The following is a 72,089-nucleotide window of genomic DNA, read 5'->3' on the forward strand; positions in this document are numbered from 1 at the left end:
AAACACACAGAGGATGTGAACATTTTATGATGTCCTGGTTCAAACATGTTATTGAAGAAAAAGGAAGACCTTGGGCAGTTTTAAAGACAAGAAAAGCACAGAGTTATACAACATATTATAATTCAGAGAGAATATTATACTTTGGAATTTTTTTCTACATTAAATTCTTCAGATGAATTTTTCACCTGTGAAATTTTTTTTTAAGCAACTGAAACTGGGACAAACCTCTCCTGTTTACTCTTAGATAGTGCTTTCAATTGTGTACCATTACCATGGGCAAATAGCATAGTGCATTTGGCTTGCTAAACACTTTTTAGAAGGGGAATATATACAATGATTGGCAACAGAACATAAAAATCATCAGATCATCTATATTCCATCATAAAAGAACTTCCATTCACTAATTAGATCTATGAAATTAATTTAGAAGAGGATCAGCCTAAGGAGATAACTGACTTATAGATTACAAAATAATATTTTAAATGACACATCAGAAAATGCAGTTGCTTTGGGCATCAACTGAAATATTACCAATTATCATAATTAAGTACAATTTCAAATATAAGTATAATGCAAATCTGACATCAGTTGCCATTTATTTGGATTATAATGGGGAACACTTTTAATAACACATTAGAAAAATCATTAAATGGAGATCCATTTACTAAGTGACAATAATAAAAATTGATGCATGAACGTGAGCAGATTTATATTTGTAACCTCAAAGCTTTCTGCAATTTCTCATAAGTAATCTCAGGATTTCCAGTGTTTCTCAATGTGGCCTAAATGGTATTTTTGGGAGAATAAGTCTTCCCTGTTTGGGACAGGCTATGTTTTGCAAGGCTTTTGACATTTTTCCTTCCAAAACCTTGAACTCTTCCCGCTAATTAAAACAACAAAAATCTCTCTTGCATACACATGCATGTACACACACATTTTCAAAGGCCCCTGGGGGTTACTGATAACTATGCTCACTTCCTTCAGAACTGTTGCTAAAATCAAAAGATAGAGGAATGAATCTTCAAATAAATGGCCCACAGTTGTCTCCAAATTACTAATTTATTATTTAAAATTACACCAAAAAGATGCTGTGTATGAAACCTCACACTTCCAACAATAATTTTAGAAGGAAAATAAGGCATTCACTAGTAGTATATTTTAAAAGAAAAAAATAATATGTTTGGAGGAAGTTGGACTCTACAATGAATTTTTGAGAAAGCCAAAAATATATATTTGCAATGTAGTCATTATTTTATATTTGTATTTTTCTTCAATGGCAGTATATCTTTACTGTATTAAAATATCAAAGTGGTACTTTCTGATCAGTACTTCTAATGACAGAATAAGCACCACTTCAATTACAGATGTTGATTTATCTACTTAATATTTTGTTAGCCTGAAAACAGATCATTGCAAAATTACATACCTATATATTACATACTCTGCTATAAATTGGCATATTAAAATATCCAAATACTTAATATTTCATTTTAAATTTGATATTTAGTAATGTAAACAATATACACTTATCATTTGTTCTCTTGGATGTTTAAATTAAGCATCAGCAAACCTTTTTCTAAAGAAACTATTAGTACATTCTAGGTTTCTAAGGTTATATGGTCTCTGCCGCCACTACTCAACTCTGCCATGGTTGTGTAAAAGGGGTCATAGAAAACACATAAACAAGTGAGCATGGCTGTGTCTCAATAAAATTTTATTTATAACAGGTAACTTTGCTACATAGATGTATTCTGCCAAATCCTGATGTAAATAATGAAACAACAAGAATGTCATTAATAATATAGATAAGCTATGTGAAAAATGCATATTTCTATTCCCAATTTTTGAATGAAATTGTGTAAAATTTCTATAGTCTTAAATGTGCTTTAAAGGTAAATAACCTAAGTCATATTAACAACAGAGAATACCATAGAAATGCTGAGGTTTATGTCATTATGACATTTCAAAATCAATTAATAAGAAAAAACAGGTTTGTTCTGGGAAATGATGGTAATGCATTCTTTATTTAATGGTATTATACCATAGTCAATGAAGGGGGTACATTTTAAAAATCTATTTTATTGTTGCTCTATTATCGTTGTCCCAATTTTCTCCTGTTACTCTCTCCTGCCCCACCCACCCCCTGCTCCCACAGTCAATCCCCATCTTGGTGTATTTTAATTAACTATTTAAATACATAGTAATAATATCTGAATATAATAATATTATTGAAATATGAATAAAAGCTGGACTCAAACTTCCCCAGTCTGAAAAAAATATTTTTCAGACACTTAAGATTTTGTAGTTTTTTTACTTTATAGGAAAAGACTCCACACCAGGGGCTACTTCGAATGAATCTCTACATGATCCTCCAGATTTGAGTCCATTTCAATTTTAGGAATTCCTAGATCTTAGAGAATGGAAATCACATCTGGGTTCCTGTGTATGGTCATGATACTGAAGTTTGGTAGTTTCACAGTGTCATATATTCTCTACATAAACTGCAGAAATGGACTGAGATATTTGGCATAGATATATTTAAATCTAAATTCTTAAACCTAGCTTAGGAAACCATGTACTGTAATGTATTTCACTGACCTGTTTTCTCAAAATGTGGTCCTGTGATTTTTATAAAAATTGTTTTGCAGGCTTTTTAAAGAGACATAGCATATGTAATATATATGCTATATATTATATGCTATATGTGTTATATGTAATATATCATATATCATCATATATCATATGCTTTATGTTATTACAATATGCATATTTATTTAGGATTTTCTGACATAGTAATGCCAACCACATTTTTCTGACCAGCCTTCGGAGGTCACTGATTTAGGGAAACTTATAATATTCTTTTTTATTTTTATTTTTACTTATCAAGAACATGATTATTGATTTTAGAGAGATGGGAAGGGAGCAGAGAGAGAGGGAAAGAAAGATCAACCAATTACCTCTCATGTGCACCCCAACCAGAGACCAAAGCACTACCCAGGCATATGCCCTGACAGGGAATCAAATACTGACCTTTCAGTTTATGTGACAATGCTCTAACCAGCTGAGCCACACTGGACTGGGTACTTATGATATTCTTGAAGTGTGAATAAACCATTATTATAAAACAGCTTTTAGCACCCTTCATTAGAGTTTTCGGTAAAGCTATTGGAATTTAAATTTCAACCTCATGGAGTAGCTTAGAGTCTAATTCACAAAAAATTATTATAGTTATGAATGATGGCAAATCTTAAGGAAAAATGTATTGCAAAATAATATTCCCATTTGAGTTTTATAAAAGAGATGATGCAGCCCTGGCTGGTGTAGCTCAGTGGATTGAGCACAAGCCTGTGAATCAAAGGGTCGCAGTTCTATTCCCAGTCAGAACACATGCCTGGGTTGCAGGCCAGTTCCCATTAGGGGACACATGAGAGGCAACCACACATTGATATTTCTCTCCCTCTCTTCTTCCCTTCCCCTCTAAAGATAAATAAATAAAAAAAATTAAAAATTAAACAAAAGAGATGATGCTACATTGAGTAGCATAAGGACTTATCATAAATGAAATAGGTTACATAATTAAGAATTAACTGTTATGGGGTTTTTGGTATTGATAACCACAGGTTAAATGCTTCACACACACCTCAAATGAAGAAATAAGAATTCAAAAAAGTGAAGAGAGGCTTAGCAACCTCTGGGACAACTTTAAACATTCTAACATCTGAATCACAGGGGTGCCAGGAGGAAAAGAGGAAGAGCAAGAAATTGAATTTATTTGAAAAAATAATGAAGAAGAACTTTCCCAACTTGGCAAAGGAAATAGACTTTCAGGAAGTCCAGGAAGCTCAGAGAGTCCCAAAGAAGTTGGAGCCAAGGAAGCACACACCAAGGCACATCATAATTATATTACACAACATGAAAGATAAGGAGAGAATCTTAAAGGCAGCAAGAGGAAAGGAGACAGTTACCTACAAAAGAGTTCCCATTAGACTATCTGATTTCTCAATAGAAACCTTTCAGGCAAGAAAGGGCTAGAAAGAAGTATTCAAAGTCATGAAAAGGAAGGAGCTGCATCCAAGATTGCTCTATCCAGCAAAGCTATCGTTTAGAATGGAAGAGCAGATAAAATGCTTCTTGGTTAAGGTCAAGTTAAAGGAGTGCATCATCACTAAGCCCCTATTATATGAAATGTTAAAGGGACTTATCTAAGAAAAAGAAGAAGATCAGAAATACAAACAGTGAAGTGACAACAAACTAAAAACTATCAACAACCAAATCTAAAAAAAAACCTGAAACAAAAACTAAATAAGCAAACAACTAGAACAGGAACAGAATCACAGAAATACAGATCCCAGTTGAGGGTTACCAGCAGGGAAGGGTGGGGGAGAATAGGGAAAAAGTACAGGGAATAAGAAGCATAAATGGTGGGTATAAAATAAACAGGGGGAGGTTAAAAATAGCAGGGGAAGTAGAGAAGCTAAATAACTTATACGTATGGCCCATAGACATGAACTAAGGGGGGGGGGATGATGGTGGATGGGGTAGTAGGTGGAGGGGAATAAAGGGGAGGAAAAATGGGACAATTGTAATAGCATAATCAATAAAATATCTCAAAAAAAGAAGAGGGATCTGATTTCCTTTTTTTCCCTCAAAAACTCTGGTGGTGGGTTCACAGAGAATTTTCATGTGGAATGCTATAAATTTTTCAAGCCAGCTACTGTCTTAATCAGATTTAGACTCACTGAGCCTAGGATATTTTCCTGCATGTAGTTAAGGAACTGAAGATGGCTGAACTGAAAATAGAACATGAGAACTCATTTTAATGTTACAATGATTTAATGTGAAAGGACACTAATTGGTTTTAATAACCATAATATTTTTACTAGTTTAAGACATTATTCAATGTTGTCTGGCTCTACACCAACTGGGGACAATTTAGAGCTCAGCTATATAGCCCTAACGGCATCTACTGAACAAATAAAACAGCAATTTTTGTCAGAGTAGTTATGTCTTACCATGGCAAATATAGTAAGAACTTAAATAACAGTCAAGTGTATCTGTACATAAAGTATAAGAAAATAAAAACTTTTAAATAGGAAAAACTGTAAGAAAGGCATACAGAATCAAATTGCAAGGGAGCACAAACCGAATCATGTGCATTCATTCATATGCATGCAATTTGTGTGCTATGGAAAATATGTAATCATTGGAAGAAAATGATTTGATTGAACCAATTAGTTTCCTCTTCCTCATTTGAAGTCTTATTTTATGTCAAAAAAGGTTAAAGAAGTATATACATCTTTAGCTCAAATACATATGTACATATGCAAAAACCTTAAATTTTTCTGAAAACTTATATGCTCTTCACTCAGGCAGAACTCCCTTAAACTATAAGGTTTATGTGGTAAGTTAAGATCATGATAAGTGTTTCTGAAGAAAGAAAACCAGACTTAAACTGTCCTACTTCTAGAAGGAAGGAAGGAAGGAAGGAAGGAAGGAAGGAAGGAAGGAAGGAAGGGAGGGAGGAAGGGAGGGAGGGAGGGAGGGAGGGAGGGAGGGAGGGAGGGAGGGAGGGAGGAAAAGGCATGATGACAGAATTAGAATGAGCTATGTTTCACAGGAAGCCAAAGTCACAGTTTGGATTTCTACATGTGATAAAAGATTTAGAAAACACTGCCTTTTGTATTAAGAAATCCCTATCACCTAAAGTTTTCAAATGTATTTTAAACTCATTACAACATGCTTGGAAAGAAGTTTGTGAAAGAACATGGCACAGATTCAGCTTTATATTTTCAAGTATACCTGAGTTCTCATCTACCTGTCTTCTTACTTACCTCCTTGTCTATATCTGAAATCATAAAGTGACCTCACTATTTTGAATATATTATCAAAAATAACTTTACAAGTTATCAGGCAAAGAAGCAGCGAGGTGATATAATTAGATGACCAAAGTTGATCAGTATCTTTCCAAATATTTTATTTTTCTTTTATTTGAATGTAAAATTAATTACTTAAATACTGTGTGTTTTTTAAGGTCAAATTTCTACATTATGTTGTCTAAGAAACATAACTTTGTTTTCATGACTGGGATTTTGGTAAATGTTTGATCTATGAATATTGAGTCAAAACTAAAGCACTGAGAAAAAAGTAGGAAATGAAAACAGTTCCATTTATTGCACAGAACTCTAAAATTTTTCATTTTCTTTTTTCATATCCTAGCTCGTTTTTCTTAAAAAAAGATTTAAGAAACTTAGAAAGATACATAAAAATATAAGAATAAATTTAAAGTAGGTGATAAAGATAGGGTTAGTATAGACACACACATGATGAATACGTACGAGCTTAGGGCTATGAAATGGAACCAAAAATGAGGCTGATGAAAAATACATATGCAGACTAATGGGGAACCTCAAAAGAAAAAAAACTCATTAGTAATAGTAGAATAAGGGAGCCAATAGATGTTCCCAGACTCATATGCTAAATTTTAGGAAAGCCTACTTCAAAGAATAGGCATTCATTCATATGATATAACCTGGAGAATAGAGAATTTTTTATGACCATTGTTGACAACACAATCCTAATGGCCACATTTAAGTAAAAATAGGAAGGAGCACATTAATAAGAAAATGAGGAAAATGGATCGGAGGGCATACCCCAACCTGGAGTTTGTCTGGCTTCATCAAATCTAACAAAATTGGAATCACTGGATCAAAAGGCAGTTCCTTTTTTAATTTTTGGAGGAAACTTCACACTGTTTTCCACAGTGGCTGCATCAGTCTGCATTCCCACCAACAGTGCATGAAGCTTCCCTTTTCTCCACACTCTTACCAGCACCTATTGTTTGTTGATTTATTAACAATGACTCTTGCGGTCAGTGTGAGGTGATATCTCATTGTGGTTTTAATTTGCATCTTTCTGATGGCTAATGATGTTGAATATGTTTTCATGTGTCTGTTGGCCATCTGGATGTCCTTGGAGAAGTGTCTATCCAGGTCCTTTACCCATTTTTAAATTGTATTGTTTGTTTTCCTGGTGTTGAGTCATATAAATTCTTTATATATTTTGGAGATTAAATCCTTGTCTGATGTATCACTGGTGAATATGTTCTCCCATACAGTGACTTTCCTTTTCATTTTGCTGATGGTTCTTTTAGCTATGCAGAGGCTTTTTAATTTGATGTAACCCATTTGTTTATTTTTTCCTTTGTTTTCCTTGCTGTAGGAGATAGAGCAGCAAAAATATTTCTACATAACATATCTGAAATTTTACTGCCCATGTTTTCACTTCTGGTAATCATATATCCAAATAATCCTGAAACATCAATTTAAAATAACATAAGCACTCCTATGTTCACAGCCTCATTATTTACAACAGCCAAGATTTGGAAACAGCCTAAGTGTCTATCAGTAGATGAGTGGATAAAAAAGTTGTGGTATATTTACACAATGCAATATTATGCAACAGTAAAATAGAAAGAATTTTACTTTTTGTGACAGCATGGATGGAACTGGAGACTATTATGCTAAGTGAAATAAGCCAGTCAATGAATGACAAATACCATGCAATCTCCCTTATTATTGGAATCCTATGAACAAAATAAATGAGCAAAATAGAATGAGAAGCACAGAAACATAAAACAGACTGACAGCCATAGATGGAGATGGGGACTAGTTGAAAGAAGGTGGGGGAATTAGACAAAGAACATACATGCAAGACACATGGACACGGACAACAATGTACAGACTGACTGTGGGAGTGGGGTATGGGCTGGGTGGAGGGGGCAAAGGGGAAAATGGGACAACTGCTATAGCATAAACAATAAAGTGTTTAAGTTTCTTAAAAATTTAAAAAGTAACACATTTTTTAATCTAATGCAATAAATATAATAACCAGTATTTACTGAAGATCTACTTAGTCTGTACCAACAACACTGTCCATATCATCCTTTATCATTCCTCACAACAACACTTGAAGATATATGCTATACATTCATGACTAACACAAGAAAACTGAATTGGACAGTTTTTGAACTTATTCATGTTATAGTCTATCCAGAAATAGAATCAAGACACTCTGACTCCAAAAGTCTTTCATGTACCTCTGCCAGTTAGTAGCTTCAGAAGCAAAAGTCCTCAATCCAATACCTTAATTTGCTATTTTAATTGAGTGTTTATTGTTATGTTGCTGTTATTTATTTAATACCTATAATGTGCCAGACAGTTTCCTAAGTTCTTAGAACCATGAACACATTTAACTAACTTCTGGAACTAAATCCCAAATCAGATCTCTGTGTCTCTCTGCCACATCAGTAAGTTGAAACAGTCACAAAGGCAGTTGCCGGAGATTATGAGAAAATATTGCAAAGGGACACAGAACTAAACTGGCCCTAGATCAGGCTCCAATAAATAACATGTATAGTTCATCTCATTGACTTTATTTATCCAGAACAAAAGGAAAAAAAGAGAAAACAGTGCAAGAGACAGAAAAGAAGCTAAAAATATTACCAAAAAATTAAAATTTAATACAATTAAAAGTAAGGTATAATTAAACAAACCAACATGTTTGATCTCTTTGGAAGTCCAGATTTATAGAACATTCTTTCCTCCTCCTTCTCATCTGGCCCGAAGTTCAGGGATGACAGGAAATTCTCAAGAATGTGAAGCTTTTCCAGGGACCTTGCCACCTCTCTCACCTTTTCTATCTAATTACCACACAGCAGCACCATCATCACGACGCATCTCATTAAATGTGTCAGAAAGATTTTCTTCTAAGTTTTATTTTATCATGACAATAAACTCAGTTTTCAAAATTTGTTAACCAACTAATGAGGTCATTGACTCGCAACCTACACACAGTAGAGGGAACATAAGCCTTTGTGGGCAGTCAGAGCCCCTGCTTTCAATTTGGGGATCATCTGTAAACCACAATGTTGTTCCTGGCAAAGCTCTGTCCTCCAGGTGACATTCTTCTGAAGTGCATTCTTTTCTTTTTGTATCATCACACTCCCTTTTCTCAGATCACTAAGAACTGCTCTGTGTCAGACGAAGATGGGTGAGACAGTGTGTCTGTGTCTATACTTTCATATTTGTGTCTATACTATGTCAAGAGTTAGAAGAGCAATGCTCTGAGAAAAGGCAAACCACTAGACAAACACAAGACAGAAAAAAGCCCAACTTTTCTTTGAGAAAATTTAATGATACATCCAAATTTATTTGAAAAGATAGGTGCAAAAGAGGTTTACTAGAGTTTTGTCCAGCCAAGATCAAGATCAGGGGACTCGTAGGTGGGAAAAGATATACTTTGGCAAAATAGCAAAGTGGGTTTTAAATTCTCATGCTGAAAGTACCTTTAATCTGTCACATATTTTTATGCAGTTCATTAAAGAACAACATGCATAAACATGGATTTTTAGTGTGCTTAATCACCTTCCTAAAGATTCGCATCAGGGAGGCATACATTATCAATGCTGTCTTTAATATTCATTGTGATCTACTCAGTGGTTTTTCTCCCTAATGAGAGCATCTCATCTGAATAACTCACCTTCTTACGCCTGAGCTTAGCAAATCTATACTTAAATAGCTCATTTAAAAAGAAAAAAATAACTTTTGCTTGTGTGTATTTATAGTCATATATCTTCAGTATCTTCTCCTCTACTTTGGACACAGCTAGTCACCCTAAATGCAGTTTATTTGATTATTAAAAGTCATATCTATTTGCTTTCTTAACTAGAATTCTATTGAAAGTGAGGTTTTAAATAATCAGCTCAATTATAATTAATGACTAGCATACAAACACTGTGTCAAGACTATATTGTAAATCTAAGTCTTCAAGTAACTACATTCTCATATACACCATTATTATCTGCAAAGCATATAGTAACAGGTAAAAATGTGGTACCATTTATTCATATGTATGCTAGTTATAACCAAATCAGCCAGATATTTATAGAAAAAAATTTAATAAGATGAAAGATGACACAACAATATAGATGAGTGTGTGTGTTTAGATCGATAGATATAGTCCCTCCTCTCAGAGATCTCATAAATGACATACCATAATAATGGAAACAACACATATGGTAAAATTAAACTTTCAACTCCATAATTTTTAGTATGTATGCAAAAGGAGGTCAATAGAGACCAGAAGAATTCAAGATGTTAAGCAATAGAAGTGACCCAAAATTAGAAGAATGATGAAGAAGCAGATGAAAGAGCAGCATGGATGCTATTTGAGTCAAGGAAAAGGACGTGAACAAGGACAAGTGTGAAAACTAGAGCACATCAGTGGAGGATACTAGTGCAAACTCATGAGAAACCTGCCCTGGAGAAGAAAGTGAGTTGGAAATTAAGGGAACATAAAAATAAAATAAAACCAGACTAGGAAAGGTTTGACTGTCAGAGAGAGTATTTTACACCAGATGCTGCAGGCCATAGAGATCTTCCTAACTTTAAGTACAGGTGAGAAACCTGAGTAAAGATTCAGGACAACACAGACTAGGAAAAGGAAGGATAGGTGTGAGGTGAGCACCTGGAGTTTAATAGAGACAAAGAACTTACTCAAGTAATCCATAAGGAGGAGGACAGTGTTGGAATCAAGTATGAAGGTAAAAGAAAAGATAAATATGGGAATCTTTTCAAAGTACAACCATTTTTTGACAGATGTGAAGGTAGAAGAAGAAAAAAGTATTCATTCGAGGTTTCTGACCATGGGCATGATGAGAAGGGTGCTTATAGTGTACATGCTCTTGACATACAGCTTCAGGTTCTTCCAAAAATTCTAATGTCACCCTACACTCACTTGTAATTTTCATTGTTTATATAGATTAAGCCACTCAAATAATCAATATTTATGGCTAATCTTTCAGAGATGAACCTGAATTTGTTGCCTGTGTAATCAGCTTACTAATGGTTGAAGCTTTTTTATTTCTCTCTTTCTGTTATATAATATGTCAGTTGCATTGTTCATGTTAAATAAAAGCTTAATAAAGGAATTAAGTCACAGATGGGCATCTCTGTGACATATCTGGGTTAAATCTTATATTAAACCATTTCCACTAGGAATTGCTTTATGATGTTTCAACTCACATATTATATACACAGCACTTCTCAAGGTCCAGGATGTATCCATCTAGACAATTAGTAGGCAGGGAAGAAACAGTATTTATTATTAAACTGGAACCCATTTTTCAAAAGATTGTGTGGATGAATTTTCTTTGTTACAAAACATTACCAGCTTTTGGTTCAACACAAGAGATTCATCAGAATTTTTTTTCTTTCAAGTATGTAGATGGAAGTATTGTATTTTATAAGAGGAATTCTTTCTGGATAGAACATTTGCTTGACATATTAATGTGAGATGAGACTTATGGAATGTGTTCTGAACTCCTTGCATTTGCAGACTTCCAAGATTTTAGCCACTCTGTCTGCCTCAAGTGAAAAAGCACCAATGTCAGAAGAAGAACATAGAAGACACCTAAGTTAAAATTTAAATTCAGTGTGATGAATTTTCAAGCAACAATTTATATTTTCTTATTTTTAAACCTCCCATCCATTCCCTATCTGCTCACCCCCCCACACACACACACGCCACCTCCCCAGTTCTTATATAGTCAGTTGGTAAGTAAGAGCAAAGTTCAGCAAACACTTGCCAAACAAGAGTTCCACCTTGACTGCCCCCAACTCCAAGCTTTGGGATTGTCTTTTTTTAGTGGCGAATGCAGTTTAATTAGGTCATGTGCAATCATTTCATAGATGATGATTACCAGGAGGTTTTAAAGCCTGATCTTTTTATTAGTTCTCATACAATCATCACTGCAGAAACATCCTATAGTGATTATATTGTCTTCTAAGACTGTTATAACAGAAGACCACAGACTGGGTGCCTCAAAAACCAGAAATCTATTTTCTCACAGTTCTGGATATTGTTGTCTCTTCCTCTTCTAATAAGAACACCAATTATATTGGATGACAGACCCACCTTTATGACCACATATAAACTTAATTATCCCCTTAAAGGCCTTGTTTCCAAATATATTCACATTGCATGCTAGGGCTCAAAATATAAATTTTAGAGGGACACATTCAGTCCATAACTACGGTAATTTACCAGTTTCAGAAAATGATGTGATAATGGCTAATGCATCTCCCACTTCTACAAATAACCATGAAATCCTGCTAATCATAGCGCTTTTTGTAAACCCTCTGACTTTATAATGAAAACCAAAAACCACTTAATCAATAGTTAGCACATATTTTCTTCACTCATACCAGTAACATATAACATGTTTCACAGAATCATAAATTGTTACTATAAAGTTTAATGGGCAATACTCATAATAATAATAATACTTGCAACGTTTCCATTTGTAATTATTATAGTTTAACTAATTAATGTATCTCATATATGACCTATTGCATCTTACACTTTTTCGAAGATCATAGGCTCTATAATAAGATATGACATAAGAATATATTGATAGAGGTTATGGTAAAAGGAACATGGGGAGAGAGAATCCCGGAGAACAGACAACGTAGAACTGAGGGTACAACAGGACATGAGAAGTCAGCAGTGTCCAGTAGAACAAAGGAAAAGTCAATGAAGGGTGAGAGAAACAAGATGGGTGCTTCAGGGAAGAAACTGAGTTCAACACCTTTCTGGCATTTAGCACATAGAGCTTTTCTGTTGAGGCGGGACAGGAAGACGTTAGGGAAACTCCAACAAGTGGAGCGAGGAAGCAGGAATGAACCTCAGAGTCCCCTGAGACTCACAGCCAGGGGAGTAGTGGGCAGTGGCAGGGGGGCCCCAGGCTTACACGCCCATCCTGTCTCCAGGAACCCATACTCTTCCTCTCAACCTAAATAAAACTTGCTTTGCTTTCACTGGCACTATTCTTGAATTCTTTCCTATGCTAGGTCAACAAGAATCTGCAGGCCACAGAATGCCTCTGGTGACACTGTGGTATGTTTTATAGCTTCAAAGCAAGCCAGCCTGTCAGTGGTTATCACATTACTTGAAAAATTTTTAACTGAAGGTAACATATCAATAATTGATATAAAAAGGTGAGGAAATAAAGGCTATTTCAACTAATAAAGGGAGAGAAGAGTATTGCTGGGTCTGTGTGAAGACTAACTAGTCCTGGGAAAGTAGTGAGCCCACACCTTGTTGATTTGCATTGTGAGCCTGGAAAGGAATAAAATCATAGGTGTAGTAAATCCTTTGTCCTGGGAGTCTGTGCTGCCCACGGCCATGTTGGTCTGTATTGTTTCTCTGATGGCAGCCCAGGAAGGAAATGAAGTGTGTGGGTAAGGGAAATGGGTTTTAAAGGTTTAGTTGCCTGGATAGGTTCTAAAATGATATGCTTTGCATTGATTTGCTATTTAATATGTTTTCTGTTAGTTATACTGCCTATAGCTCTCTGTTGACTGATAAATCCAGTTTATCTAGGAGAGATGGACAGAAAACACACTAACTCATATTAATAGATGAATTAATGTAAATTGTATTAACCTATGCCAATTTACATTGATCCATAGATTAATCTATGGGTTAATCTATGGATCAATGTAAGCTATATTAATGTAATATAATGTATTAATCTTATCTTTGGAGAATTTATGTAAATGTTTATTGATATAAATGCTAGGTGTAAGAGAGTAAAGCTGTCTTGATATAGTAATCACTGGTGTCAAGGTAGAAAATATGGCTTTGGAGTTTTATAGTCAGTTAAATAACATTATCGTATAGAAACAAGATACAAGAGGAACTCCTCCATTTAAGTAAACTTGTATAACAAGCTGATTCCAACATGGCATGACCACATCTTAACATTACATTCTATCAATATTAGTCAGGTAAACATTTTTTGTACATTATTTCCTACTAATTAAAGGCAAATCCAAACTATCAAGTTCAAGTTTCCCTTTGTATTCTGGAGCAGTGGGTGGGTACATTAATTGATTGAATGCTGATACATATATTTTGTTCATCAAAAAATAAATGAGGCAGCACATTTCTACCCCAAAAGGCATATTTGTCAATTGTGTGCTTAGTGTGTATTTTTTCCCATTTCATATGATGTTGCTATGGATGAATAACATGCTGATGAATGGTATTCTAGGTTGAGTTTTAATTTGAAAGATTTTTAATACTTTTCTCACTAACTACCAAAAGTGCTGAGAGCTGCAAAATGAGATTGAAAGGGTTTCTTTAAATGCTTCTATAGCTGTATGAATGCTGGTTTATTTATTTAAAATGACAACTGAAAAACCAATGTAGTATTTTGTTCAATATAGGCCATTACCTCTCCACTCCAAATGCATTACTATTTAATATATTCCACATACGGATTGAACATTAGGCACTACCTTAGACACCATTGTAAATGTGGTATAAAATACAAAGCAGTTTAGTGGTACAAACATGTCCAAATGTAAAATTACTTTTATAATTTCTAAATTTGATATTGTCAGCCTTCCTTGTCTTTATAGTCGATTTATACTTTAATGAACTAATTAAGAAATTTACTAAATTGACTTGAACACACAATAATGGAAACCTCCGGGACATTATTATTTGCTAGTTCTAAGCTGTTTGTCCAAGGCGTTCCCTATTCACTAGACCTGACTCAACATCTGTCTTTCCCCGTAAGTGCAATTGTTTGTTCTTATAACATGTGGTTAGCTCCATAATGTTTTGCTTAATAGAAAAGTAATGCACACATATAATACATTTTGAGAATACAGAAAATATGTATTGAAGGGACTGAAATCCTGTCACCTGGAAGCCACTTTTGGGGATATTGATTTTAAGCTGTTTATTAAGAAACAAAGGCTCGGAAAGAACTTTTGACTCCCCCCCCCCCCCAACTCCACCTTTGCCTTTTCCTGACCAAGGAATTCAGACAGAGAAACCTGCTTCAGAAAGAAAGCTTAGGTGTCCCCTTAGCCTAATTTGAATTAAGTTTGGTAAACAAGAGAGCTGCAGGAAGGTACCCTTTAGCTTGATACCCGCTGTGTCCCATTGTGTCTGGGTCACCCAGGAAGAATTATCCTGCCTGCTCTTCCTCAATTACCTGTAACTTGCCCCTTCTGTCCAGTTTCAAATCCTGACTCTGTGGCTTACTCTTTTCTGAACATCTTGGCAAGTGACATAGTGAGTTTTCACCTCAGCTTCCAAATCTTTAAGTGCAAATAATGAGAGTATCTTTTTTAGAGGGTTGACTAAATGAGTTATCAGGTGAAAAGTACTTAGAAGAGTTCCTTATACAGAATAAGTATAATGCCCATGAAAGTAGACGAGGTCTGTCCAGAAAGTATCCAGCCATGTACTATGAAAAAGAGAGAGATTTATTGAAGAAGATACAAGACACGAGAAACATTGTACATAGGACTAAGGACAAGAAACAACGACGCCTCAGTCCCTTCAAAGTAGGCCCCTTGGGACCTCACACAGTTCTCCCAGTCGCCATCAGCTGCCCTGTCGTATGTTCTTGAATCTAATCAACTGTCTGAATGACTGATTTCAAAGATGATTTTAGTTTTGGGAAAAGCCAGAAGTCACAGGGCGCCAAATCTGGGCTGTAGGGGGGCTGAGTCACCTGGGTGACTTGATGTTTGGACCCAAAACTCTGTATGAAACACAATGTATGAGCAGGTGTGTTACTGTGATGAGGCCGTCAACCACCAATTGCCCAGAGCTGCAGTCTTCTGAATCGTCGAATAGTTTCCATGAAGGACTGTTCAAGCTTAATGCAAAATTTAATGCATATTTGTTGCCCTATTCAGATATTTTAAATGTGACATTTACACAGTTTGCCTGCTCACTCAATGGCGTCTACCACCGCCACTGACTAGAACAGTGAAGCTGTCATTGTTCACACAGGCACCTTCTAGTCCACTCTCCTTGGCTGCAGGGTTACATCAATATTGTACAAACCATTCTCATTATATCAAAAATGGTTGGGATTATCCCAGAAAGACATTAGTATTATTTTATACTTTTCTGTGAACACACACATTTTTACAAAAATCGACAGCATATATGAACTTTTCCCCACTTTATGTTAGCACTTTTAATGTTTCATCTTTTTCATCATATAGATGTATATTTATATATGTGCGATCTTTAAAAAAATCTGCACAGCAGTTTGCAATGAACATCTGTACACATGTATGTTTATACATCTGTTCATTTTTTTTAGAATTTCTGAAAGTAAATATACTAAGTTGAAAGATAAGTGCTTTTGAAAAACTGTTTTAAAACGTATGTCACCATCTTAACAGTACAGGTATCTGACCATTTTCCTTAACTTTTACCAGCACAAAATACTGCCATTTAACTCATTTCTCTTTCTATTTTAAAATATTTTAAATATGTTTATTGCTTCAGCTTTTACATTTGATTTCCTGTGCAATTAGGCATTGTTATATATGTTTATTTAATTTCTGTCTGTCTTAATTATTTTTGTCTTCTTCCTACTAATTTGGATAATATATATTTTTTAAGATTTTATTTATCTTTAGAGGGGAAGGGAAGGAGAGAGGGAGAGAAGCATCAATGTACAGTTGCCTCTTATGTGTCCCCCACTGGGAACTGGCCTGCAATCTAGGGATGTGCCCTGACTGGGAATCGAACTGCAATCCTTTGGTTCACAGGCCAGCACTCAATCCACTGAGCTACACCAGCCAGGGCTGGATAATATTGTTTTATATGAAACATTATTTCCTTAAAAAAACTGGTTGAAACAATCAAATGGATAATAATTTTCAAAGTGCTGATGTACAACCAGACTTTAACTTTTTTTAAAGATTGTATTTAGTTATTTTTAGAGAGATGAAGGGAAGGAGAAAAAGGGAGGCATCTATGTGTGAGAGAAACATTAACTGGTTGTCACCAACTGGGAACCGGGGCCACAACCCAGGCATGTGCCTTGGCTGGGAATTGAACCAGAGACCTTTCAGTTTGCAGGATGACGCCTGACCCACTGAGCTATACAAATCAGGGTTTTCATGTTCTAACTAAAACTTGGAAAGCTAAAAATGCCTAATAAGTTTAATGACCCCAGTACTGATTTTAATGCATTTTAAACAACAAAAACTACACAGTAGGTTTAAGTTGAGTAGTTCTTATTCCCATGGGAATCATTTCCTTTGGTTTCATACCTAGAGTTGCCTGTTGGCTAACTCCTTTCTGCTGATATTATATTATTTCACTTTCTGTCTGACTCATAATCCTGTTTTTGCTTCTGACTATTCATTGCTCCATTGTGTGAATCACAGAGATCAGTCCTATCTCTTTTCTAACTGGGCTCTACGTTCCTGGCCTAGTTTTAGCAGGGGTGGTTAATTAGTGGTTGTTATTCTGGTCAGTAAAATAACTTCGAGGCTGGGTAAACCAATGGTCTGATGCAGCAATTTTCAACTTTTTTCATCTCATGGCACACAAAAACTACTAAAATTCTGTGGCAAACCAAAAAATATACTATGTTTTTGCCAATCTGACCAAAACAGGTGTAGTTTTGGTCCGTTCACACTGGATAGCTATTGTTGTGCCGCCTATTGTCAGTTTTTTTAATGTGACAATGACAATCTAAGGGAAAAGAGGTCAGTGCCCCTAACTAAAGAGTCAGGTGTTACACATTTAAAAATTCTTGTACCAGTTGAAAATTGTTGGTTTGATGGACTCCTGCGTTGAGATATTTCTATAGTTGAATGCTAAAATCTCTCACTCACTGAAACATAGCGTCTCCTGGAGAGCAGGACTGCACCATGCTTAGGACACACACAGCAGAACAATTAGGCGTGTGGGTGATGCAACCCCTCGAGCCTCCTGCTTGCACAGTCCAGTGTGGTAAAGGACATGCACTTCAATGAAGGGCAACACCACCCTCTTGGAGCAGGGGCAGTAGAATGATATAAACAGCATGTGCCTATGAAAGCTGATGTAAACAACACATGAAATTATGCGCATGAGAGACTGTTCAAAAATGACATAACTTAGCACCTGAAAGGAACATTCAGATGGACAGCTAAGACAGCCAAACGGGACAGAGGGACACCATGCTGCCCTGCTCATCTCGGCTCGAGCTGATTCCAAAGCACTGCAGACTCTGCCTTTCCAGAGGCTGATGGCTGGCTGACTTCCAGACCTGGGCTCTGATCTGGTCTCTTGGGATTTGACTTGGTTATCCCCAATTCTCTTCCGCGGCATTATTGCTGATTGTTTCTGAGTGATTATTACTTTCACTGGGTTATTAGAGATTTGGACTGAACCTTCATGAATAAAAGCTGAGTGAATAGCCACCTGTGTTGATTCATTGTTTTTCCTTGGTGCTGGTGTTGCCTGTAGGGCTGATGGCCATTTAAGTGGCCCAGAGCTTTTGGTTCTTGAGGCCTGGGTCTGATGACCTAAGGGATGTTGGGGGCAGCTTATTAGGAAAGACTACATTGCAAAACATTTGCTCATGACACCTCTATTTGATTCTACCTACCTAAAAAGAGCTTGATTGGAAGCAAATATATATGAAAACGAACATTACTGACACTGTAAAAAAAACACTTGGAGCACACACAATCCTTAAGTCAGAGTTGACTCCCACACCACGACAAACCCCAGGCATATTACTATACAAGTAGTCACGATGCTAAAATAAAACACAGTGTAAAATTTTATGGCAAGTGTCATGAAGTTAACACTCCGGGGGGGGAGGTAAATTCATTTTGTTTTTATAATAATTTATATTTCATGAACAGATTTCAAGAAATATTGCTTTAACTTTCCCATTTATAAACTTTTATACTATTCAAAATGCCAAGTAACTGGGTTAAAGAACAGTAGAATATAAGTAACAAAAATGATTGAAATGTCTATAAAAGAGTAGAAAAATATTTCTACTTTTAAATAAAATTTCTAGAATAATAAATAAGATGATAATGTTAATAAATTAATTCATTGTTGAAATTTTCTATGGCAGTATTGTTTAATAAAAGCACTTTTAGATTGTTAAATCTTCAAAAATTACTAAGTCATTTCACTTGACAAAAAATATTTCTTTTTGTCAGTTTTATAATGATCTTAATGCCCTTCTATGAATTTAAGTTCAGGCAATAAGAAAAATAAGAAAAAGCAATAGCAAAAATAATGGTAATAATCTATGGCCTTGTTGATACATCTATAATATATTTCATAGGTTGGGGAAAGAAAACTAAAAGAAAATCATCACCCTCAAATTCAATAAATTTCAAGAGTATTACAGATGTACGTTCAAGCATAAATGAAAGCTGATGAATCCAAATACTATTTTTATTTATGTCTTTAAAGATTTTACTTATTTAGAGAGGGGATGGGAGGGAGAGAAACATCAATGTGCAGTTGCCTCTCAGATGCCCCCCTTTGAGGGACCTGGCCTACAACCCAGACATGTGCCCTGACTGGGAGTTGAACCACTGACCCTTTGCTTTGCAGTCAGGTGCTCAGTCTACTGAGCCACATCAGTCAGGGCTAAATAATGTTTTTATATTTTCGTTTAAACTTGAGCAGGCCAGCACCTCTGGAAAATCTGCCACTTAAATTTAAAAAAAAAGCACATGTGGTTTTTCACCAAATTAAAATATGCAAATTAGTGTTCAAGTAAGACATTTGTCTAAAACTGAGAGAGTCAACTCATTTATTATGAGGAAAAGGTCTCCCTTGTCAAACATCAGCTTTGATTATGCTGTAAATTTTACTGTTTTGTTGGGGTTATGATGGATTTTAGTGCTTTATCACATAAAATAATGTGCTTCTTGTCATATGAACTTAAGATTGAGATCGCAATAACACTTGTCAACAGCAACATACTTTCTTTTATCAGTGTGTAGAAATAGACACGCTTACTTTTAGGAAAATTTTCTTTTAGAAATAAAAAAATATTTTCATTTTGTAAACTTATGTGATTCAATGACCCTGAAAATATGCAGGAACTTTTAATCTTGCTAATATTCTAACTTCCTCAAGGCAGAGAGTATAAAAGTAAGGTTCAACCAATACACTTCACAATTTCTTAAATATTGACACTCTTTTCATCTTTCTTTTTTCTTTCATTCCTTCTTTTATAAATGTAAATCAAGATAAACACACTGGATAATATTTAAGCTTGCTGTGAAAATTATTAAAGATATGAAATTATAAGTACCTGCCAATCACCTCTTCTTGCAAGATCACACAAATATGTGTAACTAATTACAAATTTTCTGAACCATCAAAACTAGAGGGGACAGTACAGCTACAGAAGAAAATTAACTACAGGCTAAGTTCTGATTGATACACAAACTCGATATTTTCTACAAAACAAGTTTTACATATGTAGTGCTTGTTAATGTGGTTAGCTTAGAGCAAAAATGATCATGAGTTTTCTTGAATTAAAGGATCTCCCACAAAGAGTCTGTAGTCAAGTGATAAATCTTATTCAGCATTGTATATCCCAAAGTAAAAGAACACCGATAAATAAATGTTACATGTATCACAAGGGGGGAAATGTACCCTCAGGTCAATGAGATTGGACAATAGTAGGTTACCCAATGTCAGCAGGTAGGTTACCCTGGACCTTCTCAGAGTCTTTACCAAGCTAACATGCACTGTGAGTCTCTAAAAGCAGTAGAAGGTACTCAGAAAATTCTCCAAATCAAGTTATCGATTCTTTAGACATTTTACCACAGAATACGTATTAGTATTTATTAATACGAATACCTATTCCCCAGAGCTTGTGTGTCATGACACAGATTTTGAGAGACATCATTCCATTTTTTTCTTTTATACAATAAGTTATTTTCAAAATATGAGGTTTAAATGTCAACACTAGAATATCTCATTTACCTTATTTTATCTAGACTCCCATGCATTGAAGGACAAGTCAAATAGGAAAAGCAGCAACTCTGTCCCTAAATTCAGGACCTAATTTCAAATATTGTTTACCTTGTTTACTGCATATTCTCTAACTCTAATGTCATCCTCCCTGTGGGTTGAGAGCAGGTACATTTGTCTGCCTTAACATTCCTGTATCAATGTGAGCTGAGCACCTAGGACATGCTAGTGTTACTAGGTACAGTGGAACAGTGACTTAGTATCCATCCTGGATCCTTCTTAAACTCTGGTCTCACTATGAACTTTGGAAATATCACCTATAAAAATAGGGATAACACTACATACCCCAGAGCATTTCTATAAAGATTAAGAGATCAGATATGTGAACATGTCTAGAATACAGCTTGAAATTAAATAAGGTTGTGTTTTTCTGTCTCTCATAAAATTCTTAAAATATGGCCATGCCTTGGACCTCATTGCTAAGATGTTCTCAGATGTTGACTCTCTCAAACTCTCCTTTGTAAAGCCTTATTCACCCTGCTGCCTTTCTCACGTCTGCGAATTCTCACATTCAATGTCAAAGCAACCTGTCCGTGGTCTAGCCCCCTCTGGTTTCAATGATTTCTCAGCCCAGTCTGAACTCCACCATCCAGTCCTGTCTAAGATGCCCTCCCTAGTATCCTGGATTCCCTCACCCCTTTCTTTTGCTGTCTATCTTGCTTTCAGACATCCCCAAACTTGAATAGATTGCTCTTTGATCTTTGGTGAGTTCTCCTGTTTATAAGCTACAGACAGTGTCTAGATATAACTACGCACTGGGTAAGTTGTAGATGTTTCCATTACTTTTATTTCACTCTCAAAAGTGTGCTACATATTTCACAGAAATTAGAAATTAAACTAAATATGTTATTATTGTTTATGCTTCCAAGGAACTGGCAATTTAACACACTAACACACAACCTGGCTTTTTAAAATCTGACTCTTGTCCTGCATTGTGCTTGTGAGAATAGCTTCCATTTTAAGAAAACTATCCAGAGCAACTTCTCTGAAACTGGGATTCAGATAGATCAAGTTCATCATTAGTTCTCAATTGGAATGTTAGGAAACTCTGTCATTAATAATATACACTTCCACTGCCCAACCTATTCCGTCACCGTGCCATTTCCTATCACTTTGTACATTTGGTTTGGAAATCACTTCATTTTACAAAAACCAGTATTTGTGGAGGCTCTATTACTGAAATTCCAATATATGCCACGAGATGGCGCCACGGGACTGGCTACTTAGGTCAAAAGGTTAGAATTCCTCTGCTGTGGCTCTGGAAAAGAAACAGATAAACTTACTTTGTGTTCTTCCTCTACAAATTGTCATTTTAACACAGCATAGATAGATTTTTTCCTAGTCCCTATTTCCAACATATGTGAATACTAAAACTAGTTTATTTTAAAAGTTTAAAAAAAAAATAATGAGTAGGATATTATAGAATGTATCTTAGACAATTTTGAGAGGGAGAGAATATAAAGATGAATATTCAATTTTTCCCTACTTTGACAATTTATAATCACTGGCTAACCTTAATCTTCTATGTTCTGCAGTATTTTTCTTTCCTGTATTGACCCTCTATTTTTAAAACTGGGAGCTCGCTGCTGCCTTCCCCTCCCTCTATGGCTGCCCATTCCACAAAAGCCATTCAGCATTAAAAACAGTGTAATTAGCTTTCTCTGGATCCTAATGAACTCTCCAGTCCTTTTTATATCTTGCCACTCCATATTTACTACCTCCAGTGAGGGGGCTGTTCTCTCTCCTGTCACTGTCTGGGCTTCCTGCTGTCCAGTCTATATCACTTCTAATGTTAAGATCAAAAAAAGAGGGGAAAACAAAAGGAAGAGAAGAGAGAGAAAAAAGAAAAAAAAAAGGTAAAGCTTTCAGGGAAGCTCACCATCCCCAGAAACATCTCCTACCGGGGTTCCCGCTGGGAGGTGCATTCACATCAGAGAAAACCTAGCAACTGTCTCAGAAACTCTTATTGTAACGCAGAAACAGAATTATGGAAATGCAAAAATTTCAATGTTTGAGTAAAACATGAGTAGAAAGACTAAAACAATACAAGGGTTTCAAGATAAAATATATTACAGTATGGGTGGAAAACTTTTTTTCTAGTCTTTTTAATTTTGGATTTTTTTTATGACTACACACTGAGTTTATTTTAAACATGTTCTAAAAAGAAAAAAAACAATGAGTAGGATATTATAGAATGTATCTTTGAAAATATGTAACAAAATGACGTTATTCTTGAAAATGTCCTTGCAAGTTCCTTCAGTTTACAGAGCTCAGCTCGCTTGTCCCTAGAAATGTGCTCAGCTTTCAGGCCCGACAGCCACACCTTGCTGGTCGGGGGGGGCCCTCTGCCTGTGTTGCTTCATGTTCTCTCCCTGTCAACCGCTCCGGGGCCTTTGCTTTCTATTGCACAGAGGACTTCCTGGAAGGCAAGACAACCTGAAAGATTGTTTCCCTCTGAAGCTGGTGTGGCATGAAGGACATACTGTGAGACAGGAATTCAGAGCAAAGACTGGATTTTTGGAGAAATGTTGGAACAGCAGCTGTGCATCTATGGTGAGTTGATAATGGGAAGGTGGATACAACAGCTGAGTGAGAGGACAGAACAAAAACCTGAAGATGGAGGAGGAGGTTCAGTGAGGAAGACGAAGAAGGGGAGGTTAAAAGGAAGAAGGAAAACCACTTACAAAAGCAGGGCCTGGTCAGTGTTCAGCTTTTGAAGAGGAAACAAAATATGTGTGTGTGTGTGTGTGTGTGTGTGTGTACGCACCAGTAGGTTATACTGTGAAAGTGTTAGCCCCGCTTACTTCTAGAAAATGGTCCATGGAATCAGTGGTTCCCTATGCTGTTCTCAGACACTACCCAGAGAGCTTGCTAACTATATAATATACTCTACTTATCTGTAGTTTGGGGACTCTGCACTAAAAAGTATACTGACTGTATTCCTCAAAATTCCTAAATAATGTACTAGGAATTCCATCTGGGAGGTACAGTTACAGTATTATAGGATTATCTCCCTAAATGCCGTGCACTCTTAAACTTCAAGCCTATGAGGGAATCAGGTTAGCTAACAAATCATGGACTGAGGTTTAAATGAAGGGTCATTTTTTAATGGTCATACTCTCTGCTGGGCGTTGTGCTTGATGCTTCCCATGTGTTTCATTTATCCGTCCCTACAGATGAGGAATGTGAGGTCAAAAAAGGTTAAGTGACTAAGGACATTCAGAACAGTGACGGAATCACCCTAAACACTCTTATCAGACTAGTAAATTGTATTTTCCACTAGACGACACAGCTTTTGTTGTCTAGCATAGAAGCCGGTCTCGGATAATTTCCCTGCCCCAGCTCTCACTCTATTTTCAAGTTTCAGCAGCTACGGAGGCACTGGGTTGCACTGCTCTGTGTCACGTTACAGAGGTTAGTAGAGGCACCTCTTTACCTCCACTGAGGCCCCTTCCCAAGGCGGGGTCAGGGGAGCTCCAGGAGAAGCAAGGGAAGGGTGGGAGTCATACCCATCACCGTGGAGGGGTTTAGTACTGATGCTTTTCGCTCCACCACCCTGTCAGATCCGTCCTGGAACAAATATTTAATATGCGTGTCGAATATAGTATATTATCCGCGCACTAATAGCAACTTTAATTCTATTGCCCACTTTGCTGTGTCATTTGTCACTTTCCCCATCCCTACACATTCCAATGGAACTATGGCACGTGGAGGTTTCAGGTGAAGTGTTGGCCCTCGCGAGCGCCACCTCTGGAAATAAGATCGGAACTTCTCCCCTGACCGGGTCTTCCCAGACTCTGGGCACGAGAATCCCCTGTTCTCTTCATTTGAAGTGTGAGTCTTCCTTTCTAATTTTAAATAACACCACGTTTTCCTCTGCTTCCAAGCCCACCTCCCTTTTGGGGACTGCATATATGCCTCGAACTGCAAAGTGAATTTTGCATTTGCTGTAGCTTTTTAATTCCCATGCCATCTAACTAAATGGTTACGGCTGTTGAATTACTGTCTAAATTGATATTCTCATCTTCCTTTCCTTTCTTTCTAGCTAGAAAACCACTTAAAGTCATAAAAATGTTAATTCCATATGGTCAACATGCAAATAAGACAATTATTTTATTCGTAAAGCTACTCACATCCCACCAATTCTACATGGGACTTGAGGCTGTCTGGAAAGACACATGAGTAAGGAGAAAAAATTAGCAAACCAATACACAAAAAGAATAGAAAAGATACAATTTGAGGTTTGTACATTCCAGTCGTATCGAAAGGTCCTGGATGCTTCCCCCAACTTTTGTCACATTTGGTTTGGGGCATTCCTGATAGCCTCCTCCAAGACAGAAACATCAATTATGTGATACAGGATGTTCATCACATAAAAGCATCTGTTTCTCACAGAAAACACAGTGCCCTCTGGCACTGAGCATTGAGCGAGATTAATCCCACGGGCCTTCACAGAGAGTACACCTCGTGTTGCATGGAAAATACGCAAATTCATTTTTATAGTAAACTGTGGTAAGGACTTCCATAGCTTAGCTCACTATAATGTGGAATGTCTGAGCAGGCTTCATTTCCTATAAAATATAGAGCATCTAAGTGCATTGATTGGACAATTTCTTGCAGCATTTCTTCACTCGTATTTTCCTTCACAAGTGAACCTTTGAGAAGGACCTGGGAAGGTTTTCCATTACTGTGCGTTTCTGGGAGAGCCTGCTTCTCGGCTCATGTTGCTGTCAGTCTATAGTCTGTACGTCTCTCTGCCTGAAAGGAAATGCACTTAAAGGCAACTGTGAGCTATGCATGACCAGCATATCAATAATCTAGTCCACGTAATAAAATCAACACCTGACTAATGTTTTAGATGGAAGGGAATGAACGACAGCAATAATGGCTGGCAGCAACGTTATGACTGCCAGGAGTGTGCAAACATGAGAAGCAACTCGTTTTTCATTCCCTGTCTTGGAAATACATGTTCACTGGCAGCCAAGGTTGATCCAGTAGTGTGTGATTCAGTAATCCTAACCAGTTCATTAATCCTCTTCTTTGCTCCCACTCTTCTGCAGATTCAGAATATTACTGAAACAATTCAATTCATTTTAGAATTTAAGCTACCTCAAATGTTTCAAACATTCCCTTCTATGTTCTGGCATTGAAAAGACATAAGTGAAAATTAAAAGAAAAAAATCCTATGAAATGATAAACCATAAGCAATAATGTCCGTTAATTGAATTGGTCAATCTAAGTTTGTTAACCTTAAATGAAGAGATTAGACATTTATTTAATAAGCTAAAGAGGGAGGCAGTGTTGTTAGTGTGAGCGGCTTACTGGTGGAAATGACAATGATTTATTCTGAAGTGCTTGGATTTATTGCAGCGCTGGTGAAAAATCACTGTAACATACGGCGAGTCCCAGTGTGAAATGGTATTTCCTAGAATTCTTTATTCAGCTTCTACAATTCCTTTAAAAGGTCTTGAAATTTTGGAGTAAAGACAATTTATTTTTTTATTTAAAAAATTAGAACACTATATAATTGGTGAAGATTTAACAGAAACCTACGCGCAGCGTTGGCAGACACTGGGACAGGGACTTTCAGGGGCAGCACAAACCAGCACGGCTGCATGGAGGGCGATGTGACAGGCAGGACCGCGAGGCCCGATCCTGTTCACCACATGGCACACACAATCTGATTACTCACTTTTTTCAGCACAACAAAAAATGTATGTTTTTGCCTATTGGACAAAAATATAAGTATGATTTTGATTCATTCACACTAGATGGCTCTATTGTTGTGTTGGCTGATGGCATTTTTTTTTCTGTGACAACTGAAGGGAAAAGAGGTCTGTGCCCCTGGCCAAATAAATAGTCCAGTATTGCACGTTTTAAAAATTCTTGGGGCACTGGTGTGCCATGGCACACTGCTTGAAAATTTCTGGGGTGAGAGATACATAGACTTCAATTTAGCAATTCCATTTCCACTGTTTAGAATTCATCCTGAGTAAATAAGGGGACAGGTTAGCCAAGGTGTTTACAAATGTCTCTATTAGAATATTGCTTCTAATAAAGAAAAATTAGAAACTACCAAAATACTTGATAATAGGGACTAGTTAAAAATATTTCAGTGAATTCATGCAGTGTTTTTTTTATAAAGCCACTAAGAACATTACATTTGTATACACCACAGTATACATATAAATATGGTCACATCTACCGTTATTGAAAAGGGCAGTTTACAAAGCAGTATGGAAGCCTGTGCTGTGTTAGATCATGGGTTTCGGGCAGCCTGGAGGGTACCTCTCGGCTCTGCCACCCAGGCCCGCCACATGACCTTGAACAAGCTATTCAGCCTTTCTTTTTTTTTTAAACAATTTTCAGGGTTTTATTTTATTTTTTTAAAAATATTTTATTATTTATTTATCTTTAGAGGGGAAGTGGGGGAAGGAGAGAGGGAGAGAAACATCAATGTATGGTTGCCTTTTGTGCGTCCCCTGCTGGGAACTGGCCTGCAGGGAACCGGCCTGCAACCCAGGCATGTGCCCTGACTGGGAATCGAACCGCGATCGTGTGGTTCGCAGGCCCGCGCTCAATCCACTGTATTCAGCCTTTCTAAGTCTGATTTCATCTGTAAAATGCGGGGGATTACACAATTAATTGAAATAGTGCTTAGCAGACTCTCCACAAACATTAAAAAATGCTAGTAATGACAATGATGATACACATATATATACATTTGCATATTTACACATATATAGAAAACACCCTAATGCAAAGTATCAATATTATTCATAGTTATCAAAGTACTTATAAGGCAATTTTGTATTTATTATTATTTATTTGTATTTTTATTTTTTCCAAAATGGTATGCATACATTTTTTAAAAGAGTTAATAAAAGTAGGTAATAAAACGTGCATCCTTCTAAAATATATTTTGAAATAATTCCAGTAAGTTTGATTTAAAGTACCCATTTTAAGTTAAAATACACTATGGTGAGTTGCATGGAACAGACTCTGCAGGAGGCAAAGAGACCTGTGCAGCTTGGACGCTTCCCCAGGAAATTTCCATACAGCTCGGTGCTCATTTCCCCCCTGCCCCCGTCCATCATAAGCCCCAAGTTCACCATCTTCCTAAATTATAAAATCAATTAAAAGTGATACCCAAAAATGCACAAACTTCTCCCTACTTCTGAGTTTTAAGATATCATATAAATAAGGTATCGTAAAGACACTAGCTTTCTGAACAAAGGTACATTTTCAGGTACCTATTTGTCGAGGGGAACTGCTTTCCCTTATGTATTTAACTATGCTACTGAAAAGGCAATGTTTTATATTTGAGAAAATCTTTCATAGCTTCTTACTTATATTTTTTTCTTTTGGTATATAGTTGTGATATGTAACACAATAGTTTGTATAAGTGAATATTGCATCTGCAGATGACTTTGACCACAATTTAATTTGAAACTTCCTGTCATTAAAGCTAACCTAATGTAAGTGCCCTACTCTCAAAGTTTTATGCTGCTTTTTTAAAATGTCATTTCCTACCCCTTCCTTCATTCTCACCTCCCCCTGTTTCTTTCCTCTCAGCAAAATGTCTTCCTCCTTTCTGGGGCTAACTCCTCTACATACACCTCCCATTCATTTCCCTCCCATTTCTTCTAGGTACTTAGGTAACAGTTGTTTTCTCCTGCCTCTCTTTCTCTTTCTTAACTTGAAAATGTTGGTGATGCAAAAATACCTGGAGAGATGACCCTCTGCTTCAGCGTTATATTCCCAATTTTTATTGCACAGATAGATGGGCTATTATAAAATTAAAGTGGAAATATTTGGAAGACAATAGCATCATTTTAAATCATAGAAAATACACTTTATTTCCAAAAATAAATTTATAAGATATTCCAGGGAGTAAAATTAGTTTCTAACTCGACCATAGAGGCGATTTAGAGAAATTGGGAAAGCCATTAGAATTGGAACAGATTGCGGTGAGGTACTCTGCTGCGGTCAAGACAAGGATAAGAGGAACATACCCCTAAAGTACTTCAGTTCGGTACAGTCCCAGCAGTAAAACGTGGTGCATACTGACGGATTGATGCCAGAGGAGATACAGGATTAGGTTCCTGCCAACTTCAATTAAGTTATGATATTTTCCTCAACCCATCAACACATAACCTCACTATAAGTGTATTTCTGTTTAAAGATACTTTATTTAATATACAATGTTCCTTCACTAATATGAGACATATGGCCAACAGCATGGTAATTCATGCCAAAATGAAGCTTATTTAATACACATATTTTCCCACAAAGCAAATCTTGAACATAGACAACACTTCAGAATCAGAGTTGGAGGCTATTTTCAGTGGTAATACTGAAAATCCCCAGGAAGATCCCAAAACATGTAGCACTCACAGATAATGGTTAAGAAGCACGTTTATAACGTGGAACCAAAATGAGGAGGCAGAGCATCCACGTGTTCCACTTTAACCGGGAGAGTGTGCGTGAGGTGACACATGTCTGCACTGCTCTGCATGTCTGTAAATGTCCACGGCAGTTCCATAAGCAGCAAGTGTTTATTGGCTACCAATACATTTCAGCAAGTAGCAAATTACAAATATGGAATGGAGATCAAAAGTATACATTGGAGATCAAAAGTGTATGTATCTGCATTTTATCTATTGGGTTGACCAAAAAGTTTATTTAGTTTTTTGGGTTTTTTTTTTTTTTTCATGTGATGGCTCCAGTGGTGCTGAGTTGTCTTTAACTTTATTCAAAACAAGTTTTTTTTAACTGTGTTGTGACAGCTGTCATATCAGCATGGATTAAAAAAACTTATCAAAATTGATGAATTTTTGTGTAGCCTGTTTAATATTGAAAATGGAAGAAAATATGCAATATTTTTGGCACGTTATGTTTTATTATCTCAAGAAAGGTAAAAACACAACTGAAATGCAAAAAAAAAAAAAGAAAAGATTTGTGCAGTGTATGGAGAAGGTGCTGTGACTGATCAAATGTGTCAAAAGTGGTTTGTGAAGTTTCTTGGTACTGTTGACATTTTGGCCAAATGACTCTTTGCTGTGGGGCTGCCTTATGCATTGGGAGATGTTGAGCAGCACCCCTGGCCTTTACCCATGAGAAGCCAGTAGTTAGCAGGAGATAGCTGACATAATCAAAACATTCAAATCAATGCAGTTATTGGTGAAGATAAAAAATGTGTCTTTTATTTTACAGAAAAAAATCTAAACAAACTTTTTGGCCAATCTGATAAATGAAATTTTCAGGAAAAAGATTCAGATGTACTAAATACCATGTTCTAGTAGATGGTTATAACTCAAGTCCATGTTTAAAAATGTTGTCTGCTCTGGCTGGTGCAGCTCAGTGGATTGAATGCAGGTTTACAAACCAAAGGGTTGCCAGTTCAATTCCCAGTCAGGGCACATGCCTAGGTTGTGGGCCAAATCCCCAGTTGCCGGTGTGTGAAAGACAACCACACATTGATGTTTTTCTCCCTCTCTTTTGTCTTCCCTTCCACTCTCTCTAAAAAAGATAAAATCTTTTAAAAAATAAATGTTTTAAAACATTTATTTAAAAATAAAGATATTGTATGATGTCAGGCTTTACTGTATATTGTCCTGCATCATGGCAATTTTTTTTAACGTAAGTTCATACTGTGATATTAGATTTTTACATTTCATGAAGAATTAAAATAATCACACTATTAAAAAATGCTTTCTTTTCTATTATCTTAAAAAGCAAAATGAGGAGACTTCTGGTCAAGATAGTGACATCGGTAAATGTAGTATTCTCCTCCCCCCACAACCACAACAGAATTACAACTAAAGTATAGAACAACTATCCTTGAGAATCACCTGAAATCTTGCTGAATGGAAGCCATAAAACTAGGGATTTAAAGAAGAAGCCACATCAATACTGGTAGGAGGGGTGGAGATACCGAATGGGATGGTCTCACACTCACATGTGGTAGATGAAAATTGAGAGGGGGTAGCTTGGCTATAGAAGCCCCCCTGAGGAACGATGGATCACAGCCCACACTAGGTCCTTCAGCCCAGAGTCCCAGTGCCAGGAAGAGAAGTCTTTATAACTTCTGGCTATAAAACCAGTGAGGGTTACGGTCAAGGAAGACAGAGGCCCCTGGAATCTCTGAAGGGGCCTGAGCATGGAATCACTCAATTCACTCCCTCTGAGCTCCAGTGCTGTAGCAGCAGCTTGAAAGAAGGCACAACATGAGGAAGAACTGAACCACCCAGCATGAAAGTGAGAACTGTGTGGGGTGGAGCTTTCTCCCAGACAGAAGTTCTGGCAGGAACCACTGTTCTTTTGATGAGTTCCTCCCCACCCCACCCAGAGCTGGTGGGCAGGCATGGTATATGACTCCATCAACCTGTTTGCCCCAATGTGGTGACTCCCTGAGGCCCTGCCCTACCCAACTTTCAGGCCAACTCAGCTGTTTCCAGTTGGGGGGGGGGGGTTCCTTGCAAATGGCCTGTCTTGGCTCATGCTTCAGATATTCTTAAAATCTCTGAAATAATAGCATCTGGTCTCAGTGTTTACCATACTTCTTGCTAAGTGACACCAGTCCTGGAACTAGCAGTAGCCAGCCATGGTTTGCAGCTTGGCATTGTCCTGTTTCCTCCAAGCCCAGCACAACTAACAGGCACCTGTAGGTGGCTTTCTAGCTCGTGCTTGGTGGCCCTGAGCAGAACACAGGTGATAGCTGACCATGGCCTGCACCTCAAGAAACCCAGAGCCAGTGAACCCAGTGGATTGTTTCAGACCATGTGGAAACACTACTGTCCAACCATCTCCACAAGTAGCACACTCAAGGCATGAACTCAGCAGTCACCAGAGTACCACTGAAGTAAGTCCTGCTCTATGGGTGGGACCATGAACAGCTGATCCTCCATGGTAGTTGGTGGCTGGAGATAGGTTGTCAGTGGTCACAGCCAGTCTTCACAGCCGATTGGCTTTGGGGTAAATTCCTGACATGCCAACAACATTCAAAGCTCAACTACAACAGGAGGGTATAAACAGCCCAAATGGGTGGGCAGTATACCTGGAGTGTCCCAGCTTGGGTGACAGACTAGACTGTGCAGCTAGACTCTACAGAACATGTACTACATTAGGCCACTCTACCAAGCCTGGGAGATGTAGCACCTATGCCTAACACATAGAAACAAACACAAACACAGGGTGGCTGCAAAATGAGGAGACGGAGAAATATATCCTACGTAAAAGAACAGAAAAAACTACAAGGGGATGGGAACTAAACAAAATGGAGACAAGCAATCTAAATGCAGAGTTCAAAATCCTGCTTATAAGGATGCTCAATGAACTTAGTGAAAATCTCAATAGCTTAAAAAAGACTAGTCAGAAATGAAGGATACACTAACTGGAATGAAGAATAATTCACAGGGAATCAACAAAACAGTATAGGAACCAAGAATCAAATCAGTAATTTGAAAGATAAGGAAGCAATAAAACACCCAGTCAAGACAGCTAAAAGGAAAAAGAATCCAAAAAAAAATGAAGATAGTGTAAAGAGCCTCTAGACAACTTCAAGCATACCAACATTCACGTCGTAGGAGTATTGGAAGGAGAGCAAGAAATAAAAAAAACAAGACAAATGCCATATGATTTCTTTCATAATTGGGATGTAAAGTTAAACTGAACTACCAAGCAAAATAGAGAGAGACTCATGGATAGAGAACAGGCTGAGAGCCCAGGGGAGTGTTGGGGGTGGAGGGAATGAGCAAGTAAGAGAAAGAACTCATGGATGTGGACAACAGTATAGTGATTGCAGTAGGGGAGGAATGGGTGCAGGTGGAAGATGCTATAAGGGAGATAAATAGTAATGGAAAAGTACAATAACAATAAATAATAATGATAATGACAGAAAACTTTCCTAAGTTGGTGAAGGAAATAAATGCACAAATCCAAGAAGCACAAAAAGTCCCGAACAAGATGAACCCAAAGAGGCCCACACCAAGAATGGAAAAGGTTATGGACAAAGAGAGACTCTTAAGCTGCAAAATAAAAGCAGTTAGTTACTCAAAAGGGAGCTCCCATAAAACTGTCAGCTGATTTCTCAACAGAAACTTTATGGGCCAGAAGAGTTTGGCAGGAACTATTCAAAGTGATGAAAAGTAAGAACCTACAACCAAAAATATTCAATCCAGCAAAGCTATCATTTAGAATCAAAGGACTGATAAAGAGCTTCTCACACAAGGCAAAGCTAAAGTTCATTACCATCAAACCATTATTGCATTAAATGTTAAAGGGTCTTCTTTAAGAAGAAAAAAGATAAAAAATATTAACAAGATATCAATGAATATATATCTATCAACAATCAAATAAAAACAAACAAACAAAAAACTAAGAAACAAAATAAATGAACAAGCAGAACAGGAAAAGACTCATAGATACAGAGAACATTTTGATGGTTGCCAGATGGGAGATTAGGGGATCGGTGCAAAAGGTGAAGAAACTGAGAAGTACGCATTGGTAATTACAGAATAGTCATGGGGATATAAAGTACAGCACAGGGAATACAGTCAATAATATTCTAATAAGTATGGATGGTGTCATGTGGGTGCGAGTTTTATCAAGATAATCCCTTAGTAAGTTATATAAGGTCTAATCACTGGGGTGTACACCTGAAACTCATATAAAATTCCATGTCAACAGAAATTGAAAAAAAAAAGATAGAAAAAATTGGCTTTGACCCAACACAACATGTCCTGGGAATATTCAAGTAATATTATTCTAGTCTGACATGCACACAAATTCTTGGGTTTGCCAAAATGATATGTTTTCAATGCAAATAAAAATGAAACTGTTCTAATGAGAAAGCAGATTTGTTATTATTTTAGAAATAACCTGAAATGTGCTAAGGGTGAAGGTTGTAGAGTTAAATACCCTGACTTACCACTTAGTAGAGCTTTTTAGCTTTTTCCTGGGTGAGCTATTGATACTTAAACTTACTGTACATTATCATCTTGATATTTTAAATAGGGGTAGTAATAGTTAATATATTTAGAGTTCTTAAAAGGTGCCTAACACACAGTCACAACCCAATGGATAACATAATTATATTTTTATCATAAATATTGATAACAATCTTATGTTGAGGTGGTAGAATGTTAGCTAGTGGCCTTTTCATAAACTCACATGAAACATTAGAAAACAGCTGTTTTAAAAAGTTAAAATGCCCAAATCAATGACAATGCTTAATATATGTGAATATGAACAGGCTTCTTGTTTGAAATTCAGTTCTTCTTAATTTCTCAGTACTTCCCCTTCACCCTGGTATTTTAGCACCTTTTTCTTACTCCTCCACACCCTCTAATTCCATGTAGTCCAGTCTCTTGTGATCCTAATCATGAAAATTCATTTCTCTTCCTTTTAAGTAGTTTCAGAACTCTTTTATGTTAACCGTCTGCAAACTCTCTAAGTCAGCGTCACCGACCAGGGTAATTGATGTTCTTGCCCAAGCCCCATCCCCATCTCCCTTCAGGCAGTTAGTCCCTGCCCACGAAAGAATGTGGCTTTCAAATCCTGTGCCCTTCTGTGAAGAAGTGTCTGAGACAGCCCCCTTTCCAGCTGCTGCCTCAGCCTCCTGTCCTGTGGACAGCTGTGGAGTTGCCCACATGCTACGGGACCCACATCTGAATGATGTACACTTATGAGCTTCCATTCTCCAAAGGGCCGCTGATCCCTGTGACTCCCATATCAGCTCAAATGACACGTTCCTGCCTGAATGCAGCAGATGGAAGTGGAAATTATATACTCTGGTAACACTGACTTTATTACAGCTAAATGATTTGCATTTTGAAAGTTGGGAGTTCTTACAAAAACTCAAGGGAAAGAAAGGTTAGTGGCTCTGACTTAGGTGCAGGTGCCAGCTGTGAGGAAGGGAGTTGTATGACCCAGTGCCAATCACTGAACCTTTCTAAGTCTCCATCTCTTTCCTGCAGCATTTGTGAAATACCAATGCCTATCTGAGCTCATGTCTTACTAGGATTTGTTGCCTGAATTGAATGACATAACGGATATGAAAGCACCTCACAAATTAGAGCATTTTATAAATGCAATAGTTAACTATTACATTTATACCCTCTTCACTTGTTCCGGTCTCCTCATTCGGACCTCTAAGTTCCCATCATAATCAAAATCCTTTCTTCAGGTGAAGATGAGTAAGATGCAACTCATAAGCATCAATGTTAGCAATTTCTAAAAATGTATCTGAGAATCCTTCTGAATTCTACATTAAAACTGATGACAATTAAGTCCTATCTTAAGTTTTTGTTTGCTTCTTCTACCTCAGAATCTTGAGTGCTGGTTCTGAAAGGGATACTGTGCAATCATAGTGAAAGACATTAGAAAGCAAAACAGTTTGTTTACTTCAGCTTTTTGTGATTTGTGTAATTGGTATATAGCTTTTCAATAAGCTGGTTTGTCTTCTTGTCTACATAGGCTGTGCTATAGCCATTTCAAGTTCAAAATTACTGCAGAAAAGTAATTGATCCTCTATTGCAATATCCCTGCTGTTTCATGAGCTCTTTTACAATTCATAGGAATCTATTTCTCACTGATGTTGAAAAACATAATAAGGTCACAGCAGGGAAGCTTTAGCTTCATTAAAGAACATTGTTATAAAAATAAAATGATCGAGGGCAAATTGTTTTTGTCCTTGTTGTACGGTTTCTGCAGATTCACATTAATCTGAGCATTTAAAGCTACAATAAATTTGTGATCTTCTCTATCATACACTTCCCTATGGTAGCCCCTAGTGGTGGAGACGTCAATCGCTCACGTTCCGGGGGAATTATTTCCCTCCGTTGAATAAAAAGGAAATAAGCCTCTCTGGAAGAGCTGCAAGCCTGTCAATAACTAAATTTATTTCTGCTTTTAAAATATCACGGAGAATGCTGGTGTCCAGCAAATGTAGATGCCAGCATTATTTAAAAAGTGACTGAACAGAGAAATGAATTGAAATTTTGACCCACTCGGGCTTCCATCTATCATGGGAACCTATAATAGGGGAATGACAGAGAAGGATTTAAGATAGAGAATCAGTGATTGCTCTATTAATCTAGTTTAACTGATACTAAAATCTGACAGAGCGCATTACAAGTTGCAGGCAGTAGGGCTTAGCAATTCATTACCACTTTCAAGGCTCTCCTTTGCTTTCTTTTGCCTTTAGCTCCTGGCAAAGGACAGCTTTCTACAGTTCAATTTCTCAGTTTATTTTTGACTGCTTTTAATTAAATTTGATGGCCTTCTTCTGCACCACTGAAGTTATTGGAGTTGAAAAACACTTTGCTGTTATAATGACAGCTCCCTTGATGTCTGCTCATTATTAACTGCTTTTCAAAAGTGCTGCTCTCAACTCTCATTTTATAAATATTTAAATAACTGTGAATTTCTATAACATAAATATCTTTGCACAGGAGATAGGGATTCTATTGCCTGTTTAATAGGTCACACACAGAAAAATAAAATTGCTTTTATTATAAAGTTTTTATTATAATATTACTTGGGAAGTGTCCTTAAATCATCCTGTATAGAAGTTCTCACACAAAGAACAATATTTCAAAATAATAGTCAATGGATTACCTAGAGTAGAATGAGTATTTTTTTCCTTTATATAAATGAAATTCTGAAATTAACCTGGGTGTTTTAAAAGTGATTTTTCTTGCTCTTAAAATGAAATGAAGGAGTTTGCCAAAAAAGAACTTACTAATTACACAAAATATTATTGTTCAGGAAAAGAAATTGAAGAGGAATGAGGAAAATAAAATTAAAAGTCTTAAAATTGAAAGCCTTAAAGCAAGCAAACCAACCAACCCTGCCCTGGCTGGTATGGCTTAGTGGATTCAGTGAGGAATCAAAGGGTGGCTGTTGGATTCCCAGTCAGGGCACATGCCTGGGTTGCAGGCCAGGTCTCCAGTTGCGGGGTACGCAAGAGGCAACCACATATTTATGTTTCTCTCCCTTTCTTTTTCCCTTTCCCTCTCTAAAAATAAATAATATTTTAAAAATAAAAATAAAAATAAATTTAAAAGAACTGATGATTTGGCCACAGGTATTAATCTCTTCTCTTTTCCCAAACCTCAGACAAATAACAAAATTTTTGTTTTTTTAAATCATCTTTTAGGGGCTTGGAATAAAAATGGAAATGCTAGTGGAAGAGAGATGACAATAACAGCAAAGTTCACAAGCAGCCAACAGTGTGCACGAGGCCCCGTTCTAACTCATTAGTATCTGTAACATCCCTACTGTTGTCTCCATGTTACAGATGAGGAAATGGAAGCGCAGAAACATCAAGCAGCTTGTGAATCATTGACTCAGTAAGTGGCAAAGCGAGGATCCAAACCTAGGCAGGCTCGTTTCAGAGTCATGCTCTCAGCAATGTGCTGCATATTTCCAAACACTGTGGAGAGTAGGAAGAAGAGAGAGAAATGACGACTGATGTAGCAGCAGAGCTGAGGAAGTGCTGCGCCTGTGCCCACCATGTGGAGTACACACAAGACATCAGCTAGTGACCCAGGGAAGTTTCCAAGCAGCCCAGGACTTGGAAGAACTGAATGCTTTAGAGAAAGGGATGAGGTGCAATCCCGAAAAAGGAAAAATTGCTAAAATTCTGAAGGGGTTGCTCCCTCCCTCATCCTCCACCCCTGGCAATTACCTCCCCATTTCCCATCATCTGCCCAGCTCAAACCCTGTATTCTAGGTTATTTTCTTCTGGATAAAATGAACCTGGTACACTTTAGACTTTGGGCAGAGTTATTATTTGAACTTAACATACTTAATCAAGAAACCCATAACTCCTTTCCTCAGCTTGGTTTCTGCAACACAAGTGCACAATTAAATTACCCCAGCTCCTACTCTAAACCCCTACTCTAACATACAAATGGGAATCACAAGATCGGTCATTTGAGCACAACTGCAATATCACTAAGACCTACAGCTAAGACCTAAAATAATAACCTCAGATAAATTATACAAAATTAGAGAACAACCACCAAAATACTGGAATTGATATTGGAGTAAGAAAAATTGTGCTATGATTATAAAACAAAAACAGAACACTGTAATAATCAATAGAAATGTTACTGGAAATTGAAAGTATGATAAATAAAATTTAAAACCCAAAAGACCATCAGATGAACTAGGAGGGAGCAGAACGTAACCCCCCAAATATGCCACTTGGTCATTGTGATTATTTTGGATCAAAATTACTTGAGAGAAAGCAAGTGCAAGAACATGCTGACCTTCCTTTGTCCCCCTGAAAGCAGACAAGAAATTTTTCACGTGAAGGTGTCCTCCTAAGCCAATGTTGAGTAGCAATACCTCTGACTCCAGAATGAAAATGACAAGCATTGTGTTTGCGATGCTATGGGGTCCAACACGACGTGAAGTCTGCAGATCACTGGGGGGGGGGTGTCATGAAACAAAGACACACTCCTTGGGCTAATATGCAAGACCACCAAAATTAATCTCCACCCTTTCCTTTTCCGTACCACTACTATTTACTAAAAAGGAAATTGCTGGCTGTCCTTTTCTGTCTTCTCCATGTTCAAAGTTATTTTTATACAGATATTTTCCCCCTCCATCTACAATGCTGCTCCCAGCCTGCATATCATTTCTGTTTAACTGCTATCAAATTTGGCTTCCTGCAAGAAGCCCTCTCATTTGCTTCATAAACAAGTGACAAGCTGTCTATCTTCTGGAAAACAATTGGCTCTTGGTATTTCCTTATCTTCTGGCATCTAACACTAACAAATAGTTCTCTTAATATATTTAGAAGATACATATACATCTGCATAAAATAGTATGGCAGTACCACCTAATAGCACTATTTAATGCACCTTCTGTATAGATAGCATATCTCTTCTTGTGGACAATAATTACTTGAAGGGAAAAATACTTTGTTAACATCTATACTCCTCACAGGTCTTGGGAAATAAAACGCACATAGTAAATGCTTAACTGTGTTTTGAATGATTGCTACTTTTAGTAGTACCATCACTTTGAAAGTCAGTCTCTCCCCCTCCCTCTCCCTGTCTCTTTCTCTCTGCTCTGGTCTAATTTCATGTCACGTGGATATGACTAATGTAAATAAAGTTCACGGCTAAAATAAATAACATATTTTTGGACTATAAGGCGCACCATCCCAAATTTAGAAGGAATAATGGTTGTTAATGCTGCCGTTGAGTTGTTTACATTTACATTGGTGAAATATTACATTACTTATGTTATTAAATATTTTATTACATTTTTTGCTTCAAAAATTTTTTTCCTATTTTCCTCCTCTAAAACCTAGGTGAGTATTATGGTTTGAAAAATATGGTAAATGAATAAAGTGTCACAGTTGAGGGTTTGGGTGATAGTGATCTAATTCTGCCAGATCTGACTACACATTGGAACTCTTAAGTGGTTTCAGTGCAGCCAATGTGAAATACATTTTGACTTATTCTTGGCATATTGTTTTGAATGACTATTGAATACTAATTTGTATGAAAAATTTTTCATCTTCTGATGATTTCCAATATTTTATTATAGTTTCCAAAATAACCTCACTATAGTATTCAAGTAAATATAAATTCAGTTGTTAAAATTTGACATTACTGGAGTTGTTGGCAATATTAAATAATTTTTGTTGTGTGATGTTAGCTGCAGTTTAAATTTCAGGTCATGGAGTGTTATTGATAGTACATGGTTTGAAATAGTTTCCAGACCAATTTCCAGAATCAATGCCACCTTAATATTCTGTCTTAATTTTCTTATCACATTTACTTTGTGGTGGATTTAATAAAAAGAGGTTTCTTTGTGTTGCCAAGTTCATTATCTTAGGGTTTCATCTCGAGCTGAATTCACTTTATGACCACAAGGCAAAGAAAGCCTCCTAAACTACTGAACTATGCTGATTTGATGGACAAGCCACACATATTCCAGTAAAAAGAAGAGAACTTTCTCTGCAAATACTTACTTGAGCATACTCTACTGAAAAGCAGAAGTGATATTTCTACTTCTATTTTAGTAGAAAAAGTCTTTCCTAGATGCACACACACGCATGCATATATGTGTGTGTTTGGTAAGTTGTGTCTATTATTTATTGTCAGTAACATCAGTCAATGCTCACACCTGCAAGGTGCTTAAACATTTACAAGGCTTCCACACCAGTACATACAGTCAACAAACACTGTATTAGTTGGCATAGAATTGCGACAACTTGGAACTGATCATCAACCCTCAGAGGTTTGAAGAGAATAGGTTGCTCTGGGCTTCTTGACTCATTCATGGCAGAATAAATATTTGAGTCCAGGTCAACTAATGCTAAACATGTCCACCTGCAACTAGTTGGTCGGTTGACACTCCACACTGCCATTGGACACATTTTTCCCTCCATACTTCTAGTTTCTACTTCATGTTAGCTCACATGTTTATAATGGACTTATTGGGAAATGTAGAAAAGAGGATGATGAAGGATTACCAAGAATGAAATCACTGATGATAGAAAAAAGGTAGAATAATTGAATCAAAATAATGTATTAATATGCTCATAGAAGTATTAACAAACTTGCCCCATTCTCCTTTTCATTAGGGATCATTCAGGCCTCCTCAGCCCATCTGAGTAGCTCCTTGCATACATCTCTCCCTATGGAGCAGGATGTTGCTGTTTCAGATTTGGTATTGGGAGGGTAGGAAGAGGACACTGCTCCAGAGGAAGCTGAAGGAAAGAGGCAGGAAATGGGGCCTGGGGGAGGGTGCTGCCTGTGGTGCCTTTGGTGTTCTGATCTGGTGAACAATTAGAGTTTGGGTTCAGATATATCTATGTATATTTATATTATAACATATATCTATATTCACATATATTTTTTAAAATATTGGAGCTATGAGTGTCAGTGTGATTATCTAAGCAGAATATACAGTAAAAATAAAAAGGGCAAGGGATGGACCTAGAAACCCACAGTTGTTGGGGAAGATAGGTACAAAGAAATTAAGTGTTACTCTATTTTGCTGTGTATAAGATACACTTTTACCCACATTCTTCAGGGAAAAGTGAGGAGTTTCATTATATATGGGTAGTACTTGAAATACCTTATATTTGTTCTTGTGCTTTGTAATTATTTGTTACATAAAATGTCTTATATGTTCAAAAATAAATGCTAAAATTCCTTTATAATACAAAAACAAGTATCTAAATATAAATGAAAATAAAATTGAATTAAAAATTAGAACAAAATATTTTTTCTATGAAAATTTGGGACAAAAACATGGGTGTGCATTACACACAGCAAAATGTGGTATTTCTTCAGATTTTTTCAGGAAGTAAATGTACCATGTATTTATGCATTACTGAAGTCAGAAAAATTAAGAATTGCGGTAGAGTGTGGTAATGAAACATAAGTATCACAAAAGATTGGAGGAATCTTTTTTATTATAATTACTTATACAATGATGTAGTTTATTATTTTAAATGCAGCAATATTTATAAAGTGTAAGTGTATGATAAAAGATGGCATTTCGTATCATCGAATTATTTAGTCTAAGCTTTAAAGAAGTATATTAATATTCAAATTTGTGCAATATGTAGCACTTAAGCTACGATTGTCCACAAAATGAGGAGTGGAGCAGCATAAGTGAACATAATATGTACATTTATTGATTTCAACGGGTCAACATTAGTTATTATCCATAAAAATAAGAGCCCATTTCTGTATCTTCAGCCATTAAGCCCCTATTGAAATGTCAGTACTTCCTGGGGCCTTTACACATTTATTAAATAGAAATGATCATCACTCTCCCAAACTCTCCTTGAATTAAACAAAAGAGTTCATGTTTTTTCTGATAAACAAAAAATATATATTATAAATATGCTTTTACTTTTACACACACACACAGGGCTTCACTCTAGTTATGTTTTGTAACCCGATTTTTAACGTCTGTGGAAAAAATGGTGACTATTGTTTCATGACCTTATTCTTCTATAATCCTATTTTTATCTTATAAAAATGATGATTTAATGTTCACAATTATGTTTTATTTAATTCTGATGATAGTAAAAATATTGTGAAAACATCAATGAAAAACAATGACTTAAAAGAAAAAACAATGAAGTCATCATATAGGTCTGTTTTCATCTATTTTCTCCATAAACACACTAATGTTAGCCTATAAAGATATTTTTTCACCCTGCAATTTTAAACTGAAAAATGAGCCTGCTCCTTCTTTTATGTCTTAAGTATTATTCTAAAGCAACTGTTTTCATATTCGATATAAATTCACTATTTGAAAAATATATACAATTTTACACAATTAAGTTTTGGGACTGATTATCATTTTCACTGTTATTAAAACAGAACATGAGAAACATCTTTTGTTTAAATAGTTTTAGATATCTGAATTATTGTCTTGCATTAAATCACTCCTTTTACAATTGCTGTGTCAACAGGAGGGATTAATGGCACATTTTATAAATAAATAAATAATTCATCGCGTGTTCCTTGTACCTTTTTGTAGTATTTGTCCCACTTGTCTTGATTAGCTTACCTTCTTTTAGTCTTTGAAACTATGTGATTTACAATAAAACATGCATGTGGATGTAATATGTAGGTCTTATAAAGTAAAAATAATTTTTTAAATTAAGTTGTATGACTTATCTTTCATCCCCAAAGTCTATAGCTTATTACACTATTCAGTCCACAAAAATTCCATGCTAATATTCCTATGTGGTGCATATATTCTGACTTAATGGATTCCTGAAAATCATAATGAGAATCTGTGCAGCAAAGGAAATAAATAGTTGACCACTACTTCTGACCTCTTATAACTGGAAAACGAGAAGTCAAAGAATATTTTGAGTTATGGAATTATCTGTCTGCTCTAATTGTCTGACTCTTTAAGTGACAGTCGGGTCCCCAAGGGTAACTCAGCCCTCAGTCCCTACCATTAAGAAAGCTATGGAACAGCCCTGGCTGGTGTGACTCAGTGGACTGAGTGCCAGCCTGTACACTAAAGAGTCACTGGTTCAACTGCCAGTTAGGAAACATGCCTGGGTTGTGGGCCAGGTCCCTAGTAGGGGGCACACAACCATACATTGATGTTTCTCTCCCTCTCTTTCTCTCTCTCTAAAAATAAATAAACAAAATCTTTTTTTAAAAGGCTATGGAACAATGTGTAACTTTCGAATGCTTAATGACTCTAAGTTCCCACTGTGGTCACTTCTGTAAATTGCCTTCCCTCCTTACTCCCAAATACTGGGTAGAGTTTCCTCTTTCACTCTGCTTGTGGCTCAGGTATTTTGACACGCATTTCAGAAGGAGACCCAGTTACAGTCATATGACTTAGAATTCTATCATTTAGAGTTAAAAGGAAAACAAAGAAAATATTCATTGACTTTAAAGCATCATAGAATTTAAAAACTACAATTTTTCAAAGAAATGCAGTAGCCCAATACTTAGAAAGGGTAAAAAGCTTAATGGAATTACATCAGGAACTCTGTGGTTAGAGTCAGAAAGATGAACATTGTGTTTTAGAGAACTGCACCCACCTGGAGCTGTGGCCCGTCACTGCCCCCAATGCTGGTGCCAAAATGCCATAAGTCAGACACTGGAGTATCGCAGGCCAGGAACTTGGTACTTTTTATTCCTACAGGAACAAAATACAGTGTCAGTCACTTTTTTTTCATGCTTCTTCAAGCATAATAAGATATTCATTATGTTATCTTTTCCTGTCACATTAGACACTCATTTATCAGAATGCTCAACACAAAGAAGCATAAACTCTTCCCCTCTATAATTTACACCTCAATGATTAATACAACACCTGTATAAGTCAAAGGAACCATCTATATTTTATCTCCTATAAAGTATTCCTCCTATAAAAAGGTGATCATTCTTATCCATTTGGTTTAAGTAATTGATGTATTAATTTAAGAAGCCATTTTCTTATATCATTCCAAGAGACTGTAAATCAAAATACATTTTCAAATCCCAGAAAGACGCTGATGTTGAAAATGTTTCATTTTCTGTGTTCTTTTCTTTTTACCATAAAAAGGAATCTCATAAAAAACATAATTTAATAATGCAATTCCATTAGTTTTATGCCTGCCCCATTTTATATTCTTCAACATGGAGGAAGGACACTGGGGCTTTCTCAGAGGCACTGGGGTTGCAGCTGTGGAACATAAGTGGGGAGCTCACAGCTTGCTGCCTGGGCAGATGGAATTGGGAGGGAATTTCACTGTCCTGGATTAGAGCCACTTGACCTTCAGCAATCTCAGCCTGGTTCCAGTCTGTGGTACAATGGGCTGGTTTAAAGAAACATGCAAGAGATGCAGCAGTTGTCAATCTTGTAATTTGTCCAGCCTGCACTTGTTTGACTTTGTCTTTGTCCTTTCCCAGGATCTGGAGTTTGACTCTGAACTGACTTTCATGGTTGGATCCTCTGGTTTCTGACATTCTTCCTGAGGCTAACTGCCTACCTAAATCCTGCTAATGCTAACTGTCTACCTGGATCAGAACTAAGACTGGGCAGATTGACACACCCCACTGCATGATCTACCTGCCAGGAACCCCTTTTACATCTTCTCATACCTACTTGATACTAATCACTAGTTTGACACTACAAGATATTGGCACCCACTCTGTGAATGAACAATGTGCTCCATGTATTTCAACGATGCAGACCATAACCTTTTTTTGATGTCAATTACACACTACCTATCTTATGCCATCTTGCTGTTAATAATGTAGTTTGTTTTTCTCCGTGCAATATAATGTGAAACATACAATAAAGGTCCACTTGAACTTCTTTACAAAACTCAAAACTTAAGAATATTGTTCTTTCCTTTCAGCCCTCTTTTATAGTTCAGATTGCTCTCAGATCATTTTGGAATCTATTTCAACCCCTTCATCTCTGTGCTTCTGCCACACTAGCCTTTCATCAGCCCTCACGTAGGTAATAACAATGACTTCTCAAACGGTGATCTGGTGCCAACTGAAAACAGATGGCACTTTCAAATAAAGATAACTTGAGGAGGGTTTAACAAAGAACCTCTTTACGAAATGGTGAGTTGTATGTAGGGAAACCACAAGGGGAGATACAGTGGAGTCATTATCACCTCTCTGCCTGCAAGGACAAGGGCAGGAAGCAGCCTGCCATCCAGGAGGCAGATATAGGGTGAGAAGGCCGCCTAGAGATCAGCGGGGATCTTTGCTCAGGGGTCCCAGGGGGCAGGGAGGATAGGATGGGAGGAAGCCCTAGGATCTAACAGTTGAATCTTCTCTGTTCCCTCTGGTTGTTTGCTTCTGCTACCTATAGGACAAACCAGACTGGAATCCTAGAAGCAGGTGAGACTGTTGATGAATGACATCCAGGCTGACTTTCAGCTTTAGAGGACAGGACAGAGAAAGGTAACTTATGAATCTGGAAGGAGCATAGAAGAGCCCCAGCAAACACTCTTACTCATACTTTGGAGCACAGGATTGGCAATCTGATGTTAGTTTGAGTCTTAGCTCTACCCATGTGTGTAACTAGACAAATCACTTAACTTTTATATACCTCAGTACCATTATCTCTACCACAGAAATAACAAAAAGCACTTCAGTTTTATTGCTATGATTAAATAGCATAAAGTGCCCAAAGTCTGTAGTAATATAAAGTGCTTAATAATAGTAGCAACAATGGCAGTAATTTCTCTCAAAATGCAAAAATAAACCAACAAACACACTCTAAGTCACACTCTCCAGCAGCTGTTCTAATAGACTATGTTTTTTCAAATATCTGACTTTCATAAGTGTTTTCCCTCTGCTTAAGAATAATTATCAGTCACTTAGCATAATGCTCTCCAGTTCCATCCATGCTCTCCCAAAGGGTAGGAGCTCCTTCCTTCTTTCTGATGCATAGAATTCCATTGTGTAAATGTACCATAGTTTTCTGATCCACTCATTTACTGTTGGGCACTTAGGCTGCTTCCAGCACTTGGCTATTGTAAATTGTGCTGCTATGAACATTAGGGTATGTAGGTTCTTTTGAATTCAAGTTTCAGGATTCTTAAGGTATAATCCCAACAGTGGTATTGCCAGGTCAAAGGCAGATCCATTTTTAGTTTTCTGAGGAAATTCCATACTGTTTTCCACAGTGGCAGCACAAGTCTGTGATTCCCTTTTCTCCACAACATTTGCCTGAACTTGTTTGTTGATTTGTTTATGGTGGTCATTCTGACTGGTATGAAGTTGTATCTTATCATGGTTTTAATTTGCATCTCTCTGGTGGCTAGTGACGCTGAGCATCTTTCCATGTGTCTCCGGGCCCTCTGTATGTCCTCCTTGGAGAAGTGTCTATTCAGGTCCTTTGCCCATTTTTTAATTGGATTGTTTGTGCACCTGAAGTGGAGTCCTGTGAGTTCTTCATATATTTTGGAGATCAGGCCCTTGTCTGAGGTGTCATTGGCAAAGAGGTTTTCTTGTATGGTTGGCTCTCTTTTAGTTTTAATGCTGTTTTCTTTAGCTGCACAGAAGCTTTTCATTTTGATGAGTTCTCACTTGCTTATTTTCTTTTATGTTCCTTGCTATAGGAGACATACTGGTGAAAATATTGCTGCATAGAATATCTGAGATTTTCATGCCTATGTTTTCCTCTAGGACTTTTATGGTGTCAAAACTTATATTTAAGTCTTTATCTACCTTGAATTTGTTCTGTGTATGCTGTAATTTGGTGATCAAGTTTCACTTTTTTACATGTATCTGTCTAGATCTCCCAACACCATTTGTTGAAGAAGTTATTTTTACTCCATTTAATGCTTTTGCCCCCTTTGTTAAATATTAATTGACCATAAAGACTTGGATTTATTTCTGGGTTCAATATTCTGTTGGTATATGAGTCTTTTTTTCCAGTACCATACTGTTTTGATTACAGTGGTCCTATAATATAGTTTTATATCAGATATTATGATCCCTCCTACTTTGTTCTTCTTCCTCAAAATTGCTACAGCAATTCAAGCAGTGAAAGACAAATACCATATGATCTCACCTATAAATGGAACCTAATCACCAAAACACACAAGCAAGCAAAATACAACCATAGACATTGAAATAAAGAACAAACTGACAGTAACCAGAGAGGTGGGGGGAGAGTGATAATAGGGGAAGGGCCATCAAGAAACATGTATAAAGGACACATGGACAAAGCCAAAAGAGGTAGGTTCCAGGGTAGGAAGTGGGGATGGGCGGGACAGGTGGGGGTGTTGTGGGGTGAAAATAGAGACAACTGTACTTGAAAAACCATAAAAAAAGACTAATTCTCTTTTCCCCCATCCTGACCTGTTTGCTTAGAGAATCCCTACTCATATTTTATAATCCATGCAATGATGCGATCTTCACTCTCTCTCAGGAAAAGATCATACCCTGTTGGTTTTCCTTTGTGCCCACCACTCTTTACAGCAGCAGTTAGACTCTTCCCTCTTTCTGTTTGACGGTGAGCTATTTCACATAAAGGAAAGGTTATGTCTGACGGATTTGCATCCTCTGAAGGTATTTCACTGCTAGATTCGTAATAGATATTCAATAACCATTACATGAAGAAATGAATATGTATTGCTAGAAAAAGTGCATTACAAAGTAAGGAGAAGGTTCAATAACTTACTTCCTCTTTGCCCAAAGGGAAGATCAATCTGTGACAAATGGGGGATAAGACTATCATGGAAAGTTAAGAAGACTCTGAAGAAGTAAAAGAGGTCCCAAAGGAAAATCCAAACAACTCTGTAACTTTTCCCTGGGACAGCATGGCTGGAAAATTCACCTCATTCATTTCAAGGTTGCCAGAAGGACACTTCCTAACTGGTTTTAAGCAGTTAGAAACTTACAAACTAACTAGGTACTGATGACTACAAACACCTCATGTATCTGATGCATTTGAATGGTAAACCAGCGGGTTTGCTGGTATTTTCTCAAGGACTAATCTAGAGTCCCCCACTCCCAGAACTAAAAAAAATGCATATATTACTTTGTGAATAGGTAGTGAACTTGCACACATCTATACCTCAGAAAATAGCCTACAGGACAGTCTTACTCTAGCCCTTGCCTCCATCCTATTTACTTGCCATCCTTGACAAGACCGCACTGATTGGCATATGTTTCTGAAAAACTTCTGCAAAGGCAAATATTTGTGTATATTAATACCCTTTACCCCTCCTAAAAATGATGGCATGCTCTACCCATTATTATGGACCTTGCTTTGATTCACCTAAAGTAATGTAAAGGGTTTTTTTCATATCGGTAAACAAACAGCATCTTTCTTATATTGAGTTTCATGTTTTTCTATTATTCTGAAATATCATAAATTACTTAACTGGAGTCCCTCAACATTTATATTTTCAAAATGTTGCTATTATTAAGAGGCTTTAGTGAAAAAGAAAAGAAAACCACCTTACATATGTAACGTAGTATCAAGAGGTGTATCGATAGGATGCATTCTTTGATTCTGTGGATGGAGGTCCAGAGTAATTGCATTTATAACTTGCAAATATATTGCCAGATTTCCCTCTCTGAGAATCAAACCAAATTAATGCTTCCACCAACAATCTATGGGACTGCTGAGGTGGGCAGGCTTTTAGAGTCTTAAAAATCTGGTAGGTGAGAAGTTGTATCTTAGTGTCTTTTTTAATGAGCATTTTCAAAATTATGAGGTAGGTTTAGCATATTTTCACAACATTTAAGGGGTATTGTGTATCTTTGGTATGTGGAATTTCTGTTGATATCATTTGTGGTTTTTTTATTCCAATTACAACTTAACACTCTTTCTTATCCTATGTATTTTTCAAAATAAAGCAAAGTTGTTAACTACATCAGCAAAATATTCCTCTATGTTTAGTTTTCTTTTCTTTTTTTTTTTTAAAGCTTTTGTCCCCAGGCTTCTTTCAATATTACATTGGAAAGCTAAACATTGCAGAGAGGTACCACAGTGCCCTCTGGTGGCCATCTGCTTCATCGCATCTTCCCTGCATCTGCTCTTGGGGCAAAAAGCTATAGGCTTGCTATTAGAGGCTTCCTTGTTCTACTCTAAGCCTACCCAAGCCTCCTCACCCCTCAAATAATATGGAGCTACACCCACCCCGAAAACAGAGACTTAGAGCTGCCACTTCAGCTCTCAAGCAACCAAATTTGTTCCTGCAACTTGGTAGGTATTCTAATAGGATTCATTACTTTTCTAGATTTTTGTTTGTTTCTTTGTTGCTGTAAAAGGTGGTCCTTGAGTATCTTGCCAGTGGGCTGCTATGCAGGCTTGTTCCATGTACTCAGACTTTGCTTCACCCTTCCCTGTACATCAGTGAAATCAAAAGGGCTCACTCCAGAGATTTCAGCACACTCCAGAAATCCAAGTAGTGAAAGTATCACAAAGCCAGCTCAGTGAATGAAATTCATTCATTCACTCATTTCACAAGTATCTGAAACTATATATAGTGTTCTAGGTGCTCATTAATTTTACAGTGCAGAACTATGTAGTTTTAAAGAGAAAGAGCCTTCTAGGAAGTAGAAATAGTAAGGTAACAGTTTACTTAGTAAACGTAGTGGACACCTGAAAGGTGCTCTTACAGCATTAAGGCAGCTTTTCGCCCAGCTGCTGGGAGTGCTACCGACTGCCAGCCCAGTTTCCATCTCACTCTGAAGTTGCCCTAAGCTGATCATGCAATGTCACCAGGATGTCACTGGAGGGCAGCCTGCACCCAGAGCCTGGAGGGTATAGATTAGGAAGGCACGGTCTCCTAGCCACCCTGCAAAACAGGTTCCCACGCTGTTGGCTGGGACCTCTGTGGACATGGCACTTGCAACCCATCGTTTGCCTATTCCTGATTTCTTCCCCTGTCTTCCACAGTTGATCCAACACTGCCTACCCTCCCTGTATGCTAATGTGTCTCCTTTTGTTTGTCTGAGCGGCAGCCAGGTTACCAGTATGCAGCTAGCAATAAGAAAGAGCAGTCATTTGTTCATTCTTTTCATAAGTATTTATTGAGTACCTATTACATGTTAGCCCTAGTTTTGGTGCTTAGAATATAGAAATAAAAAACCCACAGAGTTTCCCTGTTCATATGGATATTAAATTATAGTGGAGACAAAAGTTAAATAATATTAAGAAAATGCATCTCATAGAGCCTACCAATAAGGGTTAAGGAAAAAAATCCAAATCAGCAAAAGAGTGTAAGAAATGTGTGGGAGAGGGTCGCAAATTCGGATTCAGGTGTGAGGCACATCCTTACTGAGGACGCATGTAAGCAGAGACCTGAAAGGAAGGAAGGAGTCGGTCTCCTGGACAACTCAGGGGGGAGGAGGCCAGGCTCAGGTAACATGAACAGCAAAGCATCGGAGGAGACAAGATTATTTATAAAACAGCAAGAGGTGCAGTTTGCTTGGGGGGACTGAATGAGACTGAGGGGATTAGGGAAGACTATCCACAGAGTCATGGAGATACATCGTCTAAGGCTGAGCGGGCTATTCTGTGAGCTGGAGACATGGTTTTGCCTCCAAATGAGATGGAAAGTGGATGTAGGTTGGCTGAATAGGCTGAATAGACCGGCAGGACCATTCTGGCTAACTGTGGCAAAGGGACTGAGGGGGGTGAAGCCGGAAGTAAGGAGACAGGTAAGAAGGCTACTGCAACAATCCAGAAAACAGCTGAATGTGGTCTGCCCTAGCGCAGAAGCCATGGAGGTAGCAATAAATGGTTAAAATATGGGTACGTTTGCAGTTCGAAGATATAGGAGTTCTAAACAGTTTATTAGAATATAGGTGGTATTGCCCTGGCTAGTGTAGCTCAGTGGATTGAGCACGGGCCTGTGAACTAAGGGGCCGAGGTTTGATTCCCAGTCAGGGCACATGCCTGGGTTGCAGGCCAGTTCCCAGCAGGGGACTCATGAGAGGCAACCGTGCATTGATATTTCTCTCCCTCTCTCCTTCCCTTCCCCTCTAAAGATAAATGAATAATATGTTTAAAAAAGAATATAGATGGTATTAAGAAAGATCTCAGTTCAGATGACATCGAAGGCTAGAAAAGGTAAAAAGTCCAAGGACTGAAGCCTTGGACACTGCAACCACTAGAGATGGGGGATGACAAGAAAAGTGCATCAGGTGAGCTGTGGAAGAGCCGCAGTGGTGTTCTGGCAGCCGAGTGAAAACACTAGTTCAGAGGACAATGTTTACCTGTCCCGGTAAGTCCGCAAGATTCAGACAGAACAGTGTAGCAGCGGACTTGCAACGCAGACGCTGGGGGTGAGCACAAGAGGAGTTGCAGTGAAGGGTGGAGGAGGAAGTCAGAGAGGAGGAACTGAGACACGTTTGGAAGGGAGACATGGGAGGAGACACACGCACTATCTCCGTACACAAGTTTATTCAAGTGGACCTGATTTATGTCCAAAAGTCAGTCTTCATAAATTTCCAGTGACTCAGACCCTACAGACCAGGTTATCTCGCCTCAGTGGAAATAAGTCGAAAATCAGTTACAAAATGAATACTGAAAAATAACAACCTATACATGTAGAAACTTAAAATAATACTTCATTTGCAAGTAAAGAAAATTTTATTTTAAATTAAGTAGAATATGAGTGATAATAAATGACTACATAAAACCTGAGAAGCCTTCTGGGTACTTCGCCTCTAACAGACAGTATGTTCCTCATTCACAGGCGAATGCTGCTTCTTCGGGAGAACTTGCAGAATTTGCTCTGCAAACAGAATCATCATCTTGCAAGCTATTTCTAGGAATCTGATTAAGTACTCATCTGCCTCAATACACTGTGGACAATTTAAGCACAAGTACTTACTTATTTTTATCATTTTTAGCACTTGGCAAAATACCTACTAACTGGGTGGTGTTCAATGCTTACTTATTTAATGAATGGATGAGAATTAACTGCATTCAAACTCGATAAGTACAAAGTAACTTGTATGGCTGAAAACACCTCGGTTATTTAGTGGCATGCAGAAAACCACCAGTTAAATTGTGTGGCTTTAAAAAAATTCTTTCTCCAAACTACTGCAAAAATAAACTTATAGCAAGAATTCTGGGCCACAGGCTGCCTTTTAGTCCCATAAGGAGCCCACTGTTGAGGTTTACTGTAACCTTTTGCCCAGCTTTTCCTGAGACACACTCTTAGTTTAAAACAGAACACCCTTTCTCCTATCAGAGGTCTCCAAGCTACTGTAACCCCCAAACTTCCACCTGGGGATACTGGCTTCCTGGGGTATAGTTTGACCAGTGGAAATGCTGAGAAGTTTCTCGCAAACCCACTAATGGGCATTAGACCTTTTACTCTAATGCCACCAACGTGGTGTGTTTCTCAACTCATGACTAGAACATCCTAGAGTTTCGCAATAACATCAGAAGTAAACACTCGCAGGGGTTCCCCTGCAGCTTGATATGTTTTAATTCTTGCGAAATGTTCTCTGAAGCAAAACTACAACTATGTGCTCACTCTATCACTTTTATAATGCAAATGACAGAATGCATAATGATTATACATAGTGTTAAATGTCTGACTTGGAAGCCATGAATAGAATTCTATTTGTTTGTGAAAACCAGAAAATGGCTGGAAAGGGAAGTGCAATTTTTAGCTCCAGAGCCCAGAAATACCACAAAAGAAGTGTTTTATTTAATGACTTGGGTGAGCTGGGAAGCTGACATTTCCTTTTATCATGTGTTCCTCCCTATAGAAGCTATTCAGTACAGCGAAGAGTTCTCAGCCACCTGGACACCTCACGTAAGCTTTCAACAAGGTACCCCAGAGTATAAGGGTAGAATCTAGGTGTCTCAATACTCTGTTCATTATATTGAACATGTGCTCTAGAGATGACAGTACAATTGAAAATGCTGTGGCATGCAGGTAGTGAGAGGTCAAGTTAGAGTTTCATTCTGATTCTTGGTACTAAAGACCCATAAAATTAATGCTGTTGTAAGTAGTGTATCATTCAAGAGATCTTTTCTTCCTGTACCATAACGTTTCTGAAACTAAACAAGTTCTTTGCACACAAAGAAATTCGAATCCTGTGCATATTAAGGTTATTTTATTAACTCGATCATGCCTGGGAGGGAATGTGCCCCGAGAAAGGACAAATTGAGGTGTGTTGCAGAGAGGTGACCACTGAGGGACTTCATTAGTCCGGAAGAGATCTGTGAGTTGTTTTTTTTGTTTTTTGTTTTTTTTTGAGGAAGATCCTGCTTGAAAATACCATTTTTTCTTCTTGATTTTATCAGGAAAGGGGGACAGATGGAATAAAAGGTGAAAAAAGAGGAAAGAAAATAAATAAAGCTGAGAGCATAGCAAGTGGCCAAGGTGTTTACTGATGACCCTGAAGTGAGTTACCGTTGTCCCTTGTGTTGTCCTCATCTTTCAAGAGCCTATTCAAAGTCACCTGCTCTGTGAAGGGGAGTCTCTACCCCTTGGAGCAAAGCTGGTTGTTTTGTTTAATATAATTATAAACCACACTGTCATTCTCTTGCACACGACTCTCACCATTGTTTACTTTTTATTAAAAAAATAGGACTATTTTCTCTTGTTAGAACAGGCTATTCCAGGAAGGGCCATGCCTGCTTTATTGCCGCCACCCTTTTCTCCTTGAGTCTGACCTCACGCACCCTGTCCCCAGTGCCAAGGTCATGGCTGGAAACAGTCTGTCCTGTTGCGTGTTTAGTGAAAAAATGACTGACTGAAGAGAATGGGGATAAGTGCACAAGGTAAAAGTCAGTCAAAGTGAAATTTAGAGATAAGTCAAGTAGTCATGCACTTTTAGCTTCTCTCTGGTGATGGGTTTATTTACCTGATGATACAATACTCTGGTACCTTAAGGAAAAGCGTCCAGTATTTTGAATACTGGAATATTTTTCCTCAAGGAAAAGTATTGCCGATTTGTTCTATCTTCATAATTCAGTTAGGGAGCTACAGAAATGTGAATAATGACAGGCTCTTTACATAATTATGAAGAATTTGTGAAAAACATCCAAAGCAAAATGCAAAAATCAAAAAGCCTTGCAGTTTAACGGGCTCGTCAGAAGCCCCAGTGTGAACTTGGATCAATTTATGTTTTGAGATGAAAAGAATCACAGTGAAAGGAACTCAGGGAAGAGCAATTTAAACGAAGTGTTTTGCTAATTTGAATAAATATTTTATGCACATTTTCAACTATAATTTACATTTAGTTGCATGAAGAAACATGGGAATCTTATACTACCAAGAAAATTTCAGGTTTACATGCTTGAAACTAATGTCCTAAATAAGTTTAACCCGTAATTCCTATGTTATTTCTATATAGTAATGATACATTTTACAAATCAACAGAACCTGTGGGTTGGGTAATGGACATTAAAATCATATATATATATATATATATATATACACACACACACACATATATATACATACATACATATATATGTATATGTACACACACATATATATAAGCTGTATATCTATATATAAACAATATATTTCACCCTGTCCTTGTCCATTCCTTTCAAATTTATGTATATACATATTTTACAGATAATTCTAAAACCTCTGCCCTTTAGTTACCATTTAGTTCTTCTAGGCTCATTATTGTGAACCTACTTTCAAGACAATTATGTTGGCCTTTGATGCTCTGCATTGAACTTTTCTGACTCTTGACCTCTTAGGCTCATAGTAACACTGAACCTCCTCGACCAGGGTGAGTGGGACGAGTGTCCGGTACTCGGCAATGAGGAGTGAAAGTGATAAACCCTCAAATACCCATGTTTTTTGATATAATTAATGTATATGTTATTCTTTTCATTTGTGTATAATATGGAGCTAGAAAAATGATAATAACCACAAGTTTAAGTCATTCGTTTTCTCTCAAGTGTCTGACAAGAGGCCCTGAGTTAAATGTGGTTCACCTCCTTCCAAACACAGGCTGTCTGGCGTTTTTAACCAAAACCCGCTTTCCCTAATTAGCTAGCTCATAAGAGCTTGAGGACATGCCTGCTGTTCCGCTGTCACCGGGGGTCATGCTAACAGAGCTGTGTCAATTAGTCACTGTAATTGAAGATGAAGGTAATTAGTTGTATAATTTTGACCCACTCAAGTTCAATTTCATACACCATCCTCTCACCGGACAGAGGTATTGAGTATGGTGACTAAAAATACACAGATGCGAGGTACGCAGTTAACGCATCTGGGCTTGCTCAACTTGACCAACAAATGTCTTTCAGAATAGGAAAATACTCATGATTATTTTACTATAGTCCTGATTAAATCCTGACTTTTGGAAAACACACCTCCGCTGCTCTAATTTGCTCTTCCTAAAACAGCCTTTCTCTCTCATCCCTCCACCCACACATTACCTCTCCCTGTCTCCAGCTGTTTTGCATATCCACATCTGATCCCCACGCATAAAGTTGCATGTCCCCTTAGCTGAAACTATATACTGAATGGCTTCCTATTTCTGCTTAGCCTTACTCATTGAGAGTTTACTGGAAACATAAGAGATCAATAAAGATTCTTCACAATATCAGCAAAAAAATACCAGCACATTTTTGCAAAACACAATGCACCATAACTTGAGTAAACCAGCTGAAGAAGGATGCATAAACTTATGTCAAACACGAGAAAGGGAACATTAATCCAACATAACCGTAACATAATAGTAGGTAGCATTTAAATGGTACCTGATAACCCTAGGGAAGTAATAAAAATTGTATCCTATTGCAAACAGAGAAATCAAATTTAGAAGCAAAGTTAGCAGAGAGATAAGCCAGGCATATTTAATGACATTTTAAAAGTGTTTTGTAAATCTTTACTACGATACTGAAATGTAAACAATCCTTGTCAATTCAGACATATTAAAAAAATGAAACAACTTACTAAACTCTATTCGACTGAATTATATGCAACTAAACTTAATTTTCCATTATAGCTGATTACCAAGATTTAATACTATAAGTCTATTTACTACTCAATAGCTCTCTGTTAGTCCCATTACCAGTAATGGGAATTCTGTGGGCACTGAGAAAAGAGAAATGCCTCTATGTGTAAATAGTTTTCTCCTTTATAATTAACCTCTGCCTTCTACCCAATTTCTCATGCTGACATTTTAATTCCTTCATGGAGAATGACTGGACTGTGATGGAAACCAGATGGCGGCGTCATTAAGTCAGGGCAGCAGCTAAAGCAGCAACACCAGAGACACGGACACGTCACCGATGTAGAGCCCACTGCCACGCAAAAAGGCAACACAAACTACGTGGGAAGTAGAGCTGCTGGGGGTTTACACAGTCAAGAGAAACCCCCAGGGGGAAAGTGAGGGGAGAGCCTCTTCCTTTGCTCATGAAAACCAGAAGTCCAGATCAAGAAAGACAAGGCTGTAGGACCAGAAGCTTTGGAGCTGATAAAGAAATGATTCTGGGGCTTCCATTTGGTTCCTGGAGGGTGCTTTGCATAACCTCGGCGATGTTGGCAAAACGGCTGACAACACAACATCCACGCTGAAGACTAAACCTTTGGAATCATCAGCATGTTAGGTAAGAGTGAAATTCTTAATCTAGAAATGATTCTGTTTATCCCAGAGACAAACAAGTGGTGCTCCTAGGTTTCCATCTGGTGGGGGGCGGGTACATTTATATAAATGGCACATGGGAGTTTACTTAAACATATGTTGGAGGGTATGTGTGTAATTTCCCTACATGTGTTATTTTAAATTAAAAAAATAATCAGTGAGCTATCTATTTTCTAAAGTCGGGGGTGCAAATTGGGTGTCTCAGATGTGGGACTACAGCAGTCACCAAGTTAACAGTGAATTTCGTTTTGGTGTGAGGGAAACTAGCTCTCCAATCTTCGCCCACCACCGGCACAGGGAGAAAAACGAAGGGAAAGCTAACTGCAAACAGGACTCTCTGCTTGAAAACACGTGGGGTATGGGGCTAGTGTGTTGCTCACGAGTTACCAACAGAAGCCCAAGGGAATGAATGAAAAACTCTTCTTTCTGGATAATTCTACAAACTATTTAGGATGCAGAATAAAACTTAAAAGTGCTCAGCAGAGCCAATGACTCTTTTCTTAACAGGAAAAAGAATGTCGCCCCTTAAACATGATTCATTATGGGCATTTGAGTAAATTCTCTTGATGGAGGTTGGGGTAGGGCAAATTTGATTCTACAGCATAACCTTAAAAAGGGGTTGATTTTTTTTTAATTTTTACTTTTATAGCTTTTTTAGTTTTAGTTCATAAGTGTCTTCAAACTGCATAACAAGCTAAGATAATATTAACATTTCTTTAGAAAATATCAGCTTTATTTCTATTGCTTGTAACTTACATGTGTTCAAAAGTGAAGCATTTTAAGAATATCTTGAACAATAAATGCTTGGTTTGTGTAGCATAAATATGAGAATCGGATCTGATTTAACTGAACTTTATTTTCATTTGAAATGTTAGCACATAATCCAGTTTTTTCTTTCCCTTCTACTTGGTAATTAAACTAGAAGTATGTTGATAACAAAGCACAACATTAACAAAAATTCACAATTCTATATATGTTGGTCGTGGAAGCTCTAGTCAGCAATGGTCTCAGTGGTTTATTGCAATGGTGTAAATTTGTAATAACTTTCCATGACTTGTCACAGATCAGATATGTTGTGCACCCGTGCACACACTCAGTACACAGGCGGAGTGCAAATTCACCAGTTCTTCCAGATCTAAGTAAACCCGTGATAAACTGCTCTGAAAAACAGAACGAACATTTGTTTGGGAAGTGCTAGAGCTGAGACAGAAAAAAAAAATGAAAATAAAGGGCTGTGGAACTTGGGGTTGGTGTGTAGGTGAATTTTATTTTGGGGAAGTGAGAGCACAGAGATTTAAGGGAGCTCAGGGAAGACTTCTAAGTAGCATCTGAGTTGGATACTACCATGTGAGAATAGGGGGCTCTCACAGGAGAGGAAACTATTGAGGCAGGTATGAAGATAGGTATGCAGCCATGAGACATGGGACATAACAGAAGAGGGACAGCTGTTGTAGACCGCTCTGCCTGGTTTTAGGAATTGTATCTCTACCCCTTGTGGCTAAGGGCGAGAGATGACCTTTGGAATGCCAGCCGCAGGAGACAGAGCCTGTCTCTGGTAGCAAATGCTGCCTCAGTCCCTCTCCCTGCCCCCAGAGCTTGGTCGGAAGTCAATGATAGGTCAGACCCCTCACAGCGGGGGGCAACCTAAGCCAGACTCGATCACCTGGAAGGCCTTCATGGAAGGACTGGGGGGGGGGGCTGCAAGAGAGCAATGGACTCTCACCCCCCAGCTTTGTCTAAACCTGAGTCCCCATGTTTTCTGGGAGAAGTGCTTTCTGGCTCTAATCCCCGTAAGCCTGAATACCTGATGGGGAGAGGTGCAGCTCCTTGCCTGGCCAGAGCGTGCCCTGGGGAAAAATCTGGCGTCACAAAGACTTGCTAATTAACCTGTGAAATCTGCTAAAAGTGCTTTCATTCATATGATCAGAGTCGGAGAGGAAGTGAGTTTGTCTCCCAAAGTTTCTGCAACTCTCTTCCTGACAGACACTGACTCATAGTAAGCTCTCAGACTTCTTTGAAATGTTATCTACTGTTTGATCCTTGCTGCCCTGTATTCCTGTGTATTACAACCCAATAAAAGGCTATGGAAGAAGGCGCTTGAGGCCTTTTTCTCCCCAGAGAAACTGACCACAGCCCACTCCTCCATCCCAAAACAGATCTCATCTTTTCTCAGCCATATTTATTCACTCATGCGTTACTGTGGCACCAGGGGGACCTCGAGAGAGTGGTCACCCCCACAGACAGTCAGTATGAACTTTCCTGTGAGGGACAGGAAAATAATATGAGGGATGTGACTGGATATGTAGGCTGCAAACTAGCAGAGAAGGACCTCAATGCTCTGCTAAAAAGAGTCAGAGCTGCACTGTGATTCTACAGCAAAAACACAAGCAACATTTTAATGTTCCATTGGCTGCTCCTCCTCCTGTGACCTACAATTGGTTTTCTATGAGTCTGTAAGCATAATGATTTAGTCACTAGAGACAGACAAATGTGAAATAGAAACCCGGTTTCAACTTTTTCTTGTGCAACTTGGATAAATGTTGTAAGTCACTCCAAATTTCAGATTTCTCTTTTTTTTTAATGGAATCGTCTGTACAACAAGGTGTTGTTGCAAAATAGAATTTATAGAACTTGAAAAATTATTTAACACAGCCTGACACAGTAGGTATGTAATCAATTCAATATAATTATAACCATTTCACACACAGTTAACATTTTCCTAGTGTGCTACTGAATGATGATTTATCAATAATGTATTTATGTGCAATCCTTTTCATGTTTAGTTGTGAGCAAGCAGCTAGAATTATGCACGTAAAAAGTCAGTTGTATATTGTTTATCAGAGGTAGGCCTGGGAACTGCGTATACCCATGCCGTGCTCTTCTTTGGCACTTATACATGAAGAATGTACCTCTGACTCCAGTGGCTTTTGGGTCGTTGGCCAGATGGATGGAGGGAGACCATTTTATATCAACAACATTGCTTGCACATCTGGAGAAAAATAACTGTGAGGACCTAAAGCTATCTTTAGCAAGGCAAGGAGAGGTATATTCTCAACTCCTAACTTGTCAGGAAAAGACATATTCCATAGACTTCCCCAAGTTCATATAGCTGCTACATTTGCTAAATTCGCAATTTGCCAGTTATTTTTCTTTTTCTAGGTCTATAGCCTAGTAACTTTTTTCTCCTTTGACATATCCAGTCCATTTGGGAAAAGTGCTTATCAGCTTTTGCTAAATGTATCAGGAAGGCGTCAGCTTTCCCTTCTTTCATATGTAAATTTTACTTACACTGTTTCAGGTAGGCATGTGTTATGGTCAGCAAGAAAAGGGCCATAAGGGTAAAAAAAATTTGCTCCAGTGTAGAATTTAGGGGGGGCTAAATGTGAATAATTATTCTCTATAAAATCCTGACCTGTTAAGATAATCAACTCAGTTTGTGTGAGCATATCATCGTTAACAAAAACAGATACGCCCTGCTCGGTATCTGAATTCACTGTGGCACTCGTTTGTAGTCACACTGGTCTGCGAACAGTGTTACAAAAAACTTTGTGAATGGGGATGTTTAGGAGGAAGTCCAGTAGCTGAATGACGGTTATTTTGGGTTGCCGGCCCCTTTGGTTAATGTTGACTGCAACTGAACACCATAGAGAAAGGAAAAGGGTCACTTTTCCCCAAATCAGTGAATGCTCTAGAGAGGGCTTAGAGGCAGAGGAGAAGGGGCATTGGATGCTTCTAACCATTAGCTGAAATAGCTAACTTTTATTCCTCAATTAAATTGTACAAAAAACTTTAGTATACCACCTCAATAAAGTTGTGTAAACTCTAAAGACGTATGATAAACTAAGTCTTAGAGAAGCGTAGAGACTCAGGATCACAAAGAGAAACTGGCCACATCGGGATTTGATTGACCTCAGGCAGACACCACAGGGTGAGCCCCTCCGAGTGGAGCCAGGGTGGGGTGAGGGTTCTGTGTCAGCCTCCACAGTCAGACTGTGGGGGCCCAGGGCTTACCACCTGGACACTCTCGCACAAATGTCTTAGCCACCCTTTGTCTTGGTTTTATTACCTATAAATTGTAGACATTAATAATGCTTTTTCAGAGTTGTGAAAATACGTGGACTATATACTGAGCATAACTCTCATCATTACCAGTAGTGATATAGCATCAAATTGACTCATTGATAGAAATAAAGGCCCTTAAAAATGAGAGGACAACATGTACCAGGTTGGAGTTATCCTTGGAGGACAGTAAAGGAGATCAGTCACTCCATCTCTTAGCCTCTTCCCACCCTGGTTTAAGCCAGCTCTATGTCCACTGAACATAAACAATATTGCACTAATATGATATGGGAAACTTTGAAAAACCTCTGTTTAACCTTTATTTGCCCAGGCCCCAGGCGCCCTAGGGAGAATGATGGGAGAATGATGGGGCTGTCTAGGGTAAGTAAACAACAGTGCATTAGCTAGGACTGAGATTAACATCCCTGCTGTTAAAAACTGATCTTCGAATTTAGCCTTTGACCTCTGCTTCTGTCCCATAGCCAGAACTAACTTCCTCATTCCGCTTCTGTATCCCACTTTGCTACGTAGACAAGAAGACCCTGTAAACTATAAAAACCCCAAGAATCCTTTGTTCGGGGCTCAGAATTTGGAGATGACTCCTCTGGGCCCGTGCACATTAAATAAACCTCATACTCCAGAAACCCTTGGTGTCTGGTCGCTTCATTTTCCTGCAACAATATGCTGGAGACAGTGCAGGGGCAGAGGCTGAAGGAAAAATGGGATAAAACATTCACTGAGAGACGATTACACATTAGAAGGTAGAAGGGCACACCAGATAAGTTTACCTGGTGAATCATTTAATCCTCAGCGATCCTAAATAGTGACATGATCTCAGTGTGCAGATGAGAAACTTGGATTCGTAAAATTTGAGATGTTCTTAAAATCATACAGAATTAACAGTTTATCAGGGTTGGAACAGTTAGGGAGAGGTCTAACCATTTTAACTGGGTTGGTAGCTCTGGTTTACAGTGGGTTTTCACGTTTGTTATCTCAAAATCACCAAGCAGGATAAGTGACACAAGTAAGTAGACAGGGGCCTGGCCCTGAGTGGGTCTCCCTAGGGCCAGCTGTCCTGTGTGGATTCTTGACTTTGGGTGGGAAATATTTCACAACATGAGTGCAGGTGACTACAGGGACCCGTTTATTAAAGCTGGGGACAGTGAGACAAGGAAGGGCTTAGCATGGAAGGAGCAACAGGAGAGCCTAGGCTAGGCTATCTTAGCCCATTGGGAAGTCAGAGAAGAGAGGGCTTTGGGGACAGGTTTGGGGGATTAGCTTAGGACAAGCTGCCAGCTGCCCATTGCCTTAGAGTTTGGGAGACTCATGTCTGTGGTGTGGGCTGCTCCCAAGAGGAAGAGCACACCTGCCGTCCTTTGTCTCCAGGCTTTTATCTCTTTCCCACAGGGAGGAATCTCGGGGGAGGTGTCAGTGGAGAGTTTCAGTGCAGAATTCATGTGGAGAGCAGGACCAATAGAATGGCTTTGGTCCGGTCAGGATAGTATAAACTATATTAAAAAAGTGGAGTCATTTATGTCAACCAACATGGCTCTCAGTCAGCCATGACACTTTGGTTCAAGAGAGAAATTACTTAAGTCAGGGCAGACAGATCTGCAGAGGAGACACACTTAAGATGTCTGCACACGTGGTCAGAGCAGCCGTGTCTGCAGAGCGAGACCACCCACAGATAGGATCAGGGCAAATTCCCCACTTGGCGCCAGGGTGCCAAGACAAAAAACCCAGAAGGGTGGAGTGCACCACTTTCAAGGTGTAACTGAGGCAGGTTCCAGACCACTTCTGAGATAGCCGAGTCCACACACCAGAGTGCTGCTCCACACCAGGCTGATCTCTCTTGGCATCTGCCCTGCTGGACTGAAGACTTCTTCTGCCCTGCTACCCACCTGACTCTGGAGATTCTTCCTTGCAAGACACTGACAACTCCCTTGCACACTGTGCTGTCTCCCATTGATTGCTATGTGTGTATTATATTTCTCGTAGATTGCTAGAGTATGAGTAGGATATTAATGTATGTTGATGTTCTCCTTTGAGTGAACCTGCACTCAATAAAAATTGAATGAATAGCATAGTTACTGTGCGTGACTCTTGTCTGTTCCTTGTTGCTGGGCTGCTCAGTAAACAGCTGGACAAGCAGTTGCCAGGCTGACTTGTAGGAAAGACTATATGGAAAATAGACACCTGTGATAATTCATCTGTTCCCCAGGTGTGCTCTTTCAGGGTCATGGTCTCCACTGATTGGTCAGTAACAGGGAAGGGTTTAATCATTGCTGGTGGTTCTGGCCTCCACCCACATGGTTTTGCTGCTTTTCTGGGACTGGCGCTGACATAGAACTGAGGCCTGGATGTTATCCCCATAAGGAAAAGCCAGGGAAAGAGAGGTTACCCCGGCAGGGGTGGAGGAGGGGAATGAGGTCCTTGTTTTCCCAGTTTTTCTCCCTGCCAGGCACATGGGACCTTTGTTCCTTCAGCTCTGGTGACTACTTGGCTATAAAATGCTCTGCCATTTTCTTCAGTTGTCTGTCTTCTATTTCAGTCACTAAGGAATTTTTCTATGGCTCTCAGTCAGCCATGACTGAACTTCTCATTTTGCCAATGAGCTGCTCATTATCCTGTCTCAACATATATGGAAGGAGTTCAAAAAGTTGAAGTGTCACTCAGTAAGGCTTACTAAAAACTCTGTTAAGTACATCATGCCTGAGACGGAAGTAAACATAACATATAAACATGTAAAGAAAAACACTTTCATAAAGTTTTAGAATTTTATATCCATATTAGGTAAACTTTTGTGCAACATTCTAATTAGAAGAAATGAGAGAAAAATGTTTCTAATGCTTATGATAATGAGTATAAATGCCACAGGTCTGTTACTTACCATTTCACCTTAGGTAAAATAATTCTATTTCAGAACAGAAAAGGTCCCATAGCATTTTAAAAGGAAAGCTGCTATTCTTCAATGAATGTGTGAAGCCACAACTTTGAGTACTGACGTCACGTGTGTGTGCTACACTGGGACAGTTAAGGACAAGCATGTGTCAGTTTTTAGTGAAGCTAGAGGGTGGCACAGATTACTTGACTAAAGGTGGCAGTGACATTTCTAGCACCCTCATTCGGGAGGAACACAATCCCTGTAACTTCATTTTGCAGTACTTCACGATGTAAAAAATTATTCAAGATATATGTTTAGGAGACTTTTAAAAACACATTAGATGGAGAATTAAAAAAAAAACATGTTTGTGTATGTAATTATAAGACATTCAAATTGCTACTGAGGAGTTAAAGGCAAAAGCCTAGAACTAGGCAGTGATGCTGACATGATGGACAGCCAATGCTGCAGACCCCAGAGGAGCAGAGCAGGAGAGAAAGGGTATGCATTTTACTTCTTTTCTTTTGGCATGGAGGGAAAGGACAGTGTTTCTGATCATGCTATCAGACCTTCTTTCTGAATGATCGGGATTCCCAGGAGGACTGATGCAGGGGACTCTTCTGTCCTTCAGGGAAGGAAGGTAAAAAGGTAATAGAAACAGCAGAAAAATCAAAGTACGGAGCCCGCAACCTCAGCCGTACTCATTTGGGGATTACAAACAGAGAAAGGAGACAAGCAAACCTCATCTCCCCATGTTTTGTTGGTTACAGAAAGCTGAAGTAGGGAAAGAGGAACATACATGCCTTTTTCCTCAGTCTCTGCTTAGCATTTCTACTCTTCCTCCAACTAAGTGTATGTTCTAATTTCTGCCCACTCTTGTGATTCAAAACGCATCTGGAGGACTGTCATTTAGTAGAAGAAAGACAGAGGGAAAGTGGTACATGGAGACGAGGATGGAATTGTGGGTCTTCAGGTGGAAAAAAAGGCCATTCAGAAGCAGGAACCAGTGTGATGGGCTGGTGTCTCAAGTTCCAGGGCAAGGGCAGGGTCAAGACACAGGCACACCCTGGTCATACAGGACTTGCAAGGCCATCTTAAGGCTTTTAGGTTTTATTTTAAAGATGATGAGAAGACAGCAAATGATTTTAGGCAGAGATTGTCTAAACCAGGGATATTGAACTCATTTTTGCAGGAGGCCACATCAGCCTCGCGGTTGCCTTCAAAGGGCCAAATGTAATTTTCGGACTGTATAAATGTAACTACTCCTTAACAGTTCAGTGGCAGCTTGGAGCTGCGGCTGGGCAGAAACAAGGTGGAGCGCCAGATTCGCCCCACGGGCCTTGTGTTTGCCACCTGTGGTCTAAACATAAGAGGATTTTTCTGGAGGTTGAATGGAGGGTACTTTAGACAAGGCTGTAGGTGCAGCAAGAATGTGCCCAGGGGGCAAGATCCTGCTCCCCTCCCCTCCACGGGCAAACAGGCTAAGATTCTTCACAGAGGGTTTGTATGAATCCACAAGGCAGGCCTGTTGACGGACCCCACACCGATGCTCAGCCAAACTGCTCTACACTTTGATTTTAAGTTGTGAAATTTAAAGAAAATAACGTGTTGTTGAAATTACTCTAGTGAATTATCTTTTCAAATATACTATGCCAATTCAAGAATCTCAGCAGTTGATTACTTAGTAGAAGAGCTGATACTGTGAAGACACCAACCTACAAAGACTAGGCCATCTCTAATAGGTTTCATTGTCATCCTGCCGAAAGGATTTTTGAAGATTGATGTTCAAAAGGAGCAATTAAATAATACGAACGACAATCATATGGTTAACAACAAAATAATTGAAAAAAATTAAAATTATAAAGAGAGAAGTTTTTTTTTAAGAAGTAAACCTTAAATCTGGCTGCTATCACAAGCAGCTGCAGAGTTTTGAATTAATTAGACTTGATAAAATTCACTAGGTCTCGACTGGAAACCAGGTAGGTGGTGGGCGGCGTGTACTTAGAAAAGGGGACCCAGACGAAGGAGACCGGCTGCGCGGGTCCGGCCGGGGGTCGGGCCGGAGCTCTGCAGCGCCACAGCTCTCTCCACGTTTGTATGTGCTTTCTATTCTCCATGGAGAGGTTTTAATGAAAGCAATAGTTCAAAATGCCTCGATTATGATAATTTCATGTTTATCAACAAACGAGTTCCATTATGACATAGGGTTTAATTTAATCTGCGTTGAATCCTGTAAAAAGAGGTGGAACTGCTTTTGGGTGGACATATATAAAACACACGAAAAGCACTCAATGCGCTTCGCTAGGAAGCCTTGTACTGGTTTGGTGGCTGTGCCAGTGGCAGCACCAAGCTGCTGCCGTGATTTGTCCTGTGAGAGGAGGTGGTCTGTCGTTCATGGAGAGTGAACCAATGCTTTGTAGAATTGAAGTGTGTATCCTATGTCCTGTGTACTTAAGTTTTAAACGGTGTAAATAGCACTTTTAGAGCAAATTTGGGATAAGTAACAAATTCAGTTACTAATTTGTATTAAAAAGTCGGACTTCATAAATAAAATATCTTTAAAAATTACTGTAAACATACCAGAAGTTCAAATTTATAAATAAAATAAATTAACAAAACAGTGGAATATTGTTTTAGTCCTCACCTGAGGAAGATATGTTTTATTGATTTGATAAAGAGAGGGAAGGACGGAAGGGAAGAAAAGAGGGGATGAGAGAGAGAGAGAGAGAGAGAAACATTGTCTCCTATACATGTCTTCACTAGACCTGGGATCAAACCCACAACATGTTTGTGCTCAGGATGATGCTTCAAACTAACAAGTCGCCTGGCCAGGGAAAAGAGTAGAATTTTTAATAAGCTGATTAAATTCCTCACAGTACAAGTTTGTTTCATCTGGATGAGTTGCATTTCTTCCAGCAATACAGCCACATTTGCAGTACTTGAAAACAGGCAGACTCGCACTGTAAGCTACTGGCGTGTGTAGCATTTGTCAAACACATAATTCTAAGTTCCAATGTGACCCACAGAGGAACACGATCACACGCATGTTGATGTTTTCAGGTGTTTCCCGAACTTCTTCGTCCCCGTTAAACAGTAAACACCGAGGGATAATGTGTGCAATATTTTTCTTACTTCTCTGGCCTTACCCCTATTTTTACAGCCCTGGAGAAGGAATAACAAAACTTCCTTGGGGGGGGGGTTGGCGTGTCCCTTGGGACATTTTTGCTTCCTGTTTCGGTGGTGACTGTGACAGCTGTAGTTAGGGTGTGGTGAAGCTACTGCTATTTCCATGCTGCTTTTATATTAGCTATTTGACTTTAAATTCATTTTTTCACTTCATTCAGTATATATTACATAAAGAACTGTGCAACATCCAGGTGTATTAGCCTCCAGTTACTGCTACAACACGTTACTGCCAACTTAGTGATTTAAAAAAAAACACACCAATTTATTACCTTACTGTTGGAGGTAAGAAACCCCAAATCAGCCTTGCTGTGTTCAAGTCCAAGTGTCAGGGCTGGCTCTTTCTGGAGGCTCTGAGGGACAATTCGTTTTTTTGCCTTTCTCAGTTTCTGGAGACTGGCGACTGGCCCCTCGCCCCTCGCCCCTCGCCCCTCGTGATCCTTTCTTGGACCTCCCACTATTAACATTGGCCCTTCTGCCCCTACTTACAAGGATCCGAGTGATTGCATTGGACCCACCTGGGTAATCCAGGGTACTTGCCTCATCATTAGATCTTTAATTAAACGCATCTGCAAGGTACATTTTGCGATGTAACACAGCATGTCTATAGGTTCTAAAATTAAGGCATAGACGTCCTTGAGGGGCCATAATATAGCCCAAACCAAAAAGTGAAAAGGGACAAACTCAAAACTGATATTAGAGAGTAACTTAGAAAATTCTAATAAGACTAGCACATAGTTACCCTTATTAGAAGGGAAGACAATATACATACGTGGTTGAAATTATTCAACAGTACATTAAACATCGCTAGGTATTTTGATGACACCTGGAGACATACTGACTCGGTCTGAATTAATCAGAAAGTTGCCTCAACTCCTCATTCACTTTTATCATTGTAGACCCAGCTTCCTGGCCCACAAAGGAAGAAGCTGCGATCTCCTAGTGACTGAGACGCAGTGCCAGGGGCATGGGAAGGTGAGTCAAAGGTCAGGTACGGTCTGCAGCAGTTATATAGCACACGTGTAAGCTTCTCGCCTTGATTTAAGAGAGGATACATTGACGTAAAAAAGTTCCCAGGTACAAGGGGCTTTCAAATTTTTTTTGTCTTACATTCGGCAATTTTCTAGTTAATCATTCAATGCAAATATGCTTTAATATAATTAAGACTTAAAGGAGTCCACCAAATATTTAGAGGGAACCACAGGTTCCCTCGGAAACTGCTTAGATATTTGTAAAGAGGGAGAACACATATCCTGATGTTCCAGAAACAGATTTCTCTACATCAGAAGGATTTAGAAGCAGTTACCCCTGGCACAACTTTCTTCCAATTATATTATGAGGCAGTTTTCACTACAGGTAGCTACAACAGGCTGGCTTGCCCAGCATCTTTAACTTGCAGAGAAAATGGAGAAGTCACCCTTAATTATCTCCTCTATGTATCAGAATTTTTTGCCTTGTTTTACTTTGTATGATCTATAGCACACGTCTACCGACTATATAGACTTCATGTATTTTTAAACCATTTAGGCCTCCAAAGGTGTTTACTATAAAATCACCAATTAAAAACATTTTATTTCTCTACAGAAGTATGCACAGGTGGCCTATAATGAATGATGCTGAAATGTTTACAAAAATAATTTTCCTTTGCTATTAAAAAAGCTGCAATATAGGTTCATGTGAACAGTGAATAAAACTCACTTAACAAATAATGTTTAATATAGGTCTTTTGACTTATGGCTCCACTTCTCTTGGGCCAGCAGGGTTGCTAGGTTTAGAGAAATTCATTTGTTTTTTCAATTGCTGTTTCAAAGTGAACCCTTTAAATGAACCTACACTTTGTCTCTGAACCTAGACTTACTTGCTCCATTAATTTCAGTGTAAATTTGCTAAGCTGGGTGCTTTCCTCTCAAGTCTCTGACATCCTTTCAAAACCTCTTCAGAACACTTCCATACAGTCTTAGAGAAAGTGTATGCTTACCTCCCGATCTCCCCTAACTAGACTGTGAGCTCTCTGAGGTTAGGGACCATGCCTTACACCTTTAATTTTCTATCATATTGTTTAACATATAAACGTTTGTTGGCCCAGTAAATATTTGCTGAATGAGCAAATTAATAAATCTAGCATACGATGAGTCTTTTTTGAATTCCTTCAATGGGCCAGAAGACTTGAGAATCAATTTTCTTAGCCATATTTTTGAGATGTTTATAATTTATTTGGGGGTAAAAGAGAAGCAAAACTGAAGATCTCAAAACGTCACGTACAATTGAGAGAAATAATAATCCATGCTTTGCACCTGTGCTTCTCCAGGAACAGAAGATTGTGTCAGAATCACCTGGGTGGATCCCTGCAAACTGCAGGTTTCTGTCCTAATCCCTCTCCCATGAACATCGTCTTTTGCTCCACCTCCCACATCCATACCCCCAAGGACAGAGTGCACGGCTCATCTGTCTACAGCTCAGAGTCCCACCCCGTTGGCAGAGTCGTGATGAGGAGTTAAGTCTTACCACGCCTATCAGCTCTCCTCTGTTTTTTTCCTATCTCCCCAGATAAATTTTAAGGAAAATCTTCTAGCTTCCTCCTTCTAATCCATCCCTCATGTTTAAAAATATGATTCTTCCAAGGCCTTTAGTAAGTTGAAGTATAATAAAAGTTTTTAAAATCAGACATAAAAATTTAACTGTGGTTCCTCACTGTATTATCTGAAATAATCTGTGAGAGCTTCACAAAATTCAGTTGCCTTTGCTTCACCCCTGAATTTCAGAAGTGGACAAAACAGTAAGCGGTATTTCTGTGCGTTTCAGATTGAGAACCACAGAGCAACTCAGCGCGGGGACCTAGGACCAGCAACACTGCCTCCGCTGGAGTTCTCAGACATGCAGAATCTCACACCTTGCAGAGAACCTCCTGAAAAAAAAATTCTTTATGTGATGCACACAAGCATGGAAGGTTCAGTTCTACCTCTCTACCATCCTATCAGCCTAGTAAAATACAATGCAATGGAGATAACTCCACTGACCACATGATCAGGAAAGGCCCTTCAGGGAGGCATTATAGCCTGTGGGCATCTGGTTTCCAACACAAATTAGGTGTGTTACCTTGATCACACTTGTATGGTGTACAGGAGCAGGGCCCCTTCCCAAACGCCAACTCCTTCCCCCCATCCTGCGGGAACATAGTGAAGGCCATCTGTAAGGAGGCTGTAAGACCTTGGAGCCGGGCCAGCTTCTCAGTCAAGGGAGAAACTGCTTCTGAATGTGAGCCCAGACAGCAAACAACTACAGGGAAACAGCTTGCATTTGGACTTCACACAGCCATCCTGCACGCCCCGTTTGCTTGGTTTTCTGTACTCTATGTAACCCTGCACTGGAAAAGTTTGAACTGTGGCGAACATCAGCTGGCTACCACCGCTGCACACTCAAATCCTAATAAGCCCACGTCTCTCACAGCTTGTCCCCTGGATTATCTCTTTGAAATCTACAAACAATATGCTGATGTTTTCTTGGACCTCAGCTCTTTGCATAACACCAATTATGCCTAAACTTCAGGTTTCTATAACTGAAATGGATATAATGATAATATTAAATTCATAAGGCTGCGTTGAGAAATATAATATTGTTTGACACAGTGTAAGCCCTTGGTGAGATGCATTATTGTCACTAGTATTAAGTAAACTTGGATCTAAAAACTAATGGAAGGCATTCTTTCAGGTCATTCTCAGCCTTGGAATAAACTGAAAAAAAAAAAGAAAGAAAGAAAAAAGTCACAGTAGTCTTCCATTAGAGTAACTAACTCCTAAAGTGAATAAAAGACATGCCAGATGGAACTGAGAAACCATTAGCTTCAAGCAGAACACATTTTCTGATCCTCGGCATCCATATGCACCCATTTATAATTTATCTAAAATTAAAATCTGTTTATGCCTGCAGTAATGTCTGAGCTTTGCCTCTCCTTTTTATTTTTTCTCAACATGCCCTTCACAAGGTTCTCCCTCCAATTAACAAAATCAAAACCCACGTCTCAGCCATTTTAAATTTTACTCCGTACACTGCCCTGGATGTAAAAACACGCAGACACAGCTTTGTGGACCCGAGGCACTTTCCCTGCATCATCTAGGTGATAAACCACCAGCAACAAGACTGCACCCTGTTCCCAGCTAGCCATCGCCTACCCGAGTCAGAAGAGTTCACCCTTGATTGAACACATGGAGGTCTGCACGTGCGATGAATGTGAACAAGTTTATTTAAATTGAAAAAACCAAATCAGTCTTTTCTGACAGTAAATTTGATTTGGTAATTGGTTTGGGAATGAGAATTAGTTTTGCCACTTAATTGGAATATTTTTCCATAAATTGAATGAGCTATACCTGAAGGTAAAAGGTTTTGACAAATATATTTTAAGCACAAAAATATACAGTGCTCTCAAAGATTATTAAAGAGTGGAAAGTAAAATTAAGATGTCAACTCAAGCATGTATGGACATGATGTAGTTTTTTAAGTTCTCTGAAGTTTGCATATTACTCTTTGAAGTGATGTCAGCTCAGAACCTTGATAGATGGGCTTAGTTCCCTGTCTTATACATTTACGAGGCTCTGAAGTGCACTGGGAGTTCCAGGTAGAAGTCCCAAATGCTTATCTGAGGTTAATAAAAGAAAATCATTGGAAAGAGCATGTGGTGTATGCTCTCACCTCAAGGCGTGTATTGCTATCCTAATACATTTATAATATCAAATTCCAAAAGAGACAAGCATAGAAGAAAGGGATAGCAATCCTGCATGGGGCTAGAAGAATAAGGATATCTTGGAGATCAAGTGCAGAAGGGCATGTTGGCTTCATTCTAGACTGCCTTATCTCACCCTTCATACCTACAGCCGGTCAAAATAATAGGAAAGTCCATTTTTCAGAATAAACTTTAGTTTCTGTGGCCTCTGCCCTTCTACATATTCATGTCTGTAATTCAACAGAAAATTAGAAAACATTAAAAAAAGGAAAAATCATTGTCAATCAATGAGATAATCAGTGAAAGAAAATTCATACAGGGTAGGACAAAAGTAGGTTTACAGTCCCGAGCACACAAAAACAGACTTTATTCTTGTATTATTATTTATGAACTATTGTATTATTTTTCCACATGAACAACTGCAAACCTACTTTTGCCCCACGCTGTAGATGACCTAAATGTTAAACTTACTGGGTGAGGACTTTAAAATAATTGTAAAATCTATTAAAATATTAGTAGAAAATGTGAGGAACTTATTTCAATGCATGAGAAATTTTAGCAGAGAGGTGAAAGCTATAAAACTCAAATGCTAAAAATAAAAATATGATATAAGAATTGAAGATTACTTTCAATTGATGCAATTAGGAAGAGAACCAATGAAATATCAGTAGAAATGATCCACACTAAGAAAAATATTACCCACAAACATAAACAAATAAATCAAGTACAAAAAGTAAAATTAAATTTAAAAAAAGAACAGAGCATCGAAAGTTGTGGGACAATA

The sequence above is a fragment of the Artibeus jamaicensis genome, unplaced genomic scaffold, assembly GCF_021234435.1.
Source record: "Artibeus jamaicensis isolate MK-2021 breed Jamaican fruit bat unplaced genomic scaffold, CSHL_Jam_final scaffold_1964, whole genome shotgun sequence".
Classification (NCBI taxonomy): Eukaryota; Metazoa; Chordata; class Mammalia; order Chiroptera; family Phyllostomidae; genus Artibeus; species Artibeus jamaicensis.